This window comes from Herpailurus yagouaroundi, unplaced genomic scaffold (genome assembly GCF_014898765.1).
Source record: "Herpailurus yagouaroundi ecotype Mexico unplaced genomic scaffold, PumYag 67702, whole genome shotgun sequence".
NCBI lineage: Eukaryota > Metazoa > Chordata > Mammalia > Carnivora > Felidae > Herpailurus > Herpailurus yagouaroundi.
In genome coordinates this window covers 2,192,568-2,261,748 of record NW_024420501.1, presented here as the reverse complement: position 1 = coordinate 2,261,748, position 69,181 = coordinate 2,192,568, and the positions used below count along the sequence as shown (strand labels likewise).

Genomic DNA, 69,181 nt, shown 5'->3' with positions numbered 1-69,181 from the left:
GACTTTTTTCACTTGATGATACATCTTAGAGGGGCACCTGGGTGGAGTAGACTTTGGCTCAGGTCATGATCTTCTGGTTCCTGCGTTCCAGCCCCGCATTAGGCTTGCTATTGTCAGTGCAGAGCCTGCTTTGGATCCTCTGTCCTCCTTCTCTCTCTGCCCCTCCCCTGCTCAAGTGAGCTCCCTCCCTCCCTCCCTCTCTCTCTCTCTCAGATAAACATTAAAAGAATGATATATCTTAGATACAATTCCTTTTCATTGTTAAACCTAAACATCTACTCCTGTCTGATTTTTACCGACATTTGACAATTAAGTCTTTGAAGCACACGTAATTGAAAGAATGAGACAGTACGAAAATGCACATTATGTAGATTTGAAAATTAACAGTTTACAGTATCTGTTCTAACACCTACCTATCTACTGATCGGTTCATCTTCTTTTCTTTAATGCCTTTCAAAAGAAATGGCAGGCATCCATTCACTTCTGCGGGGAACACAGAATGTCTGTCATGAGCCAGCGTTAAATGTTTGTTTACAGTTCTTAAAGTAAAATTTACACAAAATGAAAGGTAGAAATCATAAATAGAGCCTTCAATGGGTGTTGATAAAGGAGTATGCCGCGTAATCCCAAACTCTATCAAAACTGTAGAACATTCCATCACTCCGGAAATTTCCCTAATGCCTCATTCCCTGTCAGACTCCCACCTACACCCTCACCAGAGGTCACGTTTTGATTTTTTTTTCCCCCAGTGGATTAGTGTGGTCTGTTCTAGAACTTCATATAAGTGGAATCATAATGTCCTGTCTTGTGGAAGGCTTTTACTTGACATCCTATTCATTCGTACTGTTTGTATCAATCATTTGTTTCTTGTTATAACTAAAACGTATTCCATGGTATAAATATACAATATATGTTATTTTACATTTATGTCCACGATCCATCTCAAATTCGTTGTTTGTGTGTGATGCGAGGGAGGAGTTGAGCTGTATTTATTACCTTCCCATATGGAGAGCCAGTCGCTCATTCCACCGCCATTTGTTGAAAAGCTATTCCTCTCAACATTGGATTGCCTTAGTGAGCTTTTCCAAAAATTAAATGACTGCTGTAAGTGTGGGTCTTTCTCTGGACTCTGTTGCATTAACCTTTATGCCAGTACTGTACCGTCTTAGTAAGGGAACTTGACAGTAATCCCGGAAATAAGGTAGTGTGTCTTTCCAAATTTGCCCTTTTTCGAACTCCCTTTACCGTTCTAGATCCTTTTAATGCCGTATACATTGAGGGAATTAGGTTGTCAGTTTCTACAAAAAAGCATGGTGGGATTACGTTGGAGATTGCATTGCACCTATAGATCAATTCGAGGATTGATAACTGACATCTTAGAAGTATTAAGCCCTCCAGTTCATGAACATAGCAAACTTTTCCATTTATTTAGGTGTTACCTCCAGTAAAGTGCCGTATAGATAGGGTGAAAGTAGTCATTCTTCCCTTGTTCTGAGGAGAAAAATAGTCAATGCGTGGCACCATTAAAGGTGATGACTCTCGTTTTGTTTTGTTTTGTTTTGTTTTGTGAATGCCTTTCGTCTAAATAAAGAAATTTCCTTCCATACCTAGTTTGCTGAAAGTCCTTATGATGAGTGGGTGTTGAATTCTGCCTTATGTGGTTTTTCCTTTATTCGATAAATACAGAAAATTACATTGTTTCATGTTTTGAAGTATACCAGCCTTACATTCCTGAGATAAATGTTGCATGGTTATGATCTGTCGTTCTGTATTTTTGTCTTTTATTTGCTCAAATTGCGTTAAGTGTTTTGTGCCTGCCTCTGAGGGATACTGGTCTCCTGGTGTGTTTTTTTTTTTTTTTTTTAAGTTTTATTTATTTATTTTTAAGTAATCTCTATACCCAACTCAGGGCCCCAAGATCAAGAGCCCGATCGTCCCGCAGCTGAGCCAGCCAGGCACCCCTGTGTTTTTTGTTTTTTATTGTGGAATGAGTTTCTCACATTGTAAAATTATGTTTTTGCTTTGTCTCAGAAAAGAAGCTGTGAATCGATCCCTCTTCCTCTATTATTTGGAAGAGTTTAAGATTCATGTTATTTCCTCCTTAAATATTTGATACAGTTCACCAGTGAAGCTATGAGAGCCTGATTTTCTTTTTGCACAGTTAAAAAAGTAAAAAATTCAACTTCTTGAAGACTTATTGTGTGATTTAGATTTTCTGTTTTGTTTCTTGTCCGTTTTGGGAGGTTGTATTTTTCAATAAGTTGGCACACTTCAACTAAGTTGTCTGCTTTGTGGTTCCAAAATTATCCATAATATTTCTTTATTATACTTTAACATCTGTAAGATTTGTAGTGATAACCACTCTTTCATTACTTTCATTGCTAATTTGTATCCTGCCTCTTTTTTACTTAAAAAAATTTTTTTTAACATTTATTCAGTTTTTGAGAGACAGAGAGAGAGAGCATGAGCAGAGGAGGGGCAGAGAGAGAGGGAGACACAGAATCCGAAGCAGGCTCCAGGCTTCGAGCCGTCAGCACAGAGCCCGATGCGGGGCTCGAACCCACGAACCGTGAGATCATGACCTGAGCCGAAGTCGGATGCTTCACCGACGGAGCCCCCCAGGCACCGCAGTTGTTGTTTTCTATTGCATGGAAATCTGCTCTTCAGGATTTATTTCCTTCTACTTACTTAGGATTAAAGGTTATCTTTGCGTTTCTTTTTCTAGCTTTTTGGAGTGGAATTTGTTTTCTATTATAAGTGTTTACAACTACAAAGTTTTCTCTAAGCGCTGCTTTAGCTACATTCCATAATTCATATATGTTATATTTTTATTTATTTTGATATATTATTATTATCATTCCATTCAAAACATTTTCTAATTCCCCCTGTGATTATTTCCTCTCCTGATCATTTAGTAGCAAGCTATTTAGTTCCCAAATATTTATTTCCTTTTCTAGATATATGTTATTGTTACGCATTTATAATTTAACTCCCTTGTGATCAGAGAACCTATTTTGTATGATTTCAGTCTGATTAAGTACACGGGGCTTTTTCTTTTGGTGCAGGCAGTGGTCTTTCTACACGCAGATAAGAATGTGCACTCTACAACTATAAGGTGCGATGTTCCATAAATACAAACCAACTCAAAGTGCTTGATAGAAGTTGTTCAAATTTTCGGTCTCGTTACTGATTTTCGTTTTATTCTACGGTTACTGAAAAAGGTATGTTAAATGTTTTAAAATATTTTTATTTATTTTTGCAAGAGAGAGAGAGAGAGAGACTGTGAGTGGGATAGGGGTGGGGGGGGGGTGATAAAGAATTTGAAGCAGGCTCCAGGCTCTGAGCTGTCAGCGCAGAGCCTGACGTGGGGTTCAAACTCCCGGAGTGAGAGATCATGACGTGAGCTGGACGCTTAATGGACTGAGCCACCCAGGCACCCCTGAAAAAGGTATGTTAAAATCTCCAGCTGGGAGTGCAGAAGTGTCCAGTTTTCCTTTTGCCTTTGTCAAATTTATTATTCTGAAGATCTGTCATAAGACCTTCACACATAAGGCACATTTATTATTGCCACGTCTTCCTGATGAGTCGATCCCCCCGTTTTTAAGTAAAAATTTAAAGTTTATTTTATTTTTATTTTTGAGAGAGAGAGGAACGGGGGAGAGAGAGAGTGAGCAGGGGAGGGGCAGAGAGAGGGGTGGGGAGAGAGAATCCCAATCAGGATCCACGCTGTCAATGCAGAGCCCGACATGGGGCTCAATCCCACAAGCTGTGAGATCATGACCTGAGCCGAAATCAAGAGTTGGATGCTTAACTGACTGAGCCACCCAGGTGCCCCGATCCCTACCCCCCTTTTTAATTATGAAATGTCCCCCTTTATCTCTGGTAATATACTTTTATTGAAGTCTCCCTTATCTGATATTAATATGGTGACCCATATCATTGTTTCCCATCAATATTTTTTTAAATCAATTTGTTTCTGTACATGTTAAAGTGTATCTCCCGTCAATAGCACATACTTGGGTCTTGGTTTTTATCCCTTCTGACAACTTCTGCATTGTAATTGGAGTGTCTGTTTATCAACATTTACCGTACAATTTGACATAGTTGGATTTGGGTTTACCATTTTACTATTTATTTTCTGATGTCTCCTTTGCTGTTTTTTCCACTAATGCTCCTTGCCTTCCCCCTATTGGGTTAATAGAATATGTATTTCTAGAAATCCATTTTATCTTTTGACTTGGTAGCTGTAGCTCTTTCCTATTTTGACTTTAGTATTTACTCTAGAGATTATAATACACTTCTTTAACTCTTCAGCAGTCTACTTAAAGTTAATGTTTTATTGCTTCACAGAATATATAGAAACCTTGAACTGTATAGGTCCCTTTTCTCCCTTTCTCATTTTTTTAATGCTATTTTTTTTTGTCAGAGTCTGTGTATATGTCTACCCAGGACAATTTATGGGCTGTGAGAAAAGTGGAAACTTCATATCCCATCCAAAAGAAAAATCATTTGAAAGTGATTTTATGGGTTCCAGGTGTTAGTAGTTTACATATTAACATAGCGAATTGGAAAGAGACAGTATCGCAGGGTCACAGAATGTCAGAGCTGGAAAGGATCTTAAAACTCAGCCAGTCCAGTATTTCCCCAGAGGGACACTGCTGGCATTTTGAGGGAGACCATTCTTGATTGTGGACTGCCGGGCACATTGTAGGACTTTCCGTGTCACTGGCACCTGCCTTCTAAATGCCAAAACTGCCTCCATACGTTTCCAAAGTCCCAACTGGGGGTATTCCAACAGCCCTCAGTTAAGAATCATTGTTATTAAGTCCCCTTATTGTCCAGGTGGAGAAACAGATTGAGAGAACATACATAGGTAACTTGCTCAAAGTTGAACACCAACTTTTTCTTTCCTTTTTTTTTTTTTTTTTAAGGAACCGTGACTAAACCCTTCTTCTCATTTTAGTTCTCTTAACTGTATTGTGCTCTGAGATTGGTCATGAAAATATCCCAACTATAACTAAAATGTAAAGCTAGGAGACGTTTTTATTTCTTGTGTCCGAAATTAATACCATCCGTTGGAAAAACCGCCCTGCGGAAGTTAAGAGGTGGGGGTTCTGAACCCGACTGTAGTCTGTGTTTCACGGACCTTCCGTAGCATGAGAGTTGCATTGGCTGTTCTCTGCTGGGCTGATTTAACAATGTTTATAAAATGCTCCATGCAAAACCTTCACAAGGAAAAGCCTCAGTATCATCTCAGCAGAATAATTAGTGCTTTATTTTGGTTCCGTATAAATATGTATACATTTCTATTTTTAAATTCCGAGAAGCTCAGTTCTTAGTATTTTTTTTCTTCTGGAGTTTAATGGGCACGAATACAATCTCAGGCTGCTTACTGTCATAAGCAGAGCTACTCAGACGGCTCCTAAAACGGCTTGAAACCTAGTTCCCGCAATTGTACTGCCCACAGCTCGTCCCTACATCCCCAGGATGAGGCAGGTATTGAACTTAGTCTGTACAAGATCTGCACCTGCGTCAGGTCAGCAAGGTGATGAGGGGGGCTGGCGGATCACCGCCGAGGAGAGGGGGCTGCGGTGCAGAATGGCTAGGATAAGAAATAACAACACCAGGTCTTGAACAGGAAAAGGCTAAATATGACCAGACACTGAGATTTTGCGTCTTCCTTTGGACGAGAAAAAGTTTAGATGGAACTAAAAGCAAAGCTGCAAGGCAAATACACGAATAGCAACATTTAGCAGATGGAAAGGGCAAAGGGGGTTCTGAGTGGGTGTTGACAGAGATCGTCATAGTTCTTGGATTCTGTCCAACCAGATTGACGCCGCTGAAGTGTGGAAGGACTTTCTTCCTAGCGTTCGTTAGTAATTAATAGGAAGAATACCATTGGGTTGCGTTGGATTACTTACTCAGTTTCTTCATATAACAAATACTTATCGTGAGCACCTACTGAAAGTCTGGCATTGTTCTAACATGCTGTAGTGAGGGGGCGCCTGGCTGGCTCAGGTGGTGGAGCCTGCGACTCGTGCTCTCGGGGTGGTGAATTTGAGCCCCCCGTTGGGTGCAGAGATTGCCGAAAGATCATTTAAAAATCTTAAAAAAAATAAAATGATGTCGTGAAAAAGACAAAGACTGCATGCTTTCCCTTATGTGTGGAATCTTAAAAAAAAAAAAACCCAAAAAACAAAAAAATAAACTCTTAGTTACAAAGAACAGATTGGTGGTTACTGGGGGGGTGGTTAGGGAATGGGCAAAATGGGTGAAGGGAGTTGAGAAGTACAAGCTTCCAGCTACGAAATAAGTAAGTCCTGGGGATGTACTATACAGCATGGTAACTACAGTTAATCACGCTGTACTGCAGGTTTGAAAGCTGCTAAGAGAGTAGATTTTTTTTTAATAGAATTTCATGCTGGAGGTGACTGTTTTTAAGTTTATTTTTTGAGAGCCAGAAGGAGTGCTTGCAGGGAAGGGGCAGAGAGAGAGGGAGAGGGGGAGAATCCCAAGCAGACTCCATACTGTGAGCACAGAGCCAGATGCAGGGCTCGGGCTCACAAACCATGAGATCGTGACCTGAGCTGAAATCCAGAGTCAGGCGCTTAACTGAGCCCCCCAGGCGCCCCAAGAGAGTAGATCTCAAAAGCTCTCTTCACAAGAGATGAATTCTGTAACTTTGTGTGGTGGCCCATGTTAACTAGACTCACTTTGATCATTTCATGATGTATGCAAATAGGAAGTCGTTATGTCTAATTACCAATGTAGATTTTGTGATTTTTGCAGAGAAAGAGGTAGCTATGGGTGAAGCACGTTCTCGTGGTTTCGGATCACCTTATGTGCCCCTTTCTTTTCCGGTACTGAACCTCTGTTCCCTTTATCCCTGTCTTTAGCCACATCTCTCTGTTTATCCTCTTCCTCTCTATCCTGCTAGAGAATTGAAATTAGCAGACAGGTTTGAAGAAACCCAGGAACGAGAGCAGGCAGTTGTGGAACACAAATGTGAGTTCCGAGCACTGTTTTTTAAGATGGCCGAGTGGTAGCCTCGAAGGCGGGTTCAGGATGGCCCTAAGGGTCATGGGTGCAAGCTAACTTCTCCCCGGGAAAGGAATCCAGGCCTCTCAGCTCCTGAATCCTACCTCCTATGGTCTCTATTAATATTTTCCTGTCAACTGTGACCTTAGACTGTTCCGCAGAGAGCTGCGTGTCTTTCGCAATAGTCTTCTGAAAGATGAGCATCTCTTCTTCTGCAGTTCCGGTAACAGATTGATTTTACTCCTGATCACCTCCTCTCCAGTGGCTTGACAACTGCTGACTTGAGCAACTCCTCAGGGCCCTGTTAAGTTATATTCTATGTCTACTGTGTGGAAAGTAGCCCATAGTAGTCCAGATACGATAGGGTTGCGGCTTAGACTAAGGGGAAAGCTGTAGAAAGGGAGAAAGATGGACAGATTCGAGAAATACTTAGCTGGGGCTATTGCCAGGACTTTGGGATGGATTAGGGAACAGATGCTGAGGGAGGAGGCGATGTTACAGCTGACTCTTAGGTTTCTGACTCACCAGACTGAGTGGAAAGTGGAACTCTTCACTGAGGCATGGCATGTTAGAAGGGGACCCCGCTGGTGGGGGAAGATTATAGGGAAAAATTGCATTTAAAATGCCTTGGAGGGGTGCCTGGGTGGCTCGGTTGGTTAAATGTCCGACTCTTGGTCTCGGCTTGGGTCATGATCTTACAGTTTATGGGATCGAGTCCCGCACTGGGCTCTGTGCTGACAGCATGGAGCCTGCTCGGGATTCTCTCTCTTCCTCTCTCTCTCTCTGCCCCTATCTCATTTGCACACGTGCATGCTCTCTCTATCTCTCTCAAAGTAAATAACTTAAAAAAATTTAAAATTTAGGGGCGCCTGGGCGGCTCAGTCATTTAAGCATCCGACTTTGGCTCAGGTCATGATCTCACGGTTCGTGAGTTTGAGCCCGCCCGTGTCTGTGCTGGCGGTTCAGAGCCTGGAGCCTGCTTCGGATTCTGTGTCTCCCTCTCTCCGTCTCTCTCTTTCTCTCAAAAATACACGTTAGAACATTGAAAAAAATTAAAATTAAAAAAGTTTAAAAAATGCCTTTGAAAAATCAAATCTCAAGTAGACGAAGAGATACGTTTCTGTGGAGCAGAGGAGAGAGTTGCCGTGGAAGTCTAAATTTTGGAGTATCAGCATATAGGTAGGAAATGGATCTTTGGACACCTTCCAAGGGGAGTCTGTCTAAAACAGTATAGAATGAGAGGGGATGCCCCCTTGCCTGAATCCCAGAGGGTGCCATCATTTCCAAGTCAGGTTGTGGTGGAAGGACCAACCAAAGGACAACTGAGGGTTGATGGGGGTGGGGGAGAGGGGAAAGTGGGTGACGGGCATGGAGGAGGGCACTTGTTGGGACGAGCACTGGGTGCTGTATGGAAACCAATTTTGCAATTAATTATATTAAAAAAAAACAAAGGACACTGAGTGGGATGGAAGGAAAACCAGGAGAATACGTGGTCACGCTCGGTCCCTTCCGTTCTGAGTTGCTTTCCTGAATGAAAAGAGAAGGGTATCCGTTGTGACCGGCGTTCTGGGGCTTTCTCACGGGAGCTTCACATTCCGTGTGCCATGGGAGAGTCGAGTTGACTACTGCTGCCTTGAGTCGTGCAATCTTTCCATTTACTGTAGCCAGATAAACATGGAGTAAGAAGATCTCTTGTAAGAAGATCTCTTTTTGACACCAGCCGGGGAAATTTAAGACAAAATTATCTGCGCAAGCCAACGAGGAGGCGTTTTGGAGAATGAGTTGGTGTTGGGAGGGACTAGAGGACTGAGAGGGATGGGCCATGCAGTGTTGTAATGATACTGGTGAAATGCCTGGAAAATAAACGGGTTGTGAACAACTGGGTCCCTTAATTCCTGGGAACATTCTAGCCCACAGAGCAAAACCACTCTGCGCTTCAGTCTCCGCCCAAACTGGCCGAGGTGTGTGTCATGGAGAGTCTGCAGGTAACAGCTTGTGGGGAGGACAATACTACTGCACCAAAAGCCGTAGTGAGGTTGGAGGCAGTGAAGATACTCCTGCAGTTGACATGGAGTGGGGAGAAATGGCTGATACCATAACAAAAATGCTGAGAATGCATTTCTCTTGTGCTTCTGGCTGCTGATCAGCCGGGGCAGCCGATGACCTTTGATATATAGTCACGCTGGTCTCTGTGGTAGCCGTGACTAGAGACACTTTGCAATGAAGAAAGCTACCACTTTCTGTTCCCAAGGACAAAGGAGTGCCGGGGATGGCAGTCTTGTCTTGTGTCCAAGAAAGGAGGGTGGAATTGGGGGTGAGAGGAGGAGGGAGAAAGATGGGTTTCCCGGTGCACGGCCAAGAAATAGTTCACTCCTGACATCATCTACAGAGGTTGTCTGGGATAACGTCTGGCTCCCAACGAATGCTTAGTAAACGTTTGTTGGAGCTGATCTTTCACCATTTCTCTCTCATGGAGTAATGGTAAGTGACTCATTCTTTTTTAAAAATGTTTACTTATTTTGAGAGAGAGACAGCGAGAGAGCGTGCATGCACGAGTGGGGTAGGGACTGAGAGAGAGGGAGAGAGAGAATCCCAAGCAGGCTCCATGCTTAGCGGGGAGCCCAGCATGGGGCTCAATCTCATAAACATGAGATCATGACCTGAGCGGAAATCAAGAGCCAAACGCTTAACCGACTGAACCACCCAGGCGCCCCTCATTGTTCAGATCATTAAATGAAACCAGCGCCAACTGAAGGAATGGTTAAATATTAACATTTACGCCCAGTATCCTGCATTACGTTGTGTGTTTGTGGTTTATCGTCTACCGATAGCCCAGTTCCTCACAAGGCTGACAATTCTTCAATACTTCTTAGTAGGCAGTTGAGTAGGAATGTTCTGCAAGTAAAGGAATATTGACCTGGTGGTGCTGAGCGGCTGTTTATCTTTACTGAGACAAGGACGAGAGAAAATGGATTTCAGTGGTATAAATTAAACACCTCCTGTGACATCAGATAAAACTTAACCTGTATAGATTATTTGCAACTGACACAATACAGCCAGAGTAAACTTCCAAAAGCATAGCTCTGATCTAATAATTCCCTACTCAAAGATCTTTAATGGCTCCCCATTGGTTGGGGAATAAAATTAATCCCTTAATCTGGCTCTACGATTGGGTCTACCTTTCAAGGTTATAGCTTGCTCTTCCCCTTCTCAGACCCTAAAACTTGACCTATTCTTTCTATGTTCCCTTGTGTTTCCTCCTGCTATGCCTTCTAATGTACATGAACTTTCTCACATTCAGGTCTATTCACATCCTATCCATCCTTTAGTTGCACCGGGTTCAAAAGTTACCTGTTTTCATTAAATTGTGCTTGATCCCTTCGGAATCATCCCATTTTCCTTTCCCCAGACATTTTGAAGCGTTTTTATGGTGGTAACGCAGGTCAGCCGTCTCCTTGTAACTCTCAAATCCCCAGAGCTATGAAAATAGAGAAAAAAAAGTCACAATTCATTAAAGAATCAGAACTGACCTGAACCTGTTCGGTAGTAAAATCATACTTGAAGCGATCTGAGACTCTCTAGTCTTTACTGATCTCACTTTAGTGTTAATGGTTCTACATTTGAGTTCAGAGATATAAATGTGTTTGACAACGGGCTACTGCCCTAAATCCCACTCAGTGTGTTATGTAATATGCAGTATCTGGATCTTATAACTGCTCTAAGTCTGAGAATTTATGAATTCTGAAATCATGTTTCCAAGGTTTTTAGATAGGGATTGTAAACTTGATTACATTTATATACAATTATTTTTTTCTGCCTAAAATCTAAACAACCATTCTATTCTGAGAGAATCGGCCACTGTGTGAGCCTTGGGGAGGGCCTTAGTGTTCCATTTCCATCCTGGATTTTGAAGGGGCCATGTACCTGTTCCTCCCTGGTGCCTAGTCATGGAGACATGACCTAGGCTTTTATTTAAAAAAATTTTTTTTTTCAACGTTTATTTATTTTTGGGACAGAGAGAGACAGAGCATGAACGGGGGAGGGGCAGAGAGAGAGGGAGACACAGAATTGGAAACAGGCTCCAGGCTCCGAGCCATCCGCCCAGAGCCCGACGCGGGGCTCGAACTCCCGGACCGCGAGATCGTGACCTGGCTGAAGTCGGACGCTTAACCGACCGCGCCACCCAGGCGCCCCGGCCTAGGCTTTTAGTAGAGCCCAGGTCATGCTCCTGCCTGGGACTTTGAATTCTGAGGGACTACTATAAAGAAACAGGAAAAGTTAGAGACGATTAATCGGGGTGGTGTAGTCAAGTGGCCAGCGACGGTGGTGCCCACACCCCACTCTTCCTGTGGAGTGACACGGGCTATAGTTCTTGCTTCCTAGTCACCTTGGGTTCTTGACGATTTCTGAACCTCTGTTGCCACACTTCCAGTTCTGTGAACTCTCCAATGTTCTTTCAAGAAATGTTTCCCTTAAGTTAGCCGGAGTTTAGTTTCTGTTATGTGTATCCCCAAACCTTAACTTACAGACTATATTGTCTTTCCATCTTTGCCTGACTTGGTCAATTTGGGCTTCTCTAACCAAGTACCAGAGACTGGGTAGCTTATAAACGTGACAGAAATTTCTCTCTCGCAGGTCTGGAGACTGGAAGTTTGACATCAGGGTGGCGGCATCGTTGGTTTCTGCTGCAGACTCTCTCTCCTCCAGGGTGTAGACTGCTGACTTCTTGCTGTATGGTCACATGGTAAAAAGAGTTAGCTAGCTGTCTGGCCTCTCCTTTTAAGGGCAGTAATCCTATTCATGAGGGCTCCATGATCATGACCTAATCACCTCCCAAGGCCCCGTCTTCTGATATCATCTCATTGGGATTAGGTTTTCAACATGTGAATTTTGGGGGGACATAAACATTCAGTCCATAGCACCACCCTCATCTAGATTTGAAGCTCGTTAAAAGTGAATCACATATCTTTTCATCTTTGTATACTCAGAGCCCTTAGTAACAACAGATAATTGATTAATTTTATATATGATAGTGACAAGATCATACTGGTATTTTGGAAATCTCACTCTCTTTCATGTATGAAAAATGGGGTAGAAGAGGAAAGGTCGGAGTAAAGACTGGAATACTGGGAGGCAATTTTTGTGATAGGTAGTGGGAATGGAGATGGAGAAAAATTTTATGGGTTTGAGAGATGTTTAAGGAAACAGGTCAGGATTTTGGTGACTGATTGATCATGGTCGATGATGGATAGGGAGGAAGAAACATGACTCCCAAATATCTGACTTCAGTTACTAGTTGGATAATGGTGCCATTCAAAGAGCTAGGAACATAGGAGTTGGGGGGGGTGGTGCTGAAGGAGATAATTGGGTCAACTGGAAATGTGTTGAGTTTCTGGACCGTTGGAGAGGTCCCATATACCATGAGTGATGGGTCTAAAGCTCATTCAGGGTCAGAGATTAGGTATCCTCACAATATCCATAAGTGACTGAAAGTGGCTGGGTATGGAATTGACCATCTTCATCTCGTTGGCTTGCTCTTGGCCCTTGAGGTTGTTTCTCTTCAGAAGAAATATGTTAGAGCCCAAAGAACTCAGGAGTGAAAAGAGGCATCCTGGTTTCTAATTCCACCTATGTTGCTAGTCAAATTTGTAATCTTAGAAAAGTCACTTTTGCCCTCTGGGCCTTGGTTGTTACATCTTCACAAGGGAGCTGCTGTCTGCCCCGGAGACCTCACAGGATAGTTGTGGGAATCAAGTGAGAACCTGATGTAAATAAAATTGCTTGGATAACATAAATGTGCTTGTGAAAGACCGTGCTCTTGCATTTTCCATATGCTCCCCTACAGATCCCGGGATCTTTTGAGTTATGTTGGGACCATGTGAATACTCTGGCTAATGAGCTGTGAGCAGATGTGACAGGTGTCACTGCTAAGTCAAAGCATTAAGAGTTCGTGCGCCATCTCCAACGTCTCTGTTCCTCTTCTTTAGTAACCATGGATGCGATACATTGAGATGGCAGCATTGTACAATAGAAGGAACATCGGTCTCTGAGTCATAAAATGGAGGAAAGAAAACCCCACCTGTCTCATGACCCCCAATTGACTTTGAGTGAGAAATAAATTTTTGTGTCTTTAAGTCTCTGAGATTTGGGGACTGTGGGTTCCTAAAACACATCTAAGCTTCTTCTGGTTAACATAGTGTTGCAAGCATAAGGCATTGTTCCTGGAGGTTTTTGTGGAAGTCGGTGGGAAACTGGAGACACGGGGCTCTACAAAGCTTTTGGAGATAGACAGGGAAAGCAATGAAGATAATTTGGGGTAAGGGAGAAGTTGGAACCTGGGGGGCTTGACTAGGAGGCTGGGGCAGTAACTCAAAGGTGAGGGGATAAATATTTGGAAATGGGAATAGAGAAGGGAAATCATACGGATGCAAATGACCGTCATTTTGAAAGAAAGTGGATGGAGTCTGTGGCTAATTGGAATGGGAGCTATGTCAGTAGAAATTGCCAAAGACGATTCAAAGTTTGAAGCCTGGATAGCTTAAGAGAATAAAAGTGTCGTTAATGGGGACCAGGTTTTTGGAATTGAGCAGAATTTGATTGGAAGAGGTAGCCGTGGAAAAGGAAGTTCATTATGGATATAATTTGTTTGGGTGGAAAGAGCTCACAAATTCAAGAAAATGTCTGGTATCCAGGCAGAGCTATTAGCGCAGGAACTCAAATGAAAAGATCAAACTGGAAGGGTAAATGATACGCGGAGCCACAGTATGGTGCGTTGGTTAATCCTGCCAACGTGGGAGGCTGGGTCGGAGGATAAGGAGTCCGTGAGAACCACTGGTAAAAACCAAGTGGGGATGTCCGTTCATTCGTTCAACAGACATGTACTGAGCGCACATTATGTGTCCTGTATTTACTCCAACGTACTCATTCCTCAACAAACTGGTAACTGTGATTTGGGTGAGTTTTATTATCTCAGCACTTCCAACGTGGAAGGCAGGCACACTGGGAACATCGGTACACATATTTGACAAGTTGTTTTGTAGAAGGAGCCTGCTGAGACCACAGCTGTGACTTTAATGTCATTAGATTAATGCAGAAATAGGACTTAGCATGCCACCTATATACTTAGCGTTTATGACCGTGGCATAGCAGTCTGGGCGATCTCCGACATCCTCACAATTTTCCTCCTCCAGCAACAGAGAGGGAAGACCGTTTTAGTTGCATAATAAAAGTTATAGAACCTAGATGTAGAAGATTGTTTTATTTGAGATTCCATTAAGTACCTTACAGATACAGAAGGTCTTTCGAAGAAAAACAGGCATGTTAGCTAAATGTAATTTGACATTAAAATATAGATTAGCAGAGAACTGAGAGAGAGATTTCAAATCAAACCATCTCCGAACTTCACTTTATTGACAGGAGAGGAAAGCCCTTACCATCCATAAAATAGTTCTTGCTCTGATTTTCTATAAATATGGAGCCAAGCCTAGAATCGTGGGATATCTTGAAGTTACAAAACACTGCTGCTAGTTTGTAAGCACTCCCACACAGCTTTTAGTGATAGCCACTTTAAAAAGACCATCCAATATTTTAATTGCCTTGACCACAGATCTGAGGCAGTTTTTCGCTAAAAAAATTATGAGGTCATTTTAGAAGTCAACCAGATGACTCTATGGGGCCATAAAGCTTACTTTCAGCAGAACGGTGACCAGCATGTAGAAGACAGAAGGGCGTAGAGCATGTCAACAGAAATAAGAAAGGGGTGGGTTTTCATAAATCAAGGTTCTCACCATAGCCCCAAAGATTCCAGCGGGGAGAACCCTGGCCTGGCAAATCACCACGTTCAGCCCTAGGTTGAGATACAGTCTTGGGTGTCCTTGGAAATTCTGGGTGTCCTTTTCTCCAAGGGTGGGTGCGGAAATGTGCTGATTCTCTCATTTCTGCAGCACCATGCAGCTACCTGGGATCGAGTGGAATACTGAAGCCGACCAGAAGCCTTGACTTGGTGAGTGCAGTTTTTAACCAATCAAGTCAGCTGCTCACGGATCACATAAGGATTGGTTGTCCGACACAGGAGATGTCTTCTAGGAAACCTGCAGGGCGTCCGATATTTTCTAAATTTTTCGGGACCGCTCTAGATAAGGATGGAGGCAAGACGTTTGCCAGACTGAATTCATTGCAGCCGTGAATGTGTTTGTGATGAGATCCGTGAGATACTTCTGCTATTTACCATTGACTAAAGCTTAGCTTCTTTATTTAATAGCGCTTTATTGATTTTTATGGTTATTTTTGAAACAGTACCTGTTTCATACCAGTATTTGATGTATTTCCACAAAATGCAAAGTTTACCTTGAGAAGAAATTTTACCGTGTTTAAATGTTAGCTAAAATAGCACAAACCAAATATCCCTGTGCTAAGAAAATAACCCGGGGACGGAGGGGAGGCTTTGCTCCTCAGCCAGTAAATCCTGCTTCCTAAGCTCTAGTGTGCATAAGGCTTTCCCACGGATCTCCTGTTGCTACGGAAACCTCTCTCAGTGTCTGGGCTCTAAACAGCTGACTCATTTCAAAGTCTGGCTCTCAAACTCTCAGCTCACAGCTTAGAGAGACAAATGGAAACAAAGAACAGCACAGAAACAATGAAATACCAATACATACCGTTCCATTACAAAGTGAATAAATTATGTGTCTTGAATAAAGGGACAGGGTAAGGTCGTGCAGATCGCCGGTGGCTACAGACTGCAGTCCAGGTGCCCTAGAAACGCAACGGAGGCCAAGGTCAGTAAGAAGAGATTTCCGTCCTTTGGACTTCGTGACCCAGAATAAAACCAAAGCTTAAAGAGATTCTCCGTAACTCCCTCATATCAAAATAGGCTAACCAGCTACGTATGTAAACACAAGCAAAGAGCGTGAGCAGCAGGTTAGCTAGCATGGGATGGGGTGCGGGGAGAGATGGGGGAGGGTAGGGGTATCTTAGAAAAGCCCAAAGCCGGCTCGGGCAGTGTCCAAACAAAGCTCGCAGGTCTCTCTTCCAAGCACGTTCTAAAGGGGCCTTCCTGTTTTAGTGCCTTTGGGCCCTATTAAGTCAACATATTCCATGAATACACGGAGCCATGTTTGGAATCTCAGAATGAGGGAATAAGTGTCCCAGCACTCTTATCCCTGTCAACTGGCCCGGAAGGTATGGTGGGATTTTCTGTTTTTCCATTTACAACTGATAATGATGATAGGCAGCAATGGAACTTTGAATCTGAACTCCTGAAAAAGTGATTTACCTAAAAAAATTTTTAAAAAATATTTGCTTATTTTTGAGAGAGAGAAAGAGAGAGAGAGAGAGAGAGAATGAACCTGAGTAGGGGAGGGGCAGAGAGCAAATGAGACACAGAATGCGAAGCAGGCTCCAGGCTCTGAGCTGTCAGCCCAGAACCCGACGTGGGGCTCGAACCCATGAACCGTGAGATCGTGACCTGAACTGAAGTCGGCCGCTTAACCACCTGAGTCACCCAGGCGCCCTGTGATTTACTTTTATGTATTGAGGATCAACTTTAGTTTGGTAGCAAGAAACTTCCTTTTGAGGACCTAACATGGTAGGGATTAGGAAAAAATGCTGCCATGTGGATGTTTCAGATTTACATTTTTTTTTTTTTTTTTAATTTTGAGAGAGAGAGGGCGTGTGCGTGAGCGGGGAAGGGACAGGGAGAGAGGGAGAGAGAGTCCCCAAAGCCCCATTCGACGTGGGGCTCAAACTCACAAACCTGTGCCTTCATATTTTAATGTGGGAAATTATGTACATAATAATATATAAATTACATATAAAAATTATATAATCTTTTGTATTTTATATATATTTAGAATTGTTTAGCTTTCGTGAGATTCTGTTGTCTCTGTTATCTTGTGCCTCTGAAAGCACTGGCTGTAGTATAGCTCAAATGAATATTTAAGCATCATTTTGTTCTATTTACCAATACAAATTCTTTGTGACTTTCCGCTGGGAAGGTCCAAGTCGGTAATACATGCCAGCAAAATAGTATCGGTGAAAAGATGTGGAAAGGATCATTAACCAATGCATATTGAGTCTGCAAAATATCCCAAGCACTGCTCCCAAACAGGCAGAGTGTTAACGGCAGTAAGCAAGGCTTGTCCTTTAATAAAAGTTGTAACTCTAGAGAAGTCATGTTGTGTGTGTCCAGACTTTGGTGAAGGATAATTGGCATGTCCAGTTTATTGTGGAACTTTCCACTCAATTCATTCTGTGCATTGCAGCTAAATTAATGGGTTCTGCTGATGATCCTTGAGAGGCTAACTAAGCTGGTAAATCAAGGGAACGCTCTTGAACCAATATGTCTGGAATTTAGCAAAAAGTACTGTGGGAAGCTGAATAATGGCCCATGAAATATGTTCACATTCAGAACCCTAGTATCTGTGAATACGTTAATTTACACAGCAAAAGGGACTTTGCCGATGTGATTATATTAGGGAATTGAGATGGGGAGGTCTTGTGAAATATCCCGGTGGGCCCAATGTAATCTGTCTCATAAAGGGGAGACGGGGTGGCTCAGTTAGTTGGGCGTCCGCCTCTTGATCTCTGCTCGGGTCATGATGCCAGGGCCATGGGATCAAGCCTCGGGAACTCTAAAAGCAGAATTAGTGTCAGAGAGAGGGGGGCTGTGATAATGGAAGCAGAGGTTGGAATGATGCTTTGAAGATTGTTGAAGGGGCGGGAGGCAGGGAATGTGGGCATTCTCTGACACCTGGAAAGGACAAGGAGATATATTCTCCCCTGGAGTTTCCAAAAGGCACACAGGCCTTGGTTCTAACCAAGTCAAGGCCGCTCCAGACTTCTGACCTTCAGAATTGTAAGATAGTAAGTTTGTGTTGTTTTAAGCCTCTAAGTTTGTAGTAGTTCCATACAGCAGCGGTAGTCACTAATATAGCTGATACAGATGCTCATTAAATTCAGCAAAGAATTTCACTATAGCCTTAGAAACAAGAGGGAGAAACATGGACTAGATGATAGGATTGGTAAGTGGCCTCACATCTGGTGGAAATGTATACAATATGAATGGAGCAGTGTTAACGTGGGTAGAGAATGCCCCTGACATGCTAGCTGGCTTTGTGCTTGGCTTTGGCCCTTTCATCAGTTTCTCTGAAGACACAGAAGGCAGATGGCTTGGATTGCTCTCAAGGGAATTATGCTGAATGAAAACAACTCATCTCACAAGGTTAGATGCTGTATGATTGCGTTTAGATGGCTTTCATTTTTTTATCGCGGTGAAATTCACATAACATAAAATTAACCATTTTAAAGTGTACGTGTCAGTGGCTTTTAGGGCATCCATAAGCTGTTCAGCCACCACCTATATCAAGTTCAAATCATTTTTATCACCTCAAAGGGAAGCTCTGTACCCAGTAAGTGGTCACTCCCTATTCAACCCTCCTCCCAGCCCTTGGGCAAAACCAATTTGATTGTTTGTCTCTACAGGTTTGACAAGTCTGGATCGTTCATACAAATGGAATTCTGCAACATATGGCCCTTTGTGTCTGGTTTCTTTCACTTAGCATAATCTTTTTGAGGTTTATCCACATTGTAGCATGTATCCATACTGCATTCCTTTTCATGGCCGAATAATATCCTATTGTATGAACATACTACATTTGTGTATTCACTCACCCAGTGGTGGAAGTTTCAGTTGTTTCCACATTCTTTTTTTTTTTTTAAGTTTTATTTATTTAACTAATCTCTACACCCCACGTGGGGCTCAAACTCACGATCCTGAGGTCGAGAGTCACGTGCTCTACTGAGCCAGCCCGGTGCCCCTTGCTGTTTCCACATCCTGGGTGTTGTGAGTAGTGCTGCTAAGAACATTTGTGTGCAAGTTTTTGTTTGAATGTTTTCAGATCTCTTGGGTGTGTTCATTCCCAGAGTGGAATTTCTGGGTCATATGGTAATTCTCTGCTTAACTTGAGGAACCACCAAAATGTTTTCCATAGTAGCTGCACCATTTTCCATTCCCACCAGCAATTTTTCGCCATCCTTGCCAACACTTGTTATTTTGTATTATTATTTTTTTAATTATAGACATCCTAGTGGGTGTGAAGTGATATGTCATTCTGGATTTGATCTGCATTTCCCTCATGACTAATGATGTTGAGCATCTTTCCAACTGCTTGTTTGTCATTTGGATATCTTTTAGGATAAATGGCTGTTCGAGTCCTTTATCCATTTTTTAATTGGGTTGTTTGGGGCTTTTTGTTACTGTTGTTGAGTTGTCAAAGTTTTCCTATGTTCTGGACGAGATCCGAATCAGATATGTACTTTTCATATAGTTTCTCCTATTCTGTATTTTGTCTTTTCCCTGTCATGGTCATGTCCTCTGCACACAACTTTTTAAATGTGATGAAGTTCAGTTTATCTATTTTTTTCTTTTGTTGCTTGTGTTTCTGATGAATCCATTGCCAAATCCAGGGTCATGAAGATTTACACCTATGTTTTCTTCTATGAGTTATATACTACCTTCATTTAGGGTGTTGGTCCATTTTGTGTTGAGTTTTGTATGTGGTGTGAGATAGGGGTCCAAATTTATGTTTTTGTATATGGATATACAATTGTCTAAAAACCATTAGTTGAAGAGACTGTCTTTCTCCCATTGATCGGTGTTGGGATCCCTGTTGAAAATCAATTGGCCATAGATGCTTGGATTTATTTCTGGACTCTCAATTCTATTCCATCGGTCCATGTGTCTATCCTTATGCAGCACCACACCATTTTAATCATGGCAGATTTGTAGGAAGTTTGAAATTGGAAAGTGTTTAAGTTTAACTTTGTTCTGTTTTCTAAAATGGTTTGGCTATTTGGGGTCCCCGGTAAATTTATATCAATTTTAGTATCAGCCTTTCCATATCTGCAAAAAAGGAAGTGGAATTTTAATAGGGTAACATCAAATCTGTAGATTGATTTTGGTAGTGTTTGAATATTATCTTAACAATATTATGTCTCCAATCCATAAACATGGCATTTGTTTCCATTTATTTAAGTTCTCTTTTGTTTCTTTCAGCAATACTTTATGGTTTTCAGTGTATAAGATGTTTACCTCTTTGGTTAAATTTGCACATAGATATCTTATTCTTTTGGATGAAATCGTAAATGGGATTTTCTTTTTCTTTCTTTTTAAAATTGTTTTTTAATGTTTATTTTTGAGATAGAGACAGAGCATGAGCAGGGGAGGGGCAGAGGGTGAGGGAGACATAGAGTCCAAAGCAGGCTCTGGGCTCTAGCTGTCAGCACAGAGCCCGACATGGGGCTCGAACTCACAGGCCGTGCTGAAGTCAGACGCTCAACCGACTGAGCCACCCAGGTGCCCCTGGGATTTTCTTAATTTACTTTTCAGGTTGGTCATTGCTGGGATGTAGAATTACAAATGAATTTTGTGTGTTGATCTCATATCCTGAACTTCTGCTGAATTTCTTTTAATAGCATCAATATTTTGTGTGTGTGTCTGTGTATTCTTTAGGATTTTCCATGTAAAAGGGGGCACCTGGGTGGCTCAGTCGGTTGAGCATCCAACTCTTGATTTTGGCTCTGGCTCTGATCCCAGGGACGTGGGATTGAGCCTTGCATTGGGCTGCACTCTGTAGAGTCAGACAAAAATTATAAAGTATGGAAGAGTCAGAAAAAAAATATTTTAAAAAATGATCTGAGTAGACATTTGTTCCAAGAAGTCCTATAGGTGACCAACAAGTACATGAAAAGGTGCTTAACATAACCAACCATCAGGGAAATGCAGACCAAAACCGCAGTGAGATACCACCTCACTCCCGTCAGAGTGGCTAGAATAAAAAAGATAAGACATAATAAGTGTTGGTGAGGATGTGGAGTAAAGGGATATTTCAGCAGGGACTGAAAAACTATGTCAAGGATGTCAAAGAGGGATTCCCACACAGAAAGGGAGTTGAACTTGATCAACCTTGTTTTCTTTCATTTTTCTTTTGAGAGAGCGAGAGAGTGTGCATAGGGGCGGGTGTGCTAGTGGAGGAGGGGCAGAGGAAGAGGGAGAGAGAATCTCAAGCAGGCTCTATGCTCAGCATGGAGCCTGATGCAGGGCTCAATCCCACCACGGTGAGACCGTGACCTGAGCCACAATTAAGAGTTGGACGCTTAACCGACTGGGCCACCCAGGTGCCTGGGCTTCATAAACTTTAAAATAGTTTTCAACACTGAGATTCTATGGCTCAAATCTAGGAAGGTGAACTGACCTATGGCAAAGTGGGTGATCGTCTCCCATGCTTGGATGCTTGGTCTCTGGCCATGGTGTTTAGCAGAAATCAGTGAGTTTTTAGAACGTTGGAAGGTGCCCACAACTGGCACTGGTATATTTTTTGTCACTTCAAGGCACCTGTGGACGGTCCTATACTTTTCCAGACAAGAGTAAGCTCAGGAATGCTTTGCTTCATTCATTCAGGCTGCCTGCAGATAGAGACCCTTTCCTCTGCTGCCTTATCGCCAGTTACATTAAATACAGTCTATGACCAGAGTTGATTAATACTGTAATGTAGTCAACATCCGTGCGAGCATATACAATGGCCCCCCTGCAGAAAAAGATTCCATTGAGCTAACAGATAGCAGTGATTCCGTGAGTGACAGTGAAAGTCGTCCTACACCATAACCCTCCTCTCTCGTCTCCCTCACACTAGCCACAAAGATTTTCAAAGGTAAGTGAAGGTTAATTTGTTTAGTTTTCTTTATATTCTGTATTTATTATTTTGTATTTCAATATTGTAATCATTTTGATAAGAATATTTTGGGGTTGTGGAACGAATCATCTGAGTTTCCATTATTTCTTATTGGGAAATTTGCTTTGATATACAAATTATGTTATATATTATATTATATATTATAAGCATGTTTCTGGAACGAGTTATGCTTGCAAACTGTGGTTTTACTGTATATATGAAATTCTTAAGTGCAGACTTAGAAACGATTGTGTCTCTGTAAATGTTAAACAATTTTGAGTTTCCGTTTTCTCAATGATAAAATGAAAGTGACCATATATCTAGTTCGTAGGATTTCTATGAAAATTATATGAGATGATATGTTAATTATTTAGTTCTATGCCTGGCACATCAGGCTCCCAGTAATTCTCCTATATGCTTACTATTATATATATTTTTTTATGTTAGAGAGGGAAGGGAGAGAGAGCGTGCAAGTTGGGGAGGGGGCGGGGGGGGGGAGAGAGAGAATCTTAAGCAGGCTCCACGCTTAGCGTGGAGCCCGACATGGGGCTTGATCTCAACAACTCTGGAATCATGACCTGAGCTGAAATCAAGAATCAGACACTCACCCGACTGAGCCACCCAGGCACCCCCCCCATGCTTATTATTGATGTACATACGTTAGAGCCTTGATAGGCGGTGAAAGACTCCATTTGATCTAACATACAAATGTTCTTTCTCCAGGTTAAACTGCTCTTCTATGAACCTCACACACGTCCACATTTCACCCACGTTATTCCACACATTGGCATTGGCTTGAACAAACTCCTTTGCTACCTAAGGCTGCAACTGATGTTGCTATATAGAAATTGCAAACTGGATTAAAGACCAGAAATTCAATTTTATATATGCCCACATTGGCCCAGAAAAGTCATCTTGATCTTGTTTGGTTAGTTATATCCCTTGTGATGAGGATAATATATGCGTTCTACAAAAATATTGGTTGTTAGCTTTTTCCACAAGTTGGTCTTTTCCTAGCTGCAATCTCTCACTTTATATTCAGGTATATTAATTATGAGATGGTTCCACAAATAAGATAAACAGCAACTCCACCACATTCATTGTACTGGATCTTTTTATGGGATATTGACGAGCGAAGGTTAAAACTACATTGAGCGGCAATTTTCCTTCAATAAGATTTTCAATTCTGTCAACTGCAAGAATGAGCGCCCTTTATTGGTTCCCTGGCTTTCATCGTTTTAATTCGATCCCGATGATTCCCAGATGTCCATCGGCAACATCGAATGCTCCCCTGATACCTTTTGGTCATTTCCATTTGGCTGGCCCACTGGCACTGCCAACTTAATATGCCCAAAATATCATTTGTCATCTTCCCTAAAAATCTTACCCCTTCTTCATTGTTTCCCATGTCATCTATCTAGTCACTAGGATAGGACATTTGGAGTTACCCCAGACTCCCTCTCTCTCTAATCACCCCATTTAGTCAACCACTCAGACTTCTGGATTTTACTCCTACAAGTCTCTCCTGTCCCCTTATCTCCATCTCTCCGAACTACTGCGCTCGTTTAAACTAACATCATCTCTCCTGGATTAACCTAACATTAGTCTGTTTAGTAATTTCCCTGTCTCTACTCTTATGTACTGGAATGTATGCTTCATGTGTTTTCAGAACAACCCATCTAAAAGAGAAGTCTGATTGTATCACTCTTTTGCCAAAAACTCTTCAATGGCTCACTGCTGTTCTCAAAACAGTACAAGTAGAGGTGCCTGGGTAGCTCAGTCGGGTGAGCGTCCGAATCTTGATTTCCGCTCGGGTCATGATCCCAGGGTTGAGCTCCTTGCTGAGCATGGATCCTGTTTAAGATTCACTCTCTCTCCCTCTGCCTCTCTCCACCCACCCCTCTCTCAAATAAAAATAAATAAAGCAAAACAAAAACCTAAGTACAAACTGCCTGACTTGGGAAACATAGTTTTTCATGATCTGACATCTGCCTACCTTTCCAGCTCTGTCTCTCATAATCTCTAAAGTGCACTTGACATTCCAACAACCCAGAAATATGTTCAGTTCTCTACATAGAGACTTGCCAGGTATAGAAAAGATAAATATAGGACATCCAGTTAAATTTGAATTTCAAATAAACAACGAATTTTTTTTAGGGGAAGTATATCCCATGTAACACGTTGTGTCTTACGTGTGTTTTTGTTCCCACTATCACATCTCCCTGGAATGCACTTGCTAATGTTAAGATTTAGCAGAATTACTATCTCTTGTAGGGCACCCGTCCTCCGCACTCCCTCCCTCGAACCCTGAGTGAATTAGAGGACTCCTGTCATCACATACTGTAATTGTTATTTTTTTGTATCTTTTCCTATCAGTGAGACACCCTGAGGGCAGGGACCATTTGTCTCTGTATTCGCATCATCCAGAAGGGTGCCTGATATGTGGTAGACACTTTACAAATATTTGATGGATAAATGGTTCTCCTGACATTAATATTAATATTTTCTCCTTAAACCCAACATGAAGAATATTTTTGCCAGCACACGTGACAAAATTAGGAGAAAGCCCGTCTTAAAACAGAGCTCCAAACTCAAAGCTGAGAGGACAGTAGATTTTCCCCTAGAGATTAAAAAATTAAAATAAATTTAATGGCGACAATTAAACTTTTTAACCTTGTGAAACCTATCCTATTGCGTGAATTTTTAACAGCATCTTTGACCTCAAAACAATACGATGCAGTGGCTCATATTGTTTGATTTTCTATGTCTGTGCCTGCACATCTTTAAACTCCTATGTTTTCCATATTTCGAAGATGTGTCGGCATGGGAGAGTGCTATAAATCCCAGCTAACAACCTGAGAAGGAACTCACACTAACGCTTTAGTAGGTACAAATTTATTTGCCTGTTGCCTGCATTTTCTTTCACTAAAAATACATTTTTTACTTAGCCCTGGAAAAAGAGTGTGCTTGAATATCCATTAAAAAGTGAGTCAGCTGCAAATTTGATATTCAATTCTATGCTCATAGGGAGGACAGGTAAACACATTCATCAGTGAGTAAGCAGAGATTAGTCAGATGGAGAATCTGAACACTGCAGTGAAATTTCTGCTACCAGCCTATCCTGTTTTCAAAGCACACTCTTTAGTAGTTCATTAAACCATGCAGTGATTCTTCAAAGGTATAGTATTTTGTAGTCTTAGTCATAGAGGTTGCAGCAAAATTTGCTTTATACTCTCCTCAAGGTACCTTGGGTGTGGCTGCTGAACAAGTACCTGAAAACGGAAGGATCCTGGCTTTCATAGCTTGCTGCAAAATATTTTTAATAACAGATGGGACTTGAGAGGGCATTAGTTTGCTAGGACTGCAGAAACAAACTGTGTGGCAGGAAACAACAGAAATTTACTGTTCCACGATTCTGGGGGCCGGAAGTCTGAACTCAAGACGTCAGCATTGTTGGTTCCTTCTGTGTGTCCTGAGGGGGAATCTGTTCCATGCCTATATTCTTTGGTGTCCCTTGGGTTATGGGAACATCGCTCCGATCTGTCTTCGTCTTTATATGGCATTCTCCCTGTGTGTCTGTGTCTTCACATTGTTTTCCCTCTTTCTGGAAGGGCGCCAACCATACTGGGTTCTGGGCCACCCCTAATGTCTTGAGTACATCTAGAAAGGCCCTCTTTCCAAAGACGGTCACATTCACAGGTATTGGGCGTCAGGACTTCCACAATTCAACTCACAACAGGGAGAAATCTATCAATCTCTGAAATTGTAGACAAAATCAGGAGTTTTATGCACAAATGAGAGCATTTTCTTGGCAAGAGTTTCCATCGCCCTTACTTTCGTCGAATTCTGAAGGAGATCCATACCCTGAAACCTTAAGAGCCACACTCTGAATAAAAGCAGCATTGATGCGAACGGCAGAAAGGGTGTCCTTGACAAAGTTTTGGAGTATTCTTTGAAAGCTGCTAGGTAACTTCAGGATGAGTGTTGTATATCCAGTTCATGATTCAAGAGTCTCTCTTATGCTTACTGTCCGTGAAGGGCCGGGTAAGGGAAAGTGAAAGCCCTACCAGATCCTTCTATTTTTTTTCATTAAAATTTTTTCAAGTGTATTTATTTATTTTGAGAGAGAGAGAGAGAGAGAGAGAGAGAGAGAACAGGGGAGGGGCAGAGAGGGAGAGAGGGAATCTCAAGCAGCCTGATGCGGGGCTCGAACTCACGAACGGTGAGATCATGACCTGAGCCAAAATCAAGAGTCGGATGCTTAACCAACTGAGCCACCCAGGCACCCCTAAGCCCTACCCGGTTCTTTTAAGTGCAGAGCATGGCTTCAGACGCTTTGCCCTTTGCCCATTCGTGATGGGATTATCCCTATTTCCTTATATAGATATTCAAAAGAACATTCCAACTTCCTGCCTGTATGATATGGATGTCGTCATGCTTAGCTGTATTGAAAATGTAACAAAAGCCTTTAAAACTGCAGAATCTTTGCGGACTAGATGTAATGTTGTTTTATGAGGCCAGCTCAGCACTAGTCTTGCTTACTTTTTAAGTCACACGTGTTGGCTGATGATTGTTCTACTTCCGTGGGAGTTGTAAGCTCCAAGAGATTTGTTGAAAGAAATGTTTTGATTTAAAACAGCATGGATAGCTAGTGAAAATATATAGCAGCCAGGCTTTCAGGTATATGATTCAGAATAATTAGGCAGAGATTTATAAGATGCTGATTTCATACTAATTATGTCTCATGACAATGACGTTTTAGGTTCTAAGTAGCTAAGTAGCGATTACTTATAGTTTGAAATGCGTATGTTAAATGTAAGTATCTACTCCACTGACAACGATTTTACCCCAGTTTCAGCAATTTCACTGGCTTAGCTGTGATAATGGGGAGGCCAGTTATTCACGTAGATAAAGTGTGTGCTAATTAGGTTTGCAGATGACACTAGTGAATTTGCTGGTACATTTAAAATGGGATTTAAATTCAAAGTGACCTATGTAGAGACCCGGTCTTTCAGAAACAGAAATTTAATAGTTGTAAGTGCATCGTCTGGCATAGTTGGGTAGAATGAGTAGCTGACTCCTAGCTACCTCCCTACTTCTTGCCTCCCATCCATTGCACCCCTCAAAAATGTTTTTTTATCAAACATAACTCTGATCATGTCCGTATACTTCTCAAAAACCATCAGTGGCTCCCCATTGCTCAACACATTAGGTACAGAATCCTCACTCTGGCGTTTAAGGCCTCAATATTTATTTATTTCTTTATTTATTTTTGTCGGCAGGATCCCTAGATATTTGGAAATGAAATAATACATTTTTACTAACCTGTGCTTCAAACGAAAAACTGAAGGAAATTAGAAAATATTTTGAACTGAATGAAAACCTAAATACAGATCGGAATTTATGGCACTTCACTAAAGCAGTGCTAAGTGGGAAATTTATGTCATTAAATGCTTATATTAGAAAGGAAGTTCGGACTCAGTTTAATAATATCAGCTGCCACCTTAAACTATAAAAAGAAACAGTAAATTAAATCCAATGCAAATAGAAGGAGAGTAACAATATATATAAAGGCAGAAATCAGGGGCGCCTGGGTGGCGCAGTCGGTTAAGCGTCCGACTTCAGCCAAGTCACGATCTCGCGGTCCGTGAGTTCGAGCCCCGCGTCAGGCTCTGGGCTGATGGCTCGGAGCCTGGAGCCTGTTTCCGATTCTCTGTCTCCCTCTCTCTCTGCCCCTCCCCCGTTCATGCTCTGTCTCTCTCTGTCCCACCCTCTCTCTCTGCCCCTCCCCCGTTCATGCTCTCTCTCTCTGTCCCAAAAATAAATAAACGTTGAAAAAAAAATTTAAAGGCAGAAATCAATGAAATTGAAATTACAAAATGATAAATAATTATCAATGAAACAAAAACTTTTTTTTTAAAGATCAGAGAAGCTGAAATAGCCAAGATTTTTCTTTTTTAAAGACTGTTCTAAACCAAAAGCTTTGGACATTGTCTTAGCTTAGATATGTTAGGCTCCCATAACATATAGCCATAAACTGGGTGGCTTATCAACAACAGAATTTTATTTCTCACAGTTATGAAGGCTGGAATTGTGAGATGACGCCGGCATGGCTGGGTTCTGGTGAGAGCTCTCCTCCAAGTTCTTGACTGCCGACTTCTTGGTATCCTAATGCAACAGAAAGAGAGCTAACTGGTTCTCCGGCCTCTTATGAGGGTACAGCCCCATTCACAAGGGCTCCACCTTTGTGAACTAAATACTTCCCAAAGGCCCCACCTCCAAACACATGAACTTGGGGAAGACACAAACATTCCGTCTATTGTAGACCTAGCTTAAAGTATGTGACTCTGAGCACATAGAGAAAAAGATTTACAGCAGTTTGCAGAAAGGGCAAAGATGATAGGACACTTAGAATCATAAATGACGTATTCGTAATTTGTAATTGTTGGGATATAGTCATCAAATTATTTGGATTTACGGCAAATGCATATAAAGGCAACAAGTTAATGTGGGAAAATAAGGCCCAGTTTTAATTTTGCAGGGGGGAAATGCTAGCTCAATATTACATGGTGTTGGGACAAAAGTGGTATGTTGGCAGATACTGGTAATTAATTCACTTGCATCTTTCTTTAGAGAAGGTGAACCTATATTCTTTTTTTTTTAAACTTTTTAAATGTTTGTTTATTTTTGGGAGAGAGAGAGACAGGGAGGGCGAGTGGGAGAGAGGCAGACAGAGAGGGAGACACGGAATCCGAAGCAGGCTCCAGGCTCCGAGCTGTCAGCACAGAGCCCGATGCGGGGCTCGAACCCATGCACCGTGAGATCATGACCTGAGCTGAAGTCGGACACTTAACAAGAACCTGTATTCTAAAAGGGAAAAAAAAAAAAGCCACAAAAGTATTATGAGATGGTTCCATTGCAAAGAAGTAAACAATACGGGCGGATTTTACAAGTTAAAATCTATACGAACACCTTTGGATCCAAATCACTCGGTAAAACTCTGGGATTCTGATCGGTTTCAGAAGGAGTGCCATGATCGAAAAAATAAAGAGAAAATGCTCGCTTTGAGGAGAGCGGCTGTGCAGTTGTTCTAAAGTAGAACAAGTAATCCAGTAAAATCCTAGGGCACACAAATAATATGGAATGGCACGGATGACCATTAATGGCTTCGTTCGGGCAGGGTGTGGATGAAATCATTAAAATGGCAGAATTGTTGAGTGCAGAATGTGAGCCTGTGGGAGCTAAAAACAAAGCATGTAACATGTATCAAAGCAAATGGTATCAAAATGATGACCCAGCACTTTTCACATGGTATTTACTTTGTAAAAGATACTGTGTGTTAAGAAACTGGTGATAGTGGTGCGCTGGTCTACGAAGGAAGGATAAACATTCTTGTGAAAATGTTGCATCAATCAGGAAAATAAAAGTGCATTTCAGGCCCGACTGGAAGTATTGCGGTGATGACTGAAGAATCTATTTTTAAAATAGCGTCATTTATTTATTATGAGCTTTGACAAGAGGCATAAACAACCCTCCTCGTAATGAATGTGATCATTGTAACTCCTTCTCCTAGAATTGTCTGTATGCTATGCTTCCTGTAAATATTGGATTCAATCAAATCACGGAGAATATGATTTAGATGTAAATATAATTCCCTCATTTAAAATATGTGAATACTTTTTCTGGAGAGAGGGCTTCAAAGAGAAGACCGATTCTTACCTGTGTGGCGTTGTCTTGGAAAGCGTGAGCTACGCACAGCTAATGAAATGGATTGCATCGTGTTTTCTTTCTAGTCGGACAAGCAGGAGGCATGCCGGAGGTGGGTGCAATCCGGCAAGAGGTTGATCACTGTTGTAAACAAATCGTCCAGAGAATGTGTGCATTTATTTTCAGGAGTCAAGGTCACATTTTAAAATATTTGTATTTGTATTTTTTGTAATGTTTATTTTGAGAGAGAGAGAGACAGACAGTGCACGAGGAGGGGAGGGGCCGGAGGACAGAGAGGGAGACACGGAATCGGAAGCAGGCTCCAGGCTCTGAGCTGTCAGCACAGAAAGTTTTTGAAACCATACGTAAGAAGTATGGTTATTCTCCCAGCTGTAGGTTAGTATGTCTGTTAACATAAATGTGTCTCACAGCCCCTCAGTCCTGATTTTTAATTTGAATAAGATTGAAATTTGGGGGCATCAATCATGCCTAATTTAGATTTTAAATGTGGACTATGGGACTTCTAGCCACGGTGAAATAACAGGAACCCAACTCCTACCTGATAGACCTAAAAATACGAATGAAAACTATGAAACAATTTTCGGTTTATTAGACATCTGGCCGTGAAGGACAGCGACCTCTAAGAGATGGAAAACAAAGGAGGTAAGTTCTAGGGCACCCTAGTTGATTTGCCCAGGAGGATAATGCATGTGTGCAAGGCGGGGGGGGGGGGGCCCCTGGACAGTCTCCTTGAGTTCAGATGGAGCCAGGAGTCCAGGAAGGCCAGGGTAGCTAAAATTGGCAGGACAGGATGCTAAGAGGAGATTGCTGTACAGAAAGAGAACTCTGGAAATCACACAGGGCTGGGAGTAATTCCTGTTCCCATTAGAGTAGAAACCCTCATAATTTGTGTGGCATTAGGGTACTTGACAGGGTTCTGCCTTTGCAGTGAAAACATGGGTACAACGTCAGGGAAGGCCCTCTGTGTTATTTATTGCCTTTTTTGTGTTTTTATTTTTTAATATTTTTTAAATGTTTATTTTTGAGAGAGAGCACGAGTGGGGGAGTGCCACAGAGAGGGAGACACAGAATCCGAAGCAGGCTCCAGGCTCCGAGCTGTCAGCACAGAGCCCGACACGGGGCTCGAACTCACAAACCGTGAGATCGTGACCTGAGCCGAATTTGGACACTTAACCGACTGAGCCACCCAGGCACCCCTATTGTTTTTGTTTTTGTTTTTTAGAGAGAGAGCACATGAATGTGAGTGCGAGTGGGGGTCAGGGGCAGAAGGAGAAAGAGAATCCTAAGTAGACTCTACACTCAGCACTGAGCCCGATGTGGGGCTCGATCCCATGAACCTGGGATCATGACCTGAGCCGAAATCAAGAGACGCTCAAGTGACTAAGCGACCCGGGCACCCCGACTTTTGTTTTTTAAACCAGAGCTAACATGTCCACCAAAGAAACAATTGTTCACCTCCTAGGACTCAGGGGTTTTAGGGATTCAGCCCCTGTAGTTGTTTGCTTACACAGTGGTTTCCGTGGTGTTTCCTCCTCCACTACCTAGGAGAGATGTTTTGGTGTTTGACCATCTAGGTGAGCTTGTTCATTTGCTGATGTCATCAGTGGCCGGTTTCAAATAATATGTCTTATTAGACTCTTACCTGCAAATATCAGTGTGGTTTCAAGAACCATCCCTAAAGTCAGGGCTATAGCCTAAGAACCAGATTGTGAGCAAATCAGACTCTACTTGCCAGCTCATTTGAAAGTGTGCTGCAGACACCAGGAGAGGCGCTCAGGCATCTGACCATCCTCCAAAGTACACTTTTACTGCTAAGGGCCTGTTGCTATCGGGGTTCCGGAAAGAGGGATGGCCAGCCAGTGGGACATCCTTCTGCAGAGAGTCTGGGGGAAGGCAGGCGATTGGGGCTGTTCATTGGGAGCACAGGTCTCCAAAGGAAGAAAAAGTGATGAGCGGTCAGCAGGCCGGATTCTAGAGCTGGACAGGGAGGCAGACAGAGGGAGATCAGGGGAAGGGTGCGGTCACGCAGGAAGGTGCCGGGATTGAGACACACACCAGCACGTGGGCAGTCACCTCCCCAGGAGCTCTGGGGCTCAGGCAGGCCGGACGGTAGGGAAATAAAGCCCGGACAGTCCACAGACAGTGTTTGATTCTCATTGTCCCCTTCCTTCTTTGGGCCTACTTTGGACACAGGGACCTTCTCTTTGTTGCCTGAAAGACATTGGAAAGAAATGAGCCAGAAGACAGAAAGGTGAGCCTCAGGCTGGGAGGAGGGAGAACAGCCTGGGTTTAGACGAATTCAGACCAGGCATCTAGCCCCAGCCCTGTCACGTAGGAGACATGTGACCTTGGGCAAACTGCCAAGTGCTGTGAGCATTAGGTTCTTTACCTGTGAAGTGGGCTTGATGAGTCCTGTCTTGTAGGACCTGCTAGAATGATATATTGGCACAGTGCGTGGCTTTTATGGGATCTTTTAATAGCCGTGACTTTTTTTTTTAATGTTTATTTTTGACAGAGCGTAAGCAGGGGAGGGGGAGAGAGGGGGACAGACGATCGGAAGCTGGCTCTGAGCTGTCAGCACAGAGCCCGATGCGGGGTTTGAACTCACAAGCCGTGAGATCATGACCTGAGCTGCAGTCAGTTGCTCGACCAACTGACCCACCCAGGTGCCCCAAATAGCAGTAATTTCTATGTGATTTTGACCCCAAACTTTATCATGGTCTCATCGGGGATTGACTGTGCGTGTGTGCGTGTGTTTTCCACGACATCTCAGAGAATGAGCAGCTCCAGGGAGCAAACCACCAAGTGAGCCCCAAATGCTGCTTTGTAAATAGAAAATGTCCCTGTTAGTGGATATGTTATTTAATTTGGATATGGGGAAGTCTTCCCCAGCAGAACGCAACTCATAGCTCCTAGAATTGGAGTCAAGGACTAACTGTTCCTCCCTCCCAGCTGCTCTTGCATCCAAACCACAATTTTCACTCATTTCACCCCCACCGAAAGTCTAGCCCTTGCTTAGAGGTGACCACATCACGCTCAAGATAACCTAATTAAAATGCCCTTTCAAAGGGGTGGGGCCTCGGCTTTCCCAGGCCAAGGAAAAAGCACCAGCTCCCCCGCACCACTTCAAAGGACTGTCACCCTATTCTCAGGAAAACTCTTGTAGACAATGCATACAGAACACTATCTGTGCACTGCGTTCAGTGGCATGGGGACAGGGGTGCCGTGTGTCTTCCATACGTGCCCCAGGTGGAGACTTCTCTCTGGTTTACCCACGATCCCCAAGGAATTGCTAAGAGCAGTTTTCTATTCTAGACTTTTCTCTTACTTGTAAAACACTTGCAAGAATAAATGAGCCAGTGACCCAGGGCTTTCATTTATTAAAATTTAATTTCTCATGCACGCTTTAGCCAAACAGATCTTTAATTTTACTAGCCAGCAGACTAAATGGGATTCAGGAATCCTAGCATGACCGTCTTGTACATTTCCCCCTCTATTTCTCCATCCCATCGATTTTATTGCTGGACTCTTGCGGATTTCTAAGGAAATTCCACTATCTGTGCCATGCTGTTTTCTTCCAGATCAGAAAATAAGATCGAAAGTTTCCCAATATGTTTTCCAGAAGAGCAAAATTCTTATTCTTAAGCCTAATGAACAGCAGTAAAGATGTGACCAGGGTCATTCATGAACCTAGACCATGAAGCTAACCTTTTAGAAGCAAGAGCATTTGAAAAATACCAAAACGAAAAAAAAAAAAGATAAAATCTGCAATTCCGTCCTCCACCGTTTAGAACTTCGACTGCCCTCTTCAACCACAGAGTGGAGGATCTTCCTCAGGCTTCACTCAGGGCAAGAGAAGCTGCCGGACGGAACACTGGAACCTTCATCGGCTGTGACAGTAGTACCATCGGTGGTGGCCACTGTGGCCCGGGCTCGCTCTCTCTCGTCTCGCAAAGCTTCTCCATACCAGTACGGGAAGGAAGTGGGGTCATTGCCAGTGACCTTGGAAAAAAACTGCAGGACTTTCATCTTGCTGGTTTCAGCGTGGGCCCTGGGACCCCACAGGAGTTCGTACTGTGGAGGATCGCTGTGGGGCACCTGCTGGTATACCAGGTACTTTTCCTGCACTAAATCTTCGGTGATGAGCTTCCTGGGTTCCCCATAGATGAAATCGTTCCTCCCAGCATACACTCCGATCTCGCTCAGCACCCTCCAGATCCTATCCTCAGGGGCACGGTCGCCCTCCATAAAGATCACACCCAGGATAAGGATCAGGAGGCCGGTCTTGGGCATGCCCTGGTCGTCACTCAGCATCCCATCGTAGGTGAGGTCTAGGGTTTTGATAAGCACGTAGGAGTGGTTGATGGGGTTCACTTCCTTCACTTCGAGGCCAAAGACAATCTCCAAGCACTCACAGGCTTTCTTGAAGATCACAGGGAAGTGGTTCTTGTGCCCTTTGATGCTCTTCAGCATTTCCGCCTTTGTGATGGGCTTCTTTGCTACATACTTGCCACTCAGAAACTGCAGCAATTTAGCTACCATCTCGTCCAGGACATCGTCAGGCAAGATCGCCGGGTCTGGTGGAGCCTGGGAGGCACCTGCATCCCGTCTTGGGCGGCCGGAGTCCTCATTTGATTTGCTCGATAGAGTGGCTTCGACGGCGGGGGAGGAAGAGCAGGCTTCCCCTGACTGCTGGAGAACACCAGGGTTTCCAGCAGCAGGCACCGCCTCTGGGGCGCCCTGGATCAAAGGAGAGAGAGGAGAAGAGGCAGTTTCCTTCTCCTCAGTTGCAGGAACCTGTGCAGCTACCAGGCCCTGAGCCTCTCTTTGGGCCTTAAGGCCTACTTCAAGCTCGTGGCTCTGACTCTCACTGTGAGACATGATGACCGGTGTCGGGGGCAGCAGGCAGAGGTATGGGCAGCAGGTGGGTGACGGCAACCAACTGGCCTGAGGGAGACAGGAACAGCGTGAAGGACTCAAGTGTGTCAGCTCCGACAAAGGCCATCATAGCAGGTGTTCCCTTCCTTAGTGCTCTAGGGATCTCCTGTCTTCCTGATTGGAGAAGGGCTGGACGGACTCTGGGGATCTCTCTTCTGGAACAGGGGGTCATCTGTCCTTACCTTGATGCCTGCCAGGGTGTGGGACTCCTCCCTCTGCTGACCTGAGGTCACCTTCCTTAACCCAAGACCTCACTGCCGTGAGACGAGAGAGGAGGAAGCCAACGGGGGGCCACATTCAAACGCCATGCCCTGGGTCCTATCTTGTCTGACGGCAGGGGCAGGGGCAGCTGGGCCCCATCTGTTCTTGAGTAGGGGTCCACCGCATCCTCCATCCTCACATTAACTCCTGGCAGAACCTTAGACTCATGCCTCTGCTAACGGCCTCCAGCTCCTTGAGACCACCAGGCAGTTCAAGTAGCAGTGAGGGTGCATTACCTCTGGACACTGTGTACCAGGCTTTCTCTAGGCAGAAGCAGGGGGGAGAAGGGGACTTATCTCTCCAAGGGCCAGAGGTGGGGAGAGCCCCCAATCCTTATTCAGGGTCCTCATTTTAACTCCTGGGAGAGCCTGGGGTTCCTCCCTCGATGGCCTGACATGACTCCCTCTGCTGGCGTGAGGCTGTCCTGTCAGACCAAGGCCTTCACTTCCTTGAGACCAGTGAGACAAGTGGAGAGGTGTCACATCCACCCATCCCTGCCCAAGATCTTCCAGGGCTGACAGCAGGGGTTAAGATCCAGGATGTTTTGGGATGGTGGCTCGATTTCGTCATCCCTCCTGGTACTTAACTCAGTGGCCAGCAGGAGCTGAGATGCCTACCTCTGGTGACCTGAGTGGCCTTTCCAGACAAAGATCCTTACTTCCCTGAGATCCCCCCCCCCATGCCAGCTGGAAACAGGGGCGGACTCAGGTAGACTGACATGCTCCTGGGCTACCAGGGGCGGGGCAGGTTTCTGTGGGGACCTCTTTGTCTGGAGTGGAAATCACCCTTAGCCTTCCATTAGCAATTCGTATTGAGCCTGCATTCCTTCCTTTCTGCAGACCTGAGGCTGCATCCCTCACCCCGAGGCTCTGTCTCCTGGAGAGGCCAAATAAGTGAGGGGGTGACAGGGGGTTGCAGGAAGATGCTTCTGCCTTACAGCTCTACTTAGAGCCTCGCACGGCTGACGGCAGGAGCAGGACAGGGCTGGAGAGCCCTCTATCCACGGCTGAAGGTCCTCCGGTCCCACATCAGAGTCCTCACCTTGACTCCTGTAGGGCTGGGGCTCCTCCCCCTGCACTTGAGGTTGCACCTCTCAGACCAAGGCTGTCCCCTCCCTAACGCCACCGAGAAGGGACTGAAGTGGGGCTTCGGCCTCCCGGGCCTGCCTGGTGTATACTAGGGCTGATGGCCTGGGGTTGTGTGGGTCTCCGCGCAATTCCCTCCGTGTTCTGGCTTGAGGGTGACCCCCAGCTCTCCTCAGGGTATCCCTATTTATTCCTGGGAGGGCCTGAAGCCACTTTTTGTTGACCTAAGAATGTTGCCCTCAGGGAAACGCCCCCATCTTCCAAAGACACTAGGCAAGGAGGTGAGCAGGGCGGACGGGGCATCTGTATCTGACAGCCCTGGCTGGGGCCCCTCACGGCTGAAAGACAAGACAGGTTTCTGTGGGGCCCGCCCTATCCTCTCGGCCCTAAAGATCCTCACCATTCTACCTGGCAGGGTCTGAAACTCCTCTCTTCGATCACCAGATATTGGGTCCTTCAGACCAAGGCTCTCACCTCCCTGAGACCCCCGATTCGGAAACAGAAGGAGGTTCCGCCTGACGCTATCTTCCGGGGTCCCCGGGGGCTGACAGAAGGGGTCACGAGAAACTTCTGGAGAGGTTCCTTAGGGTTTGGGGAGGGGCGGGGCAGAGCCACAGTCCTTCCCGAGGACTCCCCACGGGCTCTCGACGGGGCCTGCGCCCTCTCCCTTTGGCGAACCCGAGAATGAGGCCCGCAGGCCGAGGCTGCCATCTCCCAGAAACCACCCACAAGGAAGTACAGAGGGTTGGGGGAGGCGCCTCGGCCTAAGCGCCCTGCTCCGGGCCACCCACGGCCGGCGACCAGGAAGGGTATCTGCGTGTTCCCCCCCCCCCCCCCCCCGCCTTTATCCGGAAAGAGGTCCCCTCGGCCCTCCATAAGGGTCTTCACCTTGAGGCCTGGCAGAGCCCGGGCCTCCTCCCTCTGAGGACTTGAGTTCACGCCCCTCAGACAAAAGCCTTTTTTCCCCTCAGGCTCTCAAAATGGAGGCCCGGATTCGGCCCCGTCTGGGGCCCTGCGCGGGGCCTGTAAGGCAGACGACGAGCGAGGTGGGGGTGGAGAGCGAGAGCTCCTCCTCAGCCCTCATTCTGGGTCCTCACCTTAACCTGGCCACCCCAGCCGGCGGCACGTCCCTCCGACCACCGGGGCCCGCTTCCCGTCAGAGAAAGCGAGGCCCTCGGGCTCCCAAGATGGACGTTGGGAATCAACCACATCCGGGACCCCGCGGGGGTCCTTCCGGGTAGACCACAGGGGGTGGGGGAGGGGCGTTGGGGCACCCGCTCCGCGGTGAAAGCTACCGCCAGCCCTCCCTCTGAGTCCTCACCTGACGGGTGCTGGAGCCGGCCCGGTCCCTCAGGTGCCAGAGCTGAGCCCACGCCCGGAACTCCTCCCTCTGGCGACCTGAATCCACGCCCCAAGTGATGAAGACAGCCTCGCGGTCCCCCGGACCGCCCTAAAGCGGAAGTCAGGTACGTCACTTCCGGGAACTCTGCCTGGGGCCTTCCAGGGAAGATTGTGGGGGCAGGGAAGAACTCAGGGCCGTTTGTGTCTGGGGAGAGGACTCCTGGCTCCTCCTCCTGGTTCTTTACCTTGAACTCCCTCTTCTGACGGAGTCCAGCCCGCTCAGAGGGAACCTCGCTTCCCTCAGATTCCGAAAGGCAGGAGGCAACACATCCCTGTCCTCAGCCTGGTGTTTCCTAGAGTTGATAGTAGGGGCGGGTCCCGATCTACTTGGGATGGGAAAACCCCTGACCCTTACCTTGACTTATTGCACTGGCCGAGTCCCCCGCCCCCTGTTGAACTGAGGCCTCATCCCTCAGGTCAAGGCCTTTATCTCACCAAAAGAGGAGGCAGGCTCCGTCTTGGCATGACGGGCCCGAGTGGGGTCTGTCCGAGCTGACAGTAAGGGCAGGCTTGCGGCTCCCTATATATCGTGGGATACTCTGCAAGTATTTATATTTCTTCCTGATAGGGCCTCTACCCTCTGCCTTTCTAAGGCCCCCTGAGATGCCCACCGCACAAATGCAGACGATGTGAGTGGTAAGTGATAATTGTTCCTGGGGCCTCCCCGGGGCTGAAAGCAGGTGTGCATGCCTGTGGGGCCCCTCTGTTTGGGGTGGGTGGCTCATTCAGCTCTCCATAAGGGTCCTCACCTTAATACCTGGCAGGGCCTGGGGTTCCTCCCTCTGCTAGCCTGAGTCCTGCCCCCTCAGATCAAAGCCCTTACGTCCCTGAAAATGTACCCCTTCTCCAGTAGAAATCAGGCTCTGCCACATCTGGTCTCTCATGGCTAACGGCTGGGGTAGGATGGGCGTGGGGACCTGTCTCTTCTGTGGTGGGAGTTCTTGGTTCTCCCTCAGGGTTACTACCTTGACTTCCAGCACTGAGTTGGCCTTCGCCTTCCATGGACTTAAGCCCGACCGCTTTGAACCAAGAGTGGAACACAACCCCCCAGGTTTGTTGTCTTGGCACATACAGGTAAGGCAATAAATCTGTAAATAACTTAAGGACAATTAACATATTTCCGGCATTCTGAATCTGTTAGGAACATTTTATAGTTGTCTCCATGAAGGTCTTGAACATTTTTGTGAAGCTTTGTCTTAGGTGATCTTTGGATTTTCATGCCGTGGTGAATAGGATACGTAAACAACTTTCATAATGCACTCATCATCCTCCACTTCTTTGCGTTTTCCCAGAGACAAATCAATAAAAGGTTGCAGTGTCAATGAGACAGAGGGTAGTGTCTTTTTACAAAATTTATTTTTTCCAGCTTTATTGAACTGTACTTGACAAGTAAAAATTGCATGCCTTTAAGGTATATAATATGATGTTTCGATACGTATTGTGAAATGACTATGACAGTTGAGCTAATTAACATATCCGTCACCTCCCATAGTTACCACTGTGTGTGTGTAGTGAGAACACATGAGGTCAACCCTCTTAGCAAATTTTAAGTATATAGTAGAGTATGGTCAACTATAGTCACCATGCTGTGTATTAGATCTCCAGGACTTATTCAGCCCAGGTAACTGAACCTTTATACCCATTTCCCGCACACCTCAGCCCCTGACAACCACCATCCCACTTGGCTTTTATGAATTCGACTTCTCTAGATTCCATATATAATTGAGATCATGCATCCTTTTCTGTCTGACTTACTACACCTAGAACAATGGCCTCCAGGTTCGTCGATATTGTCACAAATAGCAATTATTTCCCTCTTCTTAAAAGCTGAGTAATATTACAATGACACAAGGGAGTATATGCTAATGAACAATATACAATATTACATATTAATAATATATAATGATATATTAATATAGATCACATTTTCATATATATCTCCCATTTTTATATATATTTCACATTTGCTTTATCCATCCATCCATTAATTGACACTAGGTCCTTTCCTTATCGTGACTTTTGCATATAACGCTGCAATGAACATGGAGCGCAGATAGCTCTTTCAGATACTGATTTCATTTTCCTTTGGATACATACCCAGAAGCGGGACCGCTGGATCATATGGGAGTTCTATGTTTTAAAGATGTTTGTTTATTTTTGAGGGAGGGAGGGAGAGAGAGAGAGAAAGAGAGGCAGAGAGAGAGAGAGGAGGACAGAGGATCCAAAGCAGGCTGTGAGCTGACAGCAGAGAGCCTGACGCGGGGCTCAAACTCCCGAACCGCGAGATCATGACCTGAGCCAAAGTCGGACCCTTAACCAACTGAGACACCCAGGTGCCCCGGGAGTCCTGTTTTTAATTTTTTGAAAAACGCTCCTGCTGTCTTCCATGACGGTTGCACCAATTTACATTCCCACTGACAATGTACAAGGATACCCTTTTCTTCACATCCTTGCCGGCCCTTGTTACTTCATCTTTTTGGTAATAGCCATCCTCGCGGGTGTACGGTGATGGCTCACCGCAGCTTTGATTTCCATTTCCCTGCTGATGAGTGATGCTGAGCACCTTGCCATATAGCTGTTGGCCGTTTGCATGTCTTTGGAGAAATGTCTATTCCGGTCCTTAGCCCATGTTTTAAAATTCAGGCGATGTATTTTTTGCTATTGGGTTGGTCAAGTTCCTTATATACTTTGGACATTAACCCTAATCAGATATGATTGGCAAATATTTTCTCCCATTCAGTACGCTGCCTTTTCACTCTGTTGATTGTCTCCTTTGCTGTACAGATACTCTTCAGTCTGATGCAATCCCCCTGGTCTACCGTTGCTTTTGCTGTCTGTGCTTTTGGTGTCCTGGCCAAAAAATCTGAGACCAATGTCTGGTTTTTTCCCCTGTAGTTTTACAGTTTCAGGTCTTCCATGTAAGTCTTTAATCCATTTGGAGTTGATGTTCGTGTGTTGTGGGAGACAGAGGTCCAATTTCAGTATTCTGCATGGGTATATCCAGTTTTCCCAATCATTTACTGAAGACGCTATCCTTTCCCCATTGTGTACTCTGGGCACTCTTGGCCAAGGTCACTTGACTCCAGATGTGTGGATGTATTTCTGATCTTGTTATTCTGTGTCATTGGTCTGCGTGTCTGTTTTTATGCCAGTACCATACTATTTGATTACTGTAGCTTTCTAATATATTTTGAAATCAAGGAGTGTAATGCCTTCAGCTTTGTTCTTCTTGCTTATGCTTTGGCTATTCATGGTCTCCTGTGTGTTTTCATATGAAATTTTGGGACTGGTTTTTCTATTTCTATAAAGAACACTGTTGGAATTTTGATAGGGATTGCATTGAATCTGGAGACCACTTTGGGTGGACATTTTAACAATATTAATTCTTAAAATCCACGGACACAGGAGTCTTCCCAATTATCTCCGTGTTCTTTAATTTCCTTCTTTGATGTTTTATAATTTTCAGTATGTAAGTATTTCACCTTTCTGGTTATGTTTATTCTTAAATATCTTATTCTTTTTGCTGCTATTGTGAATGGGTTGTTCTCTTAGTTTCCATTTTCTTTTTTTTTTTTTTCAAAAAAATTTTTTTAACGTTTATTTATTTTTGAGACAGAGACAGAGCATGAACGGGGGAGGGGCAGAGAGAGAGGGAGACACAGAATCAGAAGCAGGCTCCAGGCTCTGAGCCATCAGCCCAGAGCCCCACGCGCGGCTCAAACTCACGGACTGAGAGATCGCGAGATCGCGACCTGAGCTGAAGTCGGACGCTTAACCGACTGCGCCACCTAGGCACCCCTTAGTCTCCATTTTCAATTGTTCATTGTTTATGCATAGAAACACCACTGAGTTTTGTATGTTAATTTTGTAACCCAGAACTTTACTGAATTTGTTTATCATTACTAATAGTTTTTTGTTCTTGAGAGTTTTCTGCTTATATGATCTTGGTCATTTCAACTTGAACAACTCTGTTTAGCATTTATTGTAAGGCAGGTCTAGTGATGAACTCCCTCAGCTTCTGTTTGAGAAAGTCTTCATTGCTTCTTCATTTCTGAAGGACAGCTTTGAGTAGTGATGATCCCTGTTTCATTTCTGATAGTGATAATTCTGTCTTCTTTTACCCTGGTTAGCCTGACTAGAAGTTTATCAATTTTATTGATCTTTCCAAAGAACCAGCTTTGTGTTTCATTGGTTTTCTTTATTGTATTCCTGTTTCAATTTCATTGATTTTTTTTTAGTGCTTATTTATTTTGAGAGAGAGAGAGGGCGTGAGAGAGAGAGTGCACACACACACCAGGGACAGGCAGAGAGAGAGAGAGAGAGAATCCCAGGTAGGCTCTGCACTGTCATCGCAGAACCTGATGCGGGGTTTGAACCCACGAACCGTGAGATCACGACCTGCGCCAAAACCAAGAGTTGGACACTTAACCACTGAGCCATCCAGGGCCTCCCAATTTCATTGAGTTTTACTCTGTTTTTCTCTCTGCTTTCTCTACAATTTAAGTTGTACTTTTATTGTCACTTAGCTCAAAATATATATTTTAAGCCTCGGGGCTTTTTTCTTTAACACGTGAATTATTTAGAAGTGTGTTATTTAATTTCCAAAGATTTGGAGCAATCTTGCTATTGCTTTTTAGTTTAATTGCATTGCGGCTTGTGAACATACTTTGTATGATTTCTTCTGAATTTGTTAAGGTGTGTTTAATGGCTCTGAATTTTTTTTTATCTTGATAAATATTTTATGTCACTTGAGAATAATATGTATTCTGTTGTTGTTGGATGGAGTATTTTATAAATGTCAAGTAGATCAAGTTGATTGATAGCACTGTTCAGGTCACCCGTATCCTTACTGATTTTCTGCCTGCTTGATCTATCCACTACTGACAGAGTAGTATTGAAGTCTCCAAATAGAATAGTGGATTTGTCTGTTTCTCCTTTCATCTCTATCAGATTTTGCTTCACATATTCTGACGTTTTGTTTTTAGTTGCATATGCATTTAATATCTTCTTGGAGAATTGACTCCTTTTTCATTATGTAATGCCTTTCTGTATCCCTGATGGTTTCCCTTGCTCTAAAGTCTGCTTCTCTGAAATTAATAGAGCCACAACAGCTTTCCTTAGATTATTGTTAGTATGGTATGATTCTTTACACCCCTTTACTTTTGGCCTATCTGAATCTTTATATTTAGCATTAATTTCTTATAGACAAAATATGACTGGATATTATTTTCTGTCCCTTTGGCTATCTGTGTCTTTTAACTTGTGTATTTAGGTCATTCACATTTAAAGTGATTGCTGATATAGTTAATATGTATCATATTTGTAACTGTTCTCTATTTCATTTATTTTACATTTCCTTTTTTTCTCCTTTTTCTGCCTTCTTTGATTTTGAGCACTTGACTATGATTCCATTTTATTTCCTCTCTCATTTTGTCCCTTAGTATATCAAATATATTTTTTACGGCTATATTGAGACATAATTGCCATGTAACCTTGTGTAGGTTTCAGTATGCAACATGACAACTTGTTATACAAATGTATTGCAAAATGGTTACCCCAGTAAGGTTGGTTTAATATGTCCATCACCTTATACAGTTATAATTTTTGGTGTGTGTGGTGAGAACTTTTAAAATCTATTCTCTTAGCCACTTTCCAGTATGCAATCCAAGATTTTGAAACTGTAGTGACCATGCTGTGTATTACATCCCTAGAACTTAATTCATCTAATAACTGGAAATTTTTTTTTTTTTTATTTAAAAAAAAATTTTTTTTTCAACGTTTATTTATTTTTGGGACAGAGAGAGACAGAGCATGAACGGGGGAGGGGCAGAGAGAGAGGGAGGCACAGAATCGGAAACAGGCTCCAGGCTCTGAGCCATCGGCCCAGAGCCCGACGCGGGGCTCGAACTCCCGGACCGCGAGATCGTGACCTGGCTGAAGTCGGACGCTTAACCGACTGCACCACCCAGGCGCCCCATGGAAATTTGTACCCTTTGTGCATTCTTACCCATTTCAGTGCCCCACCTCCATTCCTGGCAGCCAGCAATCTGTTTCTATGAGTTTGGTTTTTCGTATTCCTCATATAAGTGAGATCATATGGTATTTGTCTTTTCTTTCTGACCTATCAAATATATGTCTTTAAAATTTTTTAATGGCTTCCCTAGTTTACAATATACATTTTTTTTTAATGTTTATTTTTGAGGCAGAGAGAGACAGAGCATAAACGGGGGAGGGTCAGAGAGAGAGGGAGACACAGAATTTGAAACAGGCTCCAGGCTCTGAGCGGTCAGCACAGAGCCCGATGCGGGGCTCGAACTCACAGACCGTGAGATCATGACCTGAGCCGAAGTCGGACGCTTAACCGACTGAGCCACCCAGGTGCCCCTACAATATACATTTTTAATTCATGTAAGTCTACTTTCAAATGATACTTAACTACTTCACATGTATTATATATATTTTATTAAAGAGTAGTCCTAATTTTTTCCTGTTATTCAGTTTTCTTATGCATATACCATAATCATCCAGTACATTGCTACTAGGCAGTTATCAGATCAATTAAGAATAAGAAAAATAAATCATTTTATTTTTTCTTCATTTATTCCTTCTCTAAAGTATTTCCTTTATGTAGATCCAAGGTTTTGGTCTATGTAGTGTCCCTTCTGCCTAAATAACTTCTTTTTAACATTTCTTTCAAGGTATATGTATAGGTAATGAATTCCCTCAGTTTTTGCTTGTTTGAGAAATTCCTTATTTTCTCTTCCATTTTTGAAGAACAATTTTGCTGGATATGGAATTCTAGGCTGGTGGCTTAAATTTTTGTTTTAAGTTTATTTATTTATTTTGAGAGAGAGAGAATGAGCGGGAAAGAGGCAGAGAGAGAGGGCGTGAGAGAGAATCCCAAGCAGGTTGTGTGCTGACAGCATGGACCCCAATGCGGGACTCCAACCCACAAACTGTGAGATCGTGACCTCAGCCCAAACCAAGAGTTGGATGCTTAACTGACTTTTCTTTAAACACTTTAAAAAATTTTTTTAACATTTATTTATTTTTGAGACAGAGAGAGACAGAGCATGAACGGGGGTGGGGCAGAGAGAGAGGGAGACACAGAATCAGAAGTAGGCTCCAGGCTCTGAGCCGTCAGCCCAGAGCCCGACGCGGGGCTCGAACTCACGGACCGCGAGATCGTGACCTGGGCTGAAGTCGGACGTCTAACCGACTGAGCCACCCAGGCGCCCCTCTTTCAACACTTTAGATACTTCACCTCACACTTTCTGCCTAGTTTGTATAATCCCACTGTCCACTGTAATTCTTACATGTGTGTATTAGTTTCCTAGTATTAGTTTCCTGTAACAGATGACCACAACCTGGGGATATTAGAACAGAAGTGTATTCTTTCACCACTCTGGAGGCCCAAAGTCTGAAATCAAGGTGTTGGCTGGACTGAACTTCTTCCCAAGACTCCAGGGCTGCATAATTTGAATCTCTGCCCCCGTCTTCTCATGACCTTCTCCCCTGTGTCTCTCCTTTGTGTATTCTATATCTTTCCCTGTTCTTATAAGGATATTTGTCATTGCATTTAGGGCCCATCCAGATAACCCAGGATGATCTCATCTTGGTATTCTTTACTTAATTACATTTGCAAATAATTTTTTTCTGTCCTATTCTTAGATACTGGGGGTTAAGACTTCTACATTTTTGGGGGGACCATGATTTAATCTATTAAAACCTCTTTCTCTATAGATAAGGTACCCCCCATATTATCCTTTATTTAGGTCTTCATTAGTTTAAATCTACAATGATTTGTATTTTTTGGTGTACAGTTTCCCTACATCTTTTGTCAGATTTATCCCTATGTATTTTATACTTTCTTTTTTTAGAAGTTTGTTTATTTTGAGAGAGAGAGAGAGAGAGAGAGAGAGGAAGAGAGAGAATCGTGAGCAGGCTCTGCACTGTCTGCACAGAGCCTGATGCAGGGCTTGAACCCATGAACCATGAGATCATGACCTGAGCCGAAACCAAGAGTCAGAGGCTTAACCAATTGAGCCATCCAGGCACCCCTGTATTTCATATTTTCTGATGCTATTTTAAAAGCACTGTTTCAGGAGCACCTGGGAGGCTCAGTGGGTTAAGTATCTAACTCTTGATTTTGGCTCAGGTCATGATCTCAAGGTGGTGCGATCAAGCCCCGCATCAGGCTCTGCACTGGGCATGGGGCCTGCTTGAGATTCTTTCTCCTCCTCTCCCTCTGCCCCTCCCCTGCTTGCATGCAGACACACACAATTATTATATATACATCCTGTGTACTCCAGCCTTGCTAAACTTCATTATTAGTCTTTCTCTCATGTTGCACTGAATAGAATCTTCAACCCCCTCCCTGTCCAGGTGAGATCATCAGTTTTAGATTGTAGTTTCTTGAATGCAAATACCCAGGACAACTTTCAGCATGTGAATATCTGCCCCCTCTCCATCTATGCTGCAAAAAGACCTAAGTCTGGGTAATGCACTTTCTGAGATGAACATAACCTCTCAGGTTTATTGTGTTTTTATATTTATTTTTTGATGTTTGAGAGAGAGACCGAGAACGTGACTTGGGGAGGGGCAGAGAGAAAGGGAGAGAGAATCCCAAGCAGGCTCCCCGTGGTTAGCACAGAGCCCGAGGCGGGGCTCAGTCCCACCCACAAACCGTGAGATCATGACCTGAGCCGAAATCAAGAGTCAGTCGTTCAGCCCACTAAACCACCCAGGCGCCCCAACCTCTCCGCTTTAAAACAATGCTAGGATACCCAGTAGGGCAAGTTTAATTCACTAAAGCTTTGACAGAAGTGATTCTGCCTTGAAGTCTTGAAGGCAGTGATTTTGGGCTGGAAATGGAAAGCTGAGAAGTGCTACATGGACATTGGGAAAATGAGGAGGGATGGAAGTTACCTAGAAGTATCCAAGAAGTGAATGGTCTTCAAGGCACATGAGGGGAAATTGCAGGAAAGAAGTGAGATGATTCACATATCTACCAACACTTAAATATTAAATGTCCCAGTACTTTAGAGGGATCTTAGGTAAGACATCCAAAATACTAGGTCAGGCTTGCTGAAAGATGGGCGAGAACAGAACGAACCACTATTCAGGGATGGGTGTGGTCAAAGGCTTGGAGGAAACATCCTCTCTGCCATGTGGGCAGTCAGAATTGAACACGAGATGAGGAAAGGCAGAAGGTCATTTTGGGAAGGCTGTATAGGGTTGTTAATGCTCTCTTTCTTGCGGCGCCTGGATGGCTCCATCGGTTAAGTATCTGACTTTTGATCAGACTCAGGTCATGATCTCACAGTTCATGAGGTGCAGCCCTGGGTGGGGCTCTGCACTGTCAGCATAGAGCCTGCTTGGGATTCTCTTTCTCCCTCTCTTTCCCTCTCTCTCTTTCCCCTCCCCTGCTTGCATGCCCATGTGCGCCTGTGCGCATGCTCTCTCTCTCTCTCAAAATAAGTAAATAAACATTTAAAAAATGTTTTAAATGCTCTCATTCTCCAATTAGAGAATCTTGTCTTTCAGGATCCCCTTACACTGCACCCTGACTTCCCGAGGTATCAGGAGTGGTGCTTTTTAATGTCTAAGTCACCCAAGAGTTACCATTGCTGGGGAAATTCCTTGGTGACCACACAAAGCCTAAGGGTATGGTTCCTCACCATCCTGGTGAAGGATATATAGAGGGAATGACAAAAATTATTTAGACATCCAGAGAACTGAAACCCTTGTCATTTGGCTGTGGTGAAATATACAGTGTGTGTGTGTGTGTGTGTGTGTGTGTGTGTGTATAGTCAGTTTTAGCATGCACCTGAAAAGGTAGAACTAAAACCTAAATGAATCATTATTCCCAAGTTTTCATGTTTAAAAACTAAACATTCTATCCTACTTAATTGGGAAATCTTTAGTATTTCTTCAAATAATTCAAGACAGATGTTTATATATATATGTATATATATATATATACATATATATGTATATATATATACATATGTACATATATATATGTATATACACGTATATATGTATATATATATGGCTAAGAAATATGCTTAACAGTGGGAAGCACGTTAAATAAAGCTTAGCAAAAGTATATCTCTTTTATCATAAATAATGCGCTCACCTTGTAATAGTTTCAGACATTTGAGACATGCTTAAAATAGATAATAAAAGCAACATGCATTTCTTTTCCACTTAAACCCCCAGAATTTACCACTGTGAACAAATTCTGTATTTTCTTCCAGAGGATTTTTATATGTATGCTAACATTTATAACAAAAATGGTTAATTATGATACCTTCTTGGACTCACTGTTTTGCATCTTGTCTTTTAGTAAACATTGGATCTTGGACGTTTTTCCATGTTAATCCGTGTCTGTCTCTCTCTTTATTTTCATTGACTAGATAATATGGTCTTTAGGAGTTTGCCAGTTTCTTATATTACAAACAATATGACAGTGAACGTTCTTCTATCTTAGTGTATTTACGTGACAGTTTTTGGAGAATAAATTCCCATAAATGGAATCGCTCGATCAAAAATATATGCACATTTTATAATTTGTTAGTTACTGTCACATTTTCCTGCAAAATTGTGCCAATTTATACTCTCACAGTGTTCGAAAACACTTGTTTCTCGTACGTTCTTGCCAACACATTTTAATCTTTGCCAATATGATTGGGGAAATGATATCTTAGAGTTTTAATTTGCCTTTTACAATCATTAGTAAAGATGGTATTAAATGCATATTGGGCAGTTTTGTTCTGTGAATTCATTTTTGTTTGCTTGCCTGTTTTAGGGTTTTTGTTTCTTTTTTTTATGGACCTGTAGTTCTGAATGTAACAACAACAATGATAGGTAACATTGTTAGAGCACCTAACTGTGTTCCAGAAATATTTTAAGTACTTTATATTTATTACTTTATTTATTCTTCACAAGAATCCAAAGGGGAAAAGAATATTTTCTCTCTATTTATCTGACAACAAAACTGAAGTACAGAATTGGGGAAGTAACTTGTCCAAGGTCATATAGTAAGTAGCTGCATTGGAATTTGGACCCTGGGATTTTTATATCATAGCTTACTGTCCTAATTGGAGTGACAATGAATTTATACATTAATTTGGCAAGAATTGATAGTTTTACTCTATTAAGACTTCCCATGACCACTTCTCCATTTATTTAGATTTAAAAAAAAAAAATTTCAATGTTTATTGAGCACAAGTGGGGGAGGGGCAGAGAGATTGGGAGACTCAGAATCCGAAGCAGGCTCCAGGCTCTGAGCTGTCAGCACAGAGCCCGAAGCAGGGCTGGAACTCATGAGCCCTGAGATCATGGCCTGAGCTGAAGTCAGACGCTCAACTGACTGAGTCACCCAGGCGCCCCTATTTAGGTTTTTAAAATACATTTCAATTAAAATTTTATAATTTTATATATAATATTCTTGTACATCTTTCACTGGATTTATTTCCAGGTACCTAGTATTTTTGTGGCTAACATAAATGATATTAAATTTTTCTTAAAAATTTTTTTTTAATGTCTGTATGTTTTTGAGAGGGAGAGAGAGAGAAAGAGCACAAACAGCGGGAGGGCAGAGAGAGAGGGAGACACAGAATCTGAAGCAGGCTCCAGGCTCTGAGCTATCAGCACAGCTTGAACTCGTGAGTTGTGAGATCATGACCTAACCTGGAGTCGGATGCTTGACTGGAGCCAACCAGGCATCCTAAAATTTTTCCTTTTTTTAAGGTTTTATTTTTTAAATAATCTCTATACCCAAAGTGGGGCTCGAACTCACAACCCTGAGATCAAGAGTCACATGCTCCACAGACTGAGCCAGCCAGGCACCCTGATACTAAACATTTCCAACTGCAATTTCTAACTCTTTGTTGCTAGCGCATAGAAATGAAATTGATTTTTGTATGCTCATATCACTTTCAGCAAGGTAACTGAACCCTCTCCTTACTTGCAAAAAATTTGTCTGTATGTTCTCTTGGTCTTCTATGTAGACAAAGTTGTATGGGCTTAATATCAGTCTTGTTTTCTTCCTTTCTAACTCTAACACCTTTGTTTCTTTTTCTTGTCTTATAGTGCTAGGAATTCTACGGTGTTGAATAGGTAGGATTCTAGTCCATTTCTTAGCGGCTAGGACCTTACAGATTCACAGTGGACATAACCAGAGTAAAGGTATTATGAAGGCTGCAGTTACTTAGCTGCTACCAGTTATGCAGTATTAATCTGTGTCAGGTACTAAGTGCTTTCTATATGTGAGCTCATGAAATCCACCTAGAATTCTGTGAGGTGAGGACAAATATTATCTTTATTTTATAATTGAGGGATTTAAGGCACGGGGAGAATATGTTATTTGTTCCACATCATATGGCTAGTAGACTGAGTCCACGTGGTGTGGTTCTGGAGTCCATTCATTTAACTACTCTGCCAAACAGAATTAAAACCAGACCCTAATGCATTTACTTTTTTTTTTTTTTAAAGATTTTATTCTTGAGTAATCTTAAAAAAATTTTTTTTAATGTTTATTTATTTTTGAGAGAGTGAGAGAGGCAGAGCACGAGCAGAGGAGGGGCAGGGAGAGAGAGGGAGACACAGATTCTGAAGCAGGCTCCAGGCTCTGAGCTGTCAGCACAGAGCCCGACACTGGGCTTGAACTCACGAACTGTGAGATCATGACCTGAGCCAAAGTTGGACGCTTAACCGACTGAGCCACCCAAGCGCCGCCCCTATTCTTAAGTAAACTTTACCCCCAATGTGGGGCTCAAACCTACAACCCTGAGATAAAGAGTCATGTGCTTTACCATCTGAGCCAGCTAGGCGCCCCCTCTAATGCATTTACTTTAAATAGTAGATGGCACTGTAATGTCACTTGCCTATATTAAAACAACAGTGAGTATGGATTACATTTATCTTGAGGTTGTGGGGAAAATGCACACCATTTTAAATCATATGTGTATGGAAATATAAAAAGAGGTCTCCTCTAGCCAGTTAATGCCTTCGTCTTCCTTTGCCTGTATGATCACATGCAGACCATGTGAGCTGGGTTCTCCAATAAGGTGAGTCATTAAATACCAAATGGCCATTAAGTAGAACAGTGAGGGGCATCTGGGTGGCTCAGTCAATTAAGTGTCCAACTCTTGATTTCAGCTCAGGTCATGATCTCACAGTTCATGAGATTGAGTCCCGTGTTGGGGTTGAGCTCTGCACTGAAGGCACAGAGCCTGCTTGGGATTCCCTCTCTCTCTTTCTCTCTCTGCCCCTCCCCCGCTCAGGCTTGCACTCCCTCAGAATAAGCAAACAAACAAACAAACATTAAAAAAAAAAGGTAGAACAGAAAAAAAAAAAGGTAGAACAATGATCAAAACATAATGAGTAGACTGCTTAGGTGTGTGTAATAGTGAATAGTGTATTTTTCCCTAAAGCGTTTATAATCTGGACGTTTATATACAGACTCTGGTTAATTTAAGAAGACTCACCGGTGTTTCCAAATTGGTGTGATATCACTGGCAGAGCTCTTTGTTCATGTATATTTATACTTGGGTAGTACTTCTAAGGTAGAGAGGAACCTTCTCCTACCCAGAGCCAGTCAGAAGCAAAATGCCAGTGCCACTCATGTGGCCTGAGTCCATATTGGTGCTTCTGTAATGGAATGATGGGTTGACAACTTACAGCGTGAACTGGCTTATAGGAGCTCTGAGCCATATGAATCACTTATTTATAACTTATGAGTGACAATGAGTGGGTGAAAGTCTTGCAGGTTTTGTTTGGATTACATTTCCTTTGTAAACACAAATGAGATTAAAAAAATTTTTTTTTGATTATGCTTCTTTATTTTTGAGAGGCAGGGAGAGACAGAGCATGAGTGGGGCAGGGGCAGAGAGAGAGGGAGACCCAGAATCCGAAGCAGGCCCCAGGCTCCGAGCCGTCAGCCCAGAGCCCGACGCGGGGCTTGAACCCACGAACTGTGAGATCATGACCTGAGCCGAAGTCAGACCCCTAACCGACTGAGCCACCCAGGCAACCCAAGTGCAGGTTATTTTTTAAGTCAAGGGCATGGTTGCTTTCACCTCTTAGTGCTCAGCATTAAATCATCCTTCCATTACTGACTTCTTTCTTGGCATATTCCACTGTGCTTTAGGAATCTTTATTCCATGGGAGATACATCCCTCTATATCCAGAACTTCTACACAGACTACTTTGCTCTCGAGGCATGCAGAAATGTGAGAAGCCATGGTGTACTGTCTCCCAGCACTTGTCATCTGAACTGTAGACTGACACCTATTCAACTGCATACTGGACATTTTTATCTGGGTGTTCCAAAAGAAACTTCAGATGAAGCGTGTTCAATGAAATCTTTCTCTCCCAAACATCTGCATAAACCTTTTCTTGTATGTTCACTTCTTACCCAATGACAAACCTGTGGGTCACATACAGAGCCCTGTAGAAGCAAAGAAGAGGGAGGACCCTAACTCTGCCTTTGGTGTCTTGAGGGTGGGCATCAGGAAAAGTTCTACAGAGGACACGACACTGAGAAGAAAACTAGTGGATAAAAAAAGAAGGTGTTGAAGAAAGATAAAACAGTGTACCCCAAATACATGCATTTGGAAAAGTATGGTAGATAAAGGGTATGGTCAGGCAAGGTGGGTAGGAGCAGAATCAGAGTCAGGAGGAGGGGAGGCCACTGTACAGAGGGTCAATCTATTACAGGCACTAAAACACTGATAAACGACACCAGTTCACTCACATTCCTTTCTACACTTCATTATATAACTGGCAAAAACCGAAATCAGACCCCCTCTGACTGACACGTTCAGCACCTTGAGTAGAAATAAAAATGTTCAGGGGCGCCTGGGTGGCTCGGTCAGTTGAGCGTCCAACTTGGGCTCAGGTCATGATCTTGCGGTTCGTGGGTTCGAGCCCCGTGTCAGGCTCTGGGCTGACAGCTCGGAGCCTAGAGCCTGCTTCCGATTCTGTGTCTCCTTCTCTCTCTGCCCCTCCCCCATCATGCTCTGTCTCTCTCTGTCTCTCAAAAATAAATGAACATTGAAACAAGATTTTAAAAAAAGAAATAAAAATGTTCCTAGTGGTGCTGACTTCTCACTGTCGAATGGTTTTTGCAACAGACCCGTGCAGGTTGTAGGTTCCAGCTACACGTGACACAACTAAACCCAAGACCAGTTGTATAGGACTGCCACGTAAATGCAGCAGTAAAGTATAGGACTATTTATTTGGGGTAAGAAATTGCATCTGGTGGCTACATTTTAAACGTTTCACTATGCCTCCCAAGAAGTTGTCAGAGGATTTGGCAATTGTGTGGAATAAATTAATGTCATAAATCCTTCACCTTAGACATAAAGAAGAATAAAATCTTATTATCAGGAAATTCACTTCTTCCCATCCTCATTTTTAAAAATGGCTGAAGAAGTACTTAAAGAATATCGTTTTGAGGGATGCCTGGGTGGCTCAGTTGGTTAAGTGTCCGACTTCAGCTCAGGTCATGATCTCGTGGTTCGTAGGTTCAAGCCCCACATCGGGCTCTGTGCTGACAGCTCAGAGCCTGGAGCCTGCTTTGGATTCTGGGTCTCCTTTCTCTATGCCCCTCCCCCGCTTGGGTTTACTCTCTCTCTCTCAAAAATAAATAAACACTAAAAAAAAATTAAGAGTATTGATTGGATTGGGTGCCGAATTAATAGTCATCCTGGGAGTGCTACTTTCTATCCTTCATGCTCTGAATAGAGGGGAGCAATGAGATAGGCTGCAGAGATCAGTGGGGGACAGACAACTAGCAGGCCATATAAGCAACATAAAATATGAAATGTGTCTTCTGTGTCATTGGGATCCATGGAAAAGATTAAACTAAGAGATTGGTGTAATCTCATTTCCATTTCAGACGAGTCACTCCACTAGTCATGCAGAAGATGGCCAGAGCAGGGAGAGGAAGGAGTGCCATTAAAGGCCAGAAAAGCACCTAGGAGGCTGTTGCCATAGTCTAGGGACAAAATGATGAATCTCTTTTCAGAGGCAGATGCGGCAAGACTTGGTGACTCGTTGGGTGTGGGGGAGGAAGTGAAGGGATGAGTCCAGAAAGATGTATTCACCCGTTCATTCCAAACATATATTGATCTCCTTATTTGTGCCAGAAGGTGCTAGAGCCTGGAAACCCAAAGACAAGTGAAACACACTTCCTGTGTTCAGGTAAAAGAAATAGATATGCGTGTAAATAATTATAAGGCCGCATGATAGGTCTGTAGTAAAATTGTGTATAAGCTACATTGGGGGATCAAGAGGAGGAAGTCATTTACGCTACCTGGGAAATTTGAGGAAGACTGCAGAGAGGAGGTACCCTTGAGCCTGGTCTTCAGGAACATATGGCAGTTCCTGTAAAATCATTCCTGGAAGAGGGAGCTATGGGTACAAAGCAAAGTAAGTTTCAAGCAATGTAACCTTATTTGGGTAATGAAGCTTCAAGTTGTTCAACCTGACCGTGTGGGTGAATGAGGGGCTGAGGGTTGAGGGAGGCCGTCTTTCATGAGAATAGCTCATGAAGTGCTTTGGAAAACCCCATGCTGATGAGTTTGATCTTGTCCTAAAAGTGATGAGTAGTCCCTGAAGGCTTTAAAAACAGGGAAGGGACGTGGTCTGCCTTGTGTTTTCGGGAAAATCCCGGTTTTTGAGATGGAGTTCTGCAAGCAAAGTTGATGATGCTTTTTTTGTTTTGTTTTGTTCATTTGTTTCTACGGTACTTGCTGTTTTATCACTTATCACGCTTGAGTCAGACTGAAAAGGGTTTGAATCCTGGATCCATCAGCCACTTACCATTGGACCTTGGGCAAGTCAGTTTCCCATTGATTCTTTTTCCTCTTCTTTTGAATGAGGTACTAATAGCACCACCCCACTGGGTCTTGGTGGGGGTTAAAAGAGGTTGTGTATGTAACAGTGCCTTAAATACCACAGGCACAAAACAAAGAACACTGTTGTTTTTGTTTGCATGTTTCCAAGACAACGTACCCTACCAGACTTTGACATTTCCAAGGATAAGAATTGTGCCTGTATTTGTTTCCAGGCTCTAGTGCAGTGCATAGCTATGGTGGACAAGATGATGTGCCAGCCAGATCCCCCATTAGTGAAGGCATTGCCCTAGTTGTTGGGATGATTGTCAGCAGAAGGTCTTCAGGTAGCCCCTTCAGGGATCACCTCAGCTACACAGAGCTGCCTTGCTCAAGGTCACATCCCTTCCCAAGGTGCCTCAGACACAGTGAGGAGTTGGTTTAGACATATACAGGCCTGGTGATATCTACCCACGGAGAAGGCAGTTCTGGAGGGCAGCTATGGCTTTAGAGAGCATTATTAGGTTAGACAAGGCTATCACTGGGCTGCGTCGTAACTTGACTTCTCCCACTGCCCGCTCGACTTCCTTTCTTCTCCCTTCCATAGATGTTTATGTCAAGGGCAACCCTTAGTAAACATCTTGCACATTGAAGTCCATCTCTGAACTGGCTTCCTAGGGAATGCAAACCACAATTGTGGCATTTAGTAGGTGGTCAAGAAGCTAGTTGAATGAATGAATGAATGAATGAATGCTCAGCCAATTTATGCTGCTGAATGTGAAAATTATGGGCTTTCTGTGTTATTTAACCTTTCCTCCTTTCATCTTTATGGGGATGTAGTAAACAATGTGCTCTGAAAGGAGAACATACTCTTAGGTATGTGAATCCAGGAATAAATTATACTCTGGCAGAGTGCAAACTTTCTGTGCCAAAAGTATTTCTGTTGGCTTCTCTCCTTATAATTAGACCATGTTCCTCCTTGAGGATGTCTTAAAAAGAAATGCTTAGGTTTTAAGAGAATGCAGTATGAAAGGAGGCTGTGTTGATAATGTCTTCCTTAAGAGATATCTAGTGCAAGAAACTTTAAAAATATTACATAAAATAAATCAACTCAGTACACCATAAGAAAATGTAGTCTTGTTTCTTAGTGTTCTTCTTGATAGGGAAGGGATTTTGATTTCTTTCTTCATCATGCTGTCATATATAACAAGGTGTTTTATACATATATATGTGTATATATATATACATAAGATCTGATGTCACACACAACTCAGTTCGGCTTTCCTGTAGGGAGAGAGACATTCAGGTTCAGGTTGGAAAATTCCCTCTTGCATTTTGTCACAATTTTGAAGGCACAGGTCTAACAACACTGGTCATGTCTATAGCTATTCTAATTCAGATTTTTCTCCTCTGAGGAAGGTGTAGATGAAACCAGAGTTAGGGATGGGGAGAAATAGGTAGGTGCACACCATAAAATTATGCGTCTGAATGAAACTTCTGGACTGTGTAAGTTGAAAGCTGACCTGATAAGAGGCAATGATTTCAATAAAATGTGACTGTACATCTAAATTCTGGTTTCCAAATGAAGAAATGAAATTATGAAGATATGATACATTTGGAAAATAAAATGCAATTTAAGAAGGAGTAATCAAGTTAATCACTTAATCATGGATATCACTGGGTATACCAGAACCAAATGAAGCTTTACAAATGGTCAGGCATGGGGCACCTGGGTGGCTCAATTGGCTAAGCGTCTGACTCTTGATTGATTTCAGCTCGGGTCACGATCTCATGGTTCATGGGATGGCGCCCCGAATTAGGTTCTGCAATGGCAGCATGGACCCTGCTTGGGATTCTCTCTCTCCCTCTCTCTCTGCCCTTCCCCCGTTCGCAGGTGCATGAGCTCTCTCCTTCTTTCTGTCTCTCAAAATAAATAAATAGAAACATTTAAGAAAATGGTCAAGCAGATGAACTTGCTAATTTAACAAATATGTCTTAGGCCACTGCTGTGTACAGTCATTACTAGATTGTGGAGGAAGGAATCATGCTAGTGGCCTAAGCATGCTCGCGGCCTAACAGCATAGCGTGGGCCTACAGGACCTACATATTTCAACCGCGACCTAAACTCATCAGTATAGATAAGAGCTTCACTCCTGTAACGAGAAGAGTTTTGAGCCCTAAGTTCCTCCAAGAGGAAGAAAAATCCCTCTGAAATTTCATATAAGGGAGACATGTTACGGAAGAGACACATATTCCATATTCAAGAGTTCTAGATTGCACGGATGCTTTGTGAGGTATAGTAGGCACATAAGGGTAAAACCAGTTACTAGAAAGGTTTATGGAGTCAGGAAAAGAACTTGAAGTTATTTTTATTTTTACGAATGCTATCGAAGGAGAAAAATTGAGATTTGTTTTTGAATTTCATAATACTCAAATTCAGCAGACAGAAGCGATCAAATCAGAGAAAGAGCCGGGTGCCAACTTGTACTTACAAGAGGCTTTTCATGATCTTCCTACAGTACTTTTGATGTGACTGCAAAGCCAGTAGTTCAAACACATATCAAAAGATTCATTTCAATCAGTTGAAAGCAGAGAACGTATCCCGTGTCTTGGTCCCAACACAGGGAATGTCCAAAATTTAATAGTAAAAGAAATCAAAACTAAAGAACAAATGCAAAAACCCCAGACGTGTGGCAACCTTTCCTTGGGTTTGGTGTGAGGACGGACTATAATACTTCAAGTTGGTTGGGGTTGTTCATTTCTGGCCTATCCTCTGAATGTCTTTATGGTCATTCTCAGAGTAAGGGCTGTTCCCAGGAGTTCAGTTTCACCCAGTTTTTACCTTCCACACTTGTTTTGCTTTGTAAATACATGGCCATTACATAAAAGTAAACATTCATTGAAAAGAAATAGGCTATCTCACCTCATTTTATAGCATGTAAGGTTAAAATATGGCTCTTAAGCTAACTGCTTCTCCAGAGGTATTAGCTGTGCAGTTACATATGCATTCGTCCATTCAGCAAACTTTTAAAACAGTTGTATTATCATTGGCACATAAAAATCATATATATTGGGTCACATGGGTGGCTCAGTCGGTTAAGTGTCTGACTCTTCATTTTGGATCAGGGCATGAGCCCAGGGTCATGAGATCGAGCCCCACTTTGGGCTCTGCACTGAGAGTAGAGCCTGCTTGAGATTCTTTCCCTCTGCCTCTCCCCTGCTCACTCTTTCAAAAAAAAAAGTATATGTTTAAAAAAATGTATATATTTAAGGTATGCAGCTTGAAGTTCTGATATATATACATATATATACACATATATGCACATATATACATATATATGCACATATATGTACCTACATACACATATACACATATGTACATATATACATATATATGTATATACACGTATACACATATATATGTATATACACGTATACACATATATACATATATATATACACATATATATGTATATACACGTATATATGTATATATACATATATATATGTATGGTGAAATCATCACCAGAATCCAGCTAGTTAACATATCCATCACTTCTGCATGGTTACCATGTGTGTATATGTGTGTACTGAAGAGATTTAATTTAAGATATATCCTCTTAGCAAAGTTCAAGTATGCAATACAGTATTAACTATAGTCACCATACTCTACGTTATATCTCCAGAACTTACTCATCTTGTGTAACTGAAAGTTAGTATGCTTTCACCAGCATTGCCCCATTTCCCTTGCGCCCCCCCCCCCCACCAAGCCCTGGCAACCACTGTCCTCCTACTGTCTGCTTCTATGACTTTGACTATTTTAGATTCCACACAGAAGTGAGATCATGCAGTACTTTTCTTTTTGCATCTGGCTTAATTTAGCATAATGTTCTCCAGGTTCACCTATGCTGTTGGAAATGGCAGGATTTCCTTCTTTTTAAAAAAAATTTTTTTTGATGTTTTTATTTATTTTTGAGAGACACGAAGAGCATGACCAGGGGAGGGGCAGAGAGAGAGAGACACACACACACACACACAGAACTCGAAGCAGGTTCCAGGCTCTGAGCTGTCAGCACAGAGCCCGACGCGGGGCTTGAACCCATGAACCGCGAGATCAGGATCTGAGCTGAAGCCAGATGCCCAACCGACTGGGCCACCCAGGCGCCCCAGTATTTCCTTCTTTTTAATGGATGACTAATATCCCAATGTGTGTGTATGTGTGTGCATGTGTGTGTGTGTATGTGTGTGCATATATATATATATATATATATGTATATATGTTATATACCATATTTCTTTACTCATTCATTTGCCAAAGGACATTTAGGTTGTTTCCATATCTTGGCTATTGTGAATAATGCTGCAGTGAATATGGGGGTGTAGATATCTCTTCACCATCCTGTTTTCTGTTCCTTTGGATCTATACCCAGAAGTGGGAATGTTGGATTATGTGGTAGTTCTATTTTTAATTTTTTGAGGAATCTTCATACTGTTTTCCATAAAGACTGTACAAATTTACATTCCAACAAACAATGTACAAGGATTCCCTTTTCTTTACATCCTCACCAACACTTGTTATCTTTTGTCTTTTTAACAATAGTCATCCTAATATGACTGTGAGTATATATATGTGTGTGTGAAAATACGTACATATATACACATACATACATATATATTAATAGTCATCCTAATAGATGTGAGGTGATATTGTGGTTTTTATTTGCATTTCCCTGATGACTAGAGATGTTGAACATCTCTTCATATACCTGTTGGTTATATGAATTTTGTTTTTAAACAAGTGTCAATTTAGGTCCTTTGCCTATTAAACAAAATTTTTTTTAGCATTTATTTATTTTTGAGAGAGAGAGGCAGAGTAGGAGCAGGGGAGGGGCAGAGAGAGAGGGAGACCCAGAATTCGAAGTAGGCTGCAGGCTCTGAGCTGTCAGCACAGAGCCCGATGCGGGGCCCGAACTCACAAACCGTGAGATCATGACCTGAGCCCAAGTGGGACGCTCAACCGACTGAGCCACCCAGGCACCCCTGCCTATTTTTTAATTGGGTTATTTGTATTTTTGGAATTAAGTTGCATGAGTTCCTTATATCTTTTCAGTATTAATCCCTTATCAAATATATGGTTTGCAAATATTTTTTCCCATTCTATATATTGCCTTTTTTATTTTGTTGATTGTTTCCTTTGCTATGCAGGTTTGTAGCTTGATATAATCCTGCTTATTTATTTTTGCTTTTGCTGCCTGTGCGTTTTGAGTTGTATTCAAAAGAATCCTTGCCAAGACTGATGTCAGGAAGGGTTTTCTCTGTTTTCTTCCAGGAGTTTTATGATTTCAAGCTTTATGTTTAAGTCCTTAATCCATTTTTAAATGTTTGTTTGTTTGTTTGTTTATTAGAGAGAGAAAGAGAACAAGTGAGCAAGCATGCACACGAGATCGGCGGGGGGGGGGGGGGGGCGGGGGGGTGGGCAGAGAGAAAGGGAGAGAGAATCCTAAGCAGGCTCCATGCTGTCAGTGCAGAGCCCGATGTGGGGTCATGAAATCATGACCTGAGCCCAAATCAAGAGTTGGACTATTAACCGACTGACTGACACAGACACCCGAGTCTTTAATATATTTTGAGTTGATTGTTGTGTATTGTGTGAAATAGGGGCTCAGTTTCATTTTTTACATGCAGATACCAGATTTTCCCAGCACCATTTGCTTAAGAGACCATTGTTTCCCCATTGTGTGTTTTTGGCACCCTTTTTGAATATCAATTGACTATAAATGCATAAGTTCATTTTTGGGTTCTCCATTTTATTCCATTGGTCTACATGTCTGTTTTTATGCTGGTGCCATATTGTTTGGATTACAATTACTTTATAATTTGAAGTTACATTCAACATACTTTTTATTGCGTATGTGGTTATATGGAAAAATGATACAAAAGTTGGGGATCCAAAGGTGAATAAGGTTGTCCTTGCATTCATGGAGCTCACGGTCATTAGGATATGGAAAAGGAAACAGAATACCACAATCCAGTATAAGAAGAACTCTGAGGGAAGCTGTAAGTGAGAACAGAAGGCTTTGGTTTCCCACAAAATGCACACTTAAGAATGGAGAAGGGGAAATATGGTAGGGCAGCTTACTGGAGAAGATGGTGATGCCCAAGTCAAGTCTTGCATGACCATTACGAGTGATTTAAGCAAAGAGACAGGGGAAAGGCATTCTAGGCAAAGGGATCAGTATGTACAAAACATTAAGCTAAGACTAAAAGAGTCAAAATGGGAACGGTGGAGGTAAAAAAGCAAACAAGAAATTCAATAGGATAGAAAATTTCATTTTTAGTTCTAATGTGGTATTTCATCACCTCATTGAACAATTCAATTCAGAAGTTACCTGTATATGGATGGGATATTTCTTTCACTTTATAATTCATACATTTCCCAGAAGAATCTTCTGATTTCTGAATGTTTACTATCGATTTTATTCATTTGGGAATTACATTTCAAATGGCCCAGCTTTTACAAATACCTACATGAGGGATTGATATAGCATTGGTGCAGTAGTTTCACTCTATGTTTACTACTGAAATTGGTCCAACCCTGGGCTTCTCAAGATGACTTTCTTACCCATGCACCCTGGGGCCAGCATACCATAATAATGGAAATTTGTAGCTTTCTTTTTTAAAAAAAAATATATGAAATTTATTGCCAGATTGGTTTCCATACAACACCCAGTGCTCATCCCAAAAGACGCCCTCTTCGATACCCATCACATGTAGCTTTCTGAATAATAGCACATGGCAGCACCACTTAGGTAAGTGTAGAGCTCTCATAACTTTTTAATACACTTTTGTAGTTTATTTATTTTGAGAGAGAGAGAGAACAGGGGAGGGGCAGAGAGAGAGAGAGAGAATCCCAAGCAGGCTCTGTGCTGTGCAGAGCCTGATGCTGGGCTCGATCTCACAAGCCAGGAGATCATGGCTTGAGCCAAAATCAAGAGACAGACAGATGTTTAACTGACTAAGCCACCCAGGCACCCCGAGATCTCATAATTTTAGACCTAGCACCCCCTTCTAAATACTTTCATGGCAGCCCACTGCCTTAAAAAATAAAGCCTAATTTCTTATGGAAAGTATTTAAAACCTGGGACAAATTCACCCCAAACTCCTATTCCAGGCATCTTTCCCTATGTCTTTATTCCCCTTCACACCCTGAATGCATCAACCACAACAGAATTCCTTGTTATTGCCTGAATACATCCTGTAGAGTTTTAGTTTGAAACTCTGCCTGAAATTCCCTTCCTCACTGTACCCCACCCCTTTATGGCTCCCTTCCTTTATATTTAATATAGCTCTCTTTTTTTGAGCCTATTGGACTTTATTTCTAGTAGAAACACTTAATCCTATTGGATACTGGTGGTTAATACCAAGTCCAACTGTGTTGTGTTCAAATTCTCTGCCTTTTTAAAAAAATATTTATTTTTAAATGTTTATGTATTTTGAGAGAGAAAAAGAGCATGAGCAGGGGAGGGGCCAAGAGAGAGGGAGAGAGAGAATCTCAAGCAGGCTCTGCACTGTCAGCACAGAGCTCGATGCAGGGCTTGAACTCACAAACCGTGAGATCATGACTGGAGCTGAAATCAAGAGTTGGACGCTCAGTCAACTGAGCAACCCAGGTGCCTCTGTAATTTATTTATATAAATTCAAGTTGGTTAACATACAGTGTAGTCTTGGCTTCAAGAGTAGAACCCAGTGATTCCTCTCTAATGTATGACGCCCAGTTCTCATCTCAAAAGTGCCCTCCTTAATGCCCATCACCCATTTAACCCGTTCCCCCACCCACTTCCCCTCCAGCAACCCTCAGATTGTACTCTGTATTTAAGAGTCTCCTATGGTTTGCCTCCCTCTATGTTTTTATCTTATTTTTCCTTCCTTTCCCCTGTGTTCATCTGTTGTTTCTTAAATTCCACATATGAGTGAAATCATATGATATTTGTCTTTCTCTGCTTAACTTGTTTCACTTAGCATAATACACTCCAGTTCCATCCACGTGGTTGCAAATAAATCTCTGCCTTTTTTTTCTTTTTTTTTTTTTTTTTCAACGTTTATTTATTTTTGGGACTGAGAGACACAGAGCATGAACGGGGGAGGGGCAGAGAGAGAGGGAGACACAGAATCGGAAACAGGCTCCAGGCTCTGAGCCATCAGCCCAGAGCCTGACGCGGGGCTCGAACTCACTGACCGCGAGATCGTGACCTGGCTGAAGTCGGACGCTTAACCGACTGCGCCACCCAGGCGCCCCGATCTCTGCCTTTTTTTAATAGCACCAGTCAGTTGATCATATTAAGCCTTTGTTTCCTCATCTGTAAAATGGAAATAATTACAATACCTTTGTCATAGGGTGTGGTGAGGATTAAATGACATAATTGTAACATGCTCCACACAGTGCCTGACACGTAATACTCAATAAATATTGAATAAATGCTCAGTACATGTGAGTTCTTCCATTAGTATTTCTCTAGGTACCTCTCTCCCTTTGTAGAACCGCATCTTTCAGAACTATGTCTGGATGTACACAGCACTTGTCATGGGCTTTGTAAATAAGGAGGAATGAATCGATTTGAAAGGAGCTATGTGGCCAGTTCCCTAGCGGATCAAGAGATTTGTGAATGGATGAGAACTTGTACTGAGCCAATTTTTCTTTCCAAACATATATCTAACTATAACCAAAACTCACAATTCTCGTAGGTTTCATAGCATTCTGTAGACATGATATCATCTGGGTATCATGTGACTTCTTACGGGGTTTCAGATTATGAAATATGGTTAGGCTTTTGACTAACAGAAGAAGATTTGTAGGAGATTTCAAATTTACATAATTGGTTCTTGTTTTTCATTTTTTTCTATATTTGGAGTTCACTGAGTGAAATAATTTCCTAGTCACAGTTGAATGGAAAACCATAGTCAAGCTACAAATTAGAGCAAAATACTAGCTTCTTGATATATTTGTTCAAAATGCAATTTCCCTCTGCTCCCAATATAATTTACTAAATAAGTACAGTCTAATTACATGTCAATTTTTTTTCCTTTTTGTGATACACCAAGATATTTTTCTATCATTTAGTGATTGCTTGGAATCTTGCCAGCTAGGAATCATATACCAACCGCCAAACATCCCACTCAGAGTCCCCTCAACATAAGAGGCTTAGGAAGTGTTGAAACCTACATCTGTTAGAGCTGGATAACAATCAGAGGGAACAATGTACAAATGGCTGATACATGCTTAGAGCACAGTTTCAAAAGCACAAAGCCATTTGCTTTGCTTATCAAATTAAAGATATTATGATATCCCAGAGCATTATTGAAATAAATGTCTCTGGTTCAGGGCACACCATGTCGGTCGGCATACCAGTATAGCCCCGCATTAGAAATGTATGTGCTTAAATTGCAGAAAGTAGATCAAAGGCCCAAAGATATTTTCGGTAGTCCCAAACCCAACTTTGAATAGAGCTGTGTGATTTGCCTTGGACGGTAGGATAAGATGGAAGTAACAGCGAGCCAGTTCCAAAGCTGGGCCTCGAGTGGTGTGCGTGTTTCCGCTTGCTCTTGGACCTCTGCCGTTGCCCGAAGAGCATGGTGAACTCAGGGTCGCCCACTGGACTCCAAAGGAGGGTGAAGGAAAAGCGGGTCAGAGTGGCTATAGCACAGCGAAGCTCAGCCGGGGTCAGCCAGTTCCCAGGTATGTGAGCAAGTGAGTCTGAGATGGGCAGAGCTGCGCCGTCTGTCGCAGGCTAGATCGACCAGCCCTCGGATGTGTGAGCGAGCACACTCGAGATGAGAAGAGCTGCCTCGCTGGGCCCAACCCAGAGAAACCAACCCCTAGATGCACGAGGAAGCAAAACCGAGACCAGCAGATTTGTCCCGCAGAGTCCAGCGTGGGTTAGTTGACCCACGGTGTCGCGCGCTAAAAAAACGCTTCCCGTTTGCCACCGAGATTTCGTGGTTGTTTGCCACATAGTGTTATTGTGGCCGTAGTTAATTGATAAGCTGTGTACAAACACATAGGAGTTCTGTAATACTATGTCATAACGAGAATTCTATTATCATGACTGAAGACCAGACAGGTTTATGTTATCTGTATCTATTTACATTATCTATATCTGTTATCATGAGTGAAGACCAGATTTATAGACTATTACACGGATGTATCCAGTCTGCATGATTTCATTTCCATCTCTCAGCCTGTCTACTCATCATAACTCTGAAACCTAACTATACTGCTCTAGGAAAAGTTGATTGTCAGGAATTAAAGCAACTAAGAACATGTAAATTTCTGAAAATCTGAATCTAAATTCAGAAAGCTCTTATTTAATTGTTTAATTTTAATTTTTTCATGTTTTATTTTTTGAGAGAAAGAGCGTGCAAGTGGGGGAGGGGCTGAGGGAGAGAATTTCTTAAATTTATTTTGTAAATTTCCATCCAAGTTAGTTAGCATCTAGTGCACCAATGATTTCAGGAGTAGACTCCTTAATGCCCCTGACCCATTTAGCCCGTCCCCCGTCCCACACCCCCTCCAGTAACCCTCTGTTCTCCATATTTAAGAGTCTCTCCTATTTTGTCTCTGAGGGAGAGAATCTTAAGCAGGCTCCACAGTCAGCTTGGGGCCCATGTAGGGCTCAATCCCATGACCGTGAGCTCGTGACCTGAGCCGAAATCAAGAGTTGGATGCTTAACTAAGCCACCCAGGTGCCCTGCAATTAGTATTTTAATACGAGAGGGCTGGGAATGACCATAATAGGGTATTTCATGTAAGGCAATGGATTATCTTCAGATTTAGAAAATTAAAAAAAAAAGTTTCGTTCACAGTAACATCGAAAAGGGTACAAATGCTGAGGAACAGATCTGACAGAATAAGTGCAAGTTTATATACTGAAAACTACAAAACATTTGTTATACGAAATTAAAGAAGAGTTTAACGAATGGAAAGACGTTTCGTGTTCAGGGATCGTAAGTCTTAATATTAAAATGGCAAGTTGATCTATAGATTCATTGCAATCAAATTCTCAGCTGGCTTTTTTTCCCCCAGAAATTGACAAGCTATCCCTAAAATCGATATGGAAATGCAAGGAATCCGGAATAACCACAAGGACATTGAGAAAGAATAAAATTTGAGGGCTCACACTTGCCAATTTAAAAGTTACTATAAGGTTATATCAGTAAAGACGTTGTGGTAGTGGTGTGCAAGCAGGCATATCAGTTAATGGAACAGAACTGAAATTCTCCAAATAATCTTACATGTGTGGTCAATTGATGTTTGACAAAGTTGAGAAGTAAATTTGATAGAGAAGGGAATCTTTTCAGCAAACGGTCCTGGAACAGTTAGATAGCATATGCCAGGAACCCCTCGAATTTATACCATTACCTCACACAATACAAAAAAAGCAACGCAAGATCTAACACACCAAAATGTAAGAGGTAAAACTATAGCACGTTTAGAAGAAAATCTTTGTGACCTTGGATTAGGCAAATTCTTTTTTTTTTTTTTTTAAGATTTGCTTTTTAAGCAATCTCCACATCCAACATGGAGCTCGAACTCACAACCCTGAGATCAAGAGTCACATGCTCTACTGACTGAGCCAGCCAGGCACCCCTGGACAAATTCTTAAATGTGACTCCATTTTTTTTTTAACATTTATTTATTTTTGAGATAGAGACAGAGCATGAACGGGGGAGGGTCAGAGAGAGAGGGAGACACAGAATCTGAAACAGGCTCCAGGCTCTGAGCTGTCAGCACAGAGCCCGACGCGGGGCTCGAACTCACGGACTGCGAGATCGTGACCTGAGCCAAAGTCGGATGCTTAACCGACTGAGCCACCCAGGCGCCCCTTAAATGTGACTCTAAATGCATGATCTATAAATGATAATACTGATAGGGGCGGCTGGGTGGCTCAGTCGGTTAAGCATCTGACTCTCGATTTCGACTCAGGTCATGATCCCATGGTTCATGAGTTCAAGCTCCACATCGGGCTCTATGCTGACAGCACAGAACCTGTTTAGGGTTTTCTTACGCTCCCTCTCTCTATGACTGTCCCCCAGGCTCGCTCGCTCGCGCTCTCTCTCTCTCAAAATAAACATTTAAATAAATAAATGTCTTTAAAAAAATAAAATACTGATAAATTGGACTTTACATAAATAAAAACATTTTGTGCTTCAATAGGCAACATTAAGAAAATGAGAAGATAAACCACAAACTGGGAGAAAAATATTTGCAAGTTATATATCTGCTAAAGAGCTGGTATTAAGAATAAAGAACTCTTGCAACTCAATAACAAGAAGACAACCCAGTTAAGAAATGGGTGAATGATTCTAATGGACATTTCAGCAAAGACGCTATTTGGGTGGTAAATAAATACATGAAAAAATGCTCAATGCCATTACTCATTATGAAAATGAAAATTAAAACCACAATGATAACCTCTAAAGTGCAGCATACATTTAGTAATGGACATACATTGCTGGTGGGAACGTAACATGTTGTAGCCAGTTTTAAAAACAGTTTGACAGTTTCCTGGATAGTTCATCATAAACCACAGAACACCATAATTCTAATCCTAGATATCTGTCCATGAGCTATGAAAACATATTCCCACAAAGAGTTAGGAGGGAATGTTTCTAGGAACATTTTTCCCCCTAACATCTACAAACTGGAATCAATCCAAATATCTATCAACGGGTGAAAGGATAAACAAAATGTGGTTTTTCCATACAATACAAAACTATTCATCAATAAAAAGAAACAGAATGTATACACTCTGCAACATGAATGAACCTCAAAAACCTAATGCTAAATGAAAAGAAAGCCAAATGCAAAATATTATGTATTATATGACGTTATTTTTTTATTTTTTAAGTTTATTTATTTTGAGAGAGAGCGCAAGCAGGGGAGGGGCAGAGAGAGAGAGAGAGAGAGAGAGAGAGAGAAAGAATCCCAAGCAGGATCTGAGGTGTCAGTGCAGAGCCCAACGTGGGGCTTGACCTCACAGTGAGAACATGACCTGAGCTGAGATCAAGAGTCAACGCTTAACCAACTGAGCCACCCAGAGGCCCCTGTTGACTCTATTTATATGCAATTTCCAGGAAGCATTAATCTGTATAGACCAAAAACAGTTCACTGGTTACCTGGGACTGGGTCTGGAAGTGGGTATTGACTGTGCACTGGCATGAGGAAACTTTTTAGAGTGGTGGAAATGTTCTTAAACTCGACTGTAGTGACAGTTGAACAATTCTGTGAACTTACCAAAAATCCTTGCAATCTATACTTAGAAGGAGTAAATTGTATGTTATGTAAATTATACTGCAATAAAGCTATAAAAATGGCACATGAAAACACATGCTTATTTATGCTGCCGCCTCAAATCTCATTAAAACAACAATAAAGAAACATGACCATAACCATGACCAAAACTGTACCCACAGAAGAAGGGGAGATATTTGAAAAATATACCGTGGAGAGCAGATTGGTAAGTGATTTGACAGAACATGAAGAACCTCATCCTGAGCAGCTGCAGAGGGGAATAACAAGAAGATATCAATTCATCTTTCTTTGTCAAAGCAAGGCTTTGATTGGAGGCCCCAAGTGCTTCAGAAAGCATGCGTGGACTTGGGGCAATATGCCAGCGTAAGGAGTGGTTAGAAATCTACATAAAATGCTCTTCGCCTTCCTGGTCTCCAATACCAACTCGTGTTAACCACGTGTCTATCCCAACAGAGTAAGGGACATAGGTTTATTTTCTGGAAGAATTACACATGCTTAAAGAGGTTCTAGACTGCCTGTCGTGATGTTAACCAGTGGTAATCTTAGAATATGCCTCATTAATCCAAGGTCTCAAAAGCTTATGGTGAATTTTTCGGATGTGAATAAAAGTCACTGTTCAGTATAAAGTGGAAGATAAACTTTCGCTGTGACTAAAATTGTAGAAGTAGATCGTCAGTGGAGAAATGTACGTTTTTGGAGATCGCCTTTATCAGGTCGAGGAAGTTCTTTTCTACTACTAGATTTCTAAGACTTCTCCTCTTTTTTGGCCTGAATGGATGTAAAATTTTCTTACTTTTCTTCATCTACTGAGATGATCATAAGATTTTCTTGTTTTGTCAGTTGGTATGGTGAATTCTTCCGATTGATAGTGAATGTTGAGATAGTCATGTTTTTTTCTGAGATAAACCCCACCCACCTGGCCCACTTTTTATGTATTGTTGGATTCCATTTCTGTGCTTGGTGTCTATTTTGTGTCCTGTTGGGGAGTTTTGCATTTATGTTTATGGGGAATATCGTGTGATTTTCTTTTGTTGTAATGTTTTTGTCTGGTTTCCTTAACAGTGTAATGCTGGTCTCATAAATTGAGTTAGAAAGGGTTTCCTCCTCTTACATATTCTGGAGGAATTTGTGTGGAGTTGTTATTATTCTTAAACGTGTGATAACATTTGCCAGAGAAGCCATCTGGGCCAGAAATTTTCTTTGTTGGAAGTTTTTAAACTACACGTTCAATTTGTTTGAATAACATAGCACTATTCAAGTTATCCGTGTTTCCTTCAGTGAACTTCGGAAGCTCCTATCTTTTGAGGAATTTATCCATTTTTTCCCAAGGTGTAAAATTTGTTGCTATAATATTGTTTGTGGTATTCCTTATTGTCCTCTTTTTTTAATTTTTAAAACTTTTTTTAGAGAGAGAGAGAGAGAGAGACTGCGTGAGCAGGGGACAGGGGCAGAGGGAGGGAGGGAGGGAGAGAGAGAGAGAGAGAGAGAGAGAGAATCTCAAGGAGGCTCCACGCTCAGTGCAGAGCCTGACGTGGGATCCCATGACCCTGGGATCACAACCTGAACTGAAATCAAGAGTTGGATGCTTAACCAACTGAGCCACCCAGGCGCCCATCCTTTTTGCCTGCCCCATTTTTTTTTTTAACTTTACTTATTTATTTTGAGAGAGCGAGAAAGAGTGCAAGCATGAGCTGGGGAGGGACAGAGAGAGAGGGAGAGAAGGAGAATCCCAAGCAGGATCCAGGCCATCAGTGAAGAGCCTGACATGGGGCTCAAACCTACAAACCATGAGATTATGACCTGAGCCGAAACCAAGAGTCGGACGCTTAACAGACTGAGCCACCCAGG

At 42.7% G+C, this 69,181-nt stretch overlaps 1 protein-coding gene across 3 annotated transcripts; it reads right to left on the bottom strand.

The window, feature by feature from the left end:
* Window positions 1-33,332: 33,332 nt before the first annotated feature.
* LOC121025803 (putative MAGE domain-containing protein MAGEA13P) lies at window positions 33,333-37,232 on the bottom strand. 3 transcript variants are annotated; one of them, XM_040468541.1, is made up of 2 exons: window positions 37,098-37,232; window positions 33,333-34,439 (listed from the first exon to the last, which is right to left on the bottom strand). In XM_040468541.1, the coding sequence occupies exon 2, from the start codon at window positions 34,371-34,373 to the stop codon at window positions 33,333-33,335; it is 1,041 nt and encodes a 346-aa protein (XP_040324475.1). In that variant the 5' UTR covers window positions 34,374-34,439; window positions 37,098-37,232. The 3 variants fall into 3 exon arrangements, with proteins under 3 accessions (XP_040324475.1, XP_040324476.1, XP_040324478.1); XM_040468542.1 differs by lacking the exon at window positions 37,098-37,232 and adding an exon at window positions 36,874-36,957; XM_040468544.1 differs by lacking the exon at window positions 37,098-37,232 and adding an exon at window positions 36,665-36,860.
* Between the last annotated feature and the right edge of the window lie 31,949 nt (window positions 37,233-69,181).

Coding starts and splice junctions, on each gene's coding strand:
- LOC121025803 (XM_040468541.1), bottom strand. CDS start 34,373: ATGTCTCACAGTGAGAGTCAGAGCCACGAGCTTGAAGTAGGCCTTAAG.